Genomic DNA, 72,089 nt, shown 5'->3' on the forward strand with positions numbered 1-72,089 from the left:
TAATTTTTAATTTCCTTATTTTCTTTTTTCAGGTTTTTTTTCCCCCTAAGTTGCCATTTTTTCTAAATCATTCATCTCTATTTTTCTTTTTTTACTGTTCCTGTGACTACTGGAGCAATGTTAATGCAATTCTGAATTCCAGTAGGTGTTATTTCATTTCAACTCCAGGTCCCAAATGCATCAGTTAAACTGGGTTATAGCATGGAGAATACCAAAGACAACCACAGATTTTAACTTGTTTTTGTTAAGATTTTATCAGGACCAAGCAGGTTATAAAGAAAGTTCCGGTACACTGAAAAACAAATTATGTGGAAGAGGGATGAACATGTTACGGTATTAAGGAGTTATTAACAATGAGTAACAGAAATCCTTTTCCACTGAAGTCTAAAAACTTTCCACACTCACAAGCAGAATCTAGACATTCTTGCTTAAGGTCAATTTAGGTGTGGTATGGACCTAATTACAGAAATAAAGTACTTACTTTCAGACCTTGCTGTGAAAGTTCTTTATAACTTCTCGCTAACAACTCTGTCCTTGGCCAACTATACAGACTAAGTGGTATTACACGGAAATATGTTCTAAAACACAGGATTCCAATATGAATGGGAGAATGTTTCACCCCTAGAGTCTGCACATATTTTGGTTTGTGAGTATGTTAGCTAATATATTTAGTGCCCATTTAACCTAAGTTGGGATTCTGGGTGCTAACAGTTAAAAGGTGAGACTGCATAGGGCTATCCAAGGTACTCAAGTCTATTGATGATGAATTACAAAACAACAGGAAGTACAGGGTCACAGGAGTCAGAGCTGGGCTGGTAAGAAAATCAGAAATACACTGGACTTTATTACTGACAGATCAGTCCAGCATTTAAAGAAACAACAGCACTCTCTACAATGATACAAAGAAGCTTTTTACATGACAAATAATTTCCTCAAAATTGTTACAGGTACTCTGGTACCACCTTTAGGGTTATCTGAAAGAACAAAGTTTCTATTTATATAGATATATCCTCTAGGACTTCTCTAGAAATTAAGTGAAGAATAAAGAACGTAATAGCCTATTATCCCTATAGTTCATTTTATTATTTCTGAAGATATTTCTAGAAACTGCAGGAACAATTTATTTCCATCTGTTAAAGTAGCTTGGAAGACAAACCAAAGAATCGCATTGAGGGGCCCGAATGCAGAGGGTGATACTTGCGGTCTACACCATTTACTCACGTTTAAGGGTGGAGCTGTACGTACCAAAGGGTAGCCATCAAGTTCGGTAGCCATCATCTATTTCACTTCTGTCCATTCATATTTCCCAATTACCAAAGCCCTGCCTATTAGAAAGGAGACCTTCGATAACATCTTTACTACCGCAAATGAATTAATTGAAAAGGCCTAGGTTATATTCTCACAACTCATAAAAACTGCACTGTTAAATCCAGATAACACTACTACGTTTATATTATAAATTGAATTAAGGTCCATAAAGCTCAAACAATGTGTCCATGATTATACAAATATATTTTTCATGTTTTAACAATAACAACAAAAAAAGTTGGAGGAATTGTATTATCGATTTGTAGAACCAGAATAAAAATTTCAACCTCTGGCCTCAGTCTAGTGTTCTTCCAATGTAGCACGCTCATGAAGTCTGACATCAAATCAGTGTTACAGATTTTAATCCACTTGGCCAACCTCTACACATATATAACCAAAGGTGCTATATAAAGAAGAAATGATATATAATGACAGGAGAGATGTAAAGAAATAAAGAGCACTGTTTCTATCATATTATACATCAGGAAACATACAGGAAAAGTTTAGAGTCTTCCTGTTTCCCCAAATAAGTTTAAGCTTAAAGCAAAATTTCTGAGCTTCACATTTTCATATCAAATGGTTAAGAACATCTTTATTAAAGTATGCAAGAGACTGTAATCTGCAGCTTTGTAAACATGTCTTTCAAGCTTGCTTATTTACTATTCAACCACCCTAGATGGAAAAGACATTTATGACAATACTAATAATACTTTGTTGGGCCAGGAGGATGAAATCTTCAATGCTTATCAATTTAGTTCTGTATCAAAAGATCTTTGAAAAAACAAAGTGTAAAACAGCATATATAGTAAGCTCCTATTTGTGTTAAATAAGGGAGCTATAGTCATTTCTATATGCACAGAAAAGTACAAGGACACGTAAGACATTCTAACAGTGTAATGATGAGAAAATGAGACAGGCTAGTGTGGGAAAGAAATCTACTTTCACTATGTACTCTTTGGTACTGTTTGAACAGTTTTTTTTTACAACATTCATGAAATACTTTTTCAAGTAAAAGAAGATCTTTGACCCTGATACTATTACCACTACAAGACATACAGTATGTTCTTCACTCCCCCAAAGAATTAAGAGTCACATAAATGATCAATATAATTTTAAATGTCCAGATTCACTCTAAATAAAAACTAAAGTCTACTCCCCAATTCTATCTTTATATTAAAAACAAACAACAAAAACAATTAAATTGTTCTTCAACTTTTGGACAGAGGTATATATATTAACCCTGTGTGTTATTTTCACGGATAATGAAGTTCAAGTGTTCACTGGTACTACTGCTTAAGTTCTAAAAGCCTATAAAACATCTCCCGTTTTAGTCTTCTATAAATAACTGGTAAAATTTCAAGTTCATAAGAAATTTTCTACCGTATACATTATAGAGATTTCAATGAATCCTACTATCTCAACAGAAATAAAAAAGTATGTAAATATATAAACACAAAGTAGAATGACACTGCTTCTAAAAAAAAAAAACAGAAAAGGTAATTCAGTTTTAATTTATTTTCATCACTTGTTCTTCATGATCCAGATATTTTAAAATGCAATGAAAATTAACTTTCCATGATATGTCAGGGACTGGCACTAAAAAAATTTTCAGACTGCAAATGAGTTATACAAACGAAAATACCAAATGGAGATCCAGTTATCAAAATGAAAGCACTCAACATATTAAAAGTTCACAATTATTTGTTTAGAGCACATAAAAAAGTCAGCTTGCTAACCAACTGTTGTGATTTTTAAAGAACTACTGCAGAGGTTTGAAGAAAATAGATTTATTAGTTAACTTATAAAGAGATTAAAGAGCTTGAAACAAGTATTAAAAAGAAATTTGTGCCTTTATTAGAATGGTGTTAGGCTTTAAATATACCAATTTGGGTAATCAAATTATTCATTTTTTAATAAGAAATGACACTGCAGAACTGCAATACTGGTCCAACAGTCTTGTCTTTACTTTTCCTTTAAAGCGAGAAACAGAATGCGAGTAATCAGAAAGCACTAGCAGGCATCAGTTAATCCAAGATACTAGCTTCTTAGTTCCAAAAGCACTTGCAAAGAAAACCATTGGGGGGCATAGGGTATGGAAGCACTTCCTAATAACTGGAATCCCATGAGTGTGTGTGTATGCCAAGTCTCACAGGCTATGTTTTGTATTTATCCTTTACTTGGTCACTTTTTTTCCCTCAAATACTAGTTTTTCTTCGACTTTTTTTCCTCAAAGTATAAAAAGTATGAAATATAAACAAGCTCTTGCATTGCACACTTCAGAGTGTACAATTCAAGCATTATAGAGCTATCTACATACCGATAAATCCCATCAAATCTTGGATAATTCAATAATATACAAAATAGCAGGGCACAGAAAGAACTAAAACCCACTTCTTTTTGTTACACGTAAGATTCAAATATTCAATCTAAAGAAAAACACTTAATCATTTTGGCTCTCCTCTACATTCGCATGTTGATATACTTATTAAAATATTCCTGTATAATTACGTTTGGTCTTACTATTTCAAGTCAGGTTTACAACCTCAAAACCAGCCATCCAGACAAAACAGGTAATCAGAAAGATTATTTCTTCCCCACCTCCCTAACCCCAATAACTATGAAGCCAATTTTACGACATGACTCCAAACACTGGATTGTGACGACAAATGCTAGGTCCAATTTCTTCGTAATCCTTTTTGGTGTGGCATACTTGGTAGAACTCAGGCTGCAAATGAAAACATATATTTTGGTAAAGGTCAAAAATTTACCACTCTTCCACATGCTTTGAAATAGATTTGTTAAATCTAAAATGTTTATTACTAGTCCATTCATGGTACTTGAACAAAGCTCAGAAATTCTAGCAACCATGACTCAAATTCAGCTTTAAGTCTATAACCAAAACTGAAAAGAAGCACTTAACTCGAGTCCCTCCATCCCCCTCCTCAACACCTGTTTCTCCTGGGATTTTGAAATTCTGAGGAATGGAAGGTTGAATCTCAAATGCCCAGACCATTCTGTTGAGGCTTTCCCACACCGTACAGTGAATCAAGAAAAGCAGCAGCATTAATCTAAATTACAGATAAACTACTCCTAGTCATGCTACAAAAACTTCTAGATTAACCTGTTTTCCTCACTCATGGTCTGGTATGGAGAGACTATTCCATGCTCTGTTATCTCATTTCTCAAAGGGCAAAGTTTTTTTTTCTTTTTTATATCTTTATTGGAGTACAATTGCTTTACAATGTTGTGTTAGTTTCTGCTGTATAACAGAGTGAATCAGCTATACATATACATATATCCCCATACCCCCTCCCTCTTGAGCCTCCCTCCCACCCTCCCTATCCCACCCCTCTAGGTGGTCACAAAGCACCGAGCTGATCTCCCTGTGCTATGCAGCAGCTTCCCACTAGCCATGCATTTTACATTTGGTAGTGTATATATGTCCATGCCACTCTCTCACTTCGTCCCAGCTTACCCTTCCCCCTCTGTGTCCTCAAGTCTGTTCTCTACTTCTGCATCTTTATTCCTGCTTTGCCACTAGGTTCGTCAGTACCATTTTTTTTTAGAGTCCATATATGTGCGTTAGCATCTGGTATTTGTTTTCCTCTTTTCTGACTTATTTCGCTCTGTATGACAGACTCTAGGTCCATCCACCTCATTACAAATAACTCAGTTTTGTTCCTTTTTATGGCTGAGTAATATTCCATTGTATATATGTGCCACATCTTCTTTATCCATTCATCTGTTGATAAGACACTTAGGTTGCTTCCATGACCTGGCTATTGTAAATAGTGCTGCAATGAACACTGTGGTACATGTGTCCTTTTGAATTACGGTTTTCTCAGGGTATATGCCCAGTAGTGGGATTGCTGGGTCACATGGTAGTTCTATTTTTAGTTTTTTAAGGAACCTCCATACTGTTCTCCACAGTGGCTGTATCAGTTTACATTCCCACCAACAGTGCAGGAGGGTTCTCAAAGGGCAAAGTTACACACTCAACTAGGTTATACGGCACAACTGAAGACAATTCAAATTAAGGAAGAAAATAACTTTCACCTCTTATTTTTAAATGGTTTTCAATCCAAGGTTGTATAGTTTTCAATAATTCAGATAAAAGTTCTTACATTTTATTTAATACTCTGTGCACTACAGGATAAAGCACCATTATTTCGTAGGCTAACAATGTTAAAATATCTTTTAAAGGGGTTTTAAGATGTTTTGGTTTGGGGAGAGGGATCTTAGTAATTCCCTTTATTCAGTTTAGAACATCATACTTCCTATGTGATGAAACATAACTCTTAATGCTTTTAAATATTTGCACAGAAAAAACAATGACCTTCTGATATCCGTATTACCACAGGGTTAAAAGATTTTTCCCTACAGATAAATTTTAAAACTTTAAAGGCTCACTCAAAAAAAACAAACAAAAAAAAAAAACCAAAAAAAAAAAAAATCCAAATGAATTCCACTTTTTAAAATACTGTGTACATTTCTATTCAGTAACTTCCCTGTACAATATTATATCAAAATTTAAGAAATTCCTCTTGTTCTTTTAAATTGTATAAGTACTGATAAGTTCTTTTATCTTAAAAAAAAATCAAATTTTAAAGTAAGCTTCATCTCACTTACCGTGGAAGCCAGCATGGATCCTCCAAACCAAACTGCATATCGCTGCATGTGGTGTGTAATGACTTGTACATCAATAGGTTTTGGCTATAAACGGCATAGTAAGATCAGTTCAATGGTAAATTCATACAACAATTTCTGTATCATTTAACCTTAGATGTACGTACTCAAAAATAAATAAATAAAACTTTAAAAGATGCGGGGGGAGGGGTACACACGGCAAAACAGAATACAACAAAAACAAATTAAGCTAATTTTATTATTTTTTAAAAAACATAACCACACTGAAGTGAGGGAAAGGAATTAACGCAGGTAACCTGTGAACACAATATTATGGCTGTGTCCTCAGGCCTAAGAAAAAAACTAAGCAAACACTGAACTTCAGTTAGTGGGTCTATTTCTCACAGTGGTATGGATTAATAATTCTGAAACTACTATATATGTATTCCAGGATTGAGCACAAACAAATGTACTATAGAAAATAGAAGCCAGGTTTCTTACTGTCAGGGAAGAACATTACAAATACGGGAAGGTAGAAGGCTAGAATGAACCTTATGGTGTTCTGGAACTTGCATTATCAGTATGAATCCATAGTTTTTAATTTATATAAATAGAGCCAACTAGATATAGATGGATACTCACACACATCCTAGCTCTGACTGCCAACAAGGCCTAAAAGCAGTGACCCCTCAGTAGCAATGAATATACCTAGTGTCCAAATCTTGGTGTTTTTTTTTTTAAATTGAAGTATAGTTGATTTACAATATTGTATTAGTTTCAGGTGTACAGCAAAGTGATTCATATATATATTTTTTTCAGATTATTTTCCATTAGAGGTTATTATAAGATATTGAATATAGTTCCCCATGCTATACAGTAAATCCTTTTTGCTTATCTATTTTATGTATAGCATAAAACTTTGTTTCTTAATAGCATTCCCCACTAAAAGGAACAAGGGTACGTTGAAACAAAATGGCTGATTACAAGACTGGAGAAGAGAAAGTACAAGATGAACCTGCAATATCTTGCTGTTCCAGAAAGTAAGGAAGTACCTGAAGAATACTGGGGCCACAACAAAAGGAATAAAAACCACCTTTGAATGATTCCTACTGGCCAAAGCTGAGAAAATTTGAACATCAAAATTAATAATAGTATGATGATATGTTGATATTATATCACAATGATATTAATGATACAGCCTATAGAATAACTGAGAAATCAGGAGTTCATAGATATTACTTAATGAATGAATGAACGAGGTGGAAAGAAATACTCTTCCTTACAGTAAAATGAGACTATAAAACATAGAAGAAATGACGGAATTTGCAAAATACCATTTGGCCGCTACCACAGTAATGACTATTTTAGGAAAGAAAAATGGATGTTAAAACCAGTGGGTGAGAGTTTGATGAAAAACAGGATAGTTACATAGTCTGAAAGTATCTCCCCATAAGATTCTTATTAAATACAAAGGAAAAAATAACTTTATAATAGAGGAACCTGACAGACACTTAACCAGGTGATCAAAGTTAGCATATGGGACAAATCATATCACGTGTCTAGTGATACAATGCACTAAAAAGAATACAACATCACTTCTGCGGTATTACTGCCAAAAATGCAAAATCTGAACCTAATCATAACAAAACATCAGAGAACCCCAAACTGAGAAAGATTCTGCAAAATAAGTTGCCTGTACTCTTCAAAAATATTAAGATTATAAAAGATAAAAAACACGGATACTTTTTCCAGATTAAACGGAAATGATACCGAATTCAAACATGTGATCCTGGATTGAATCCTAGACCAGGAAAAAAAAATAAATAAATGTATTTTTTTCCTTTTGCTATAAAGAACAATAATGGGAGAAATTTGAACCAGGTCTACAACTAGATAAAATATTGTGTATCAAGGTTAATTTTGTTGATAACTGTAATGGTCTATTTTTAGGAAATATACACTAGAATATTTAGGGGTAATGGGCCATCATATCTGCAACTCATTCTCAAATAGTTCAGAAAAAGGTGTATGTGTGTATTTGCATACAGACATATATTTATAAAAACAGAATAAAACTAATATAAAATGCTAAAATTTGGGGAACCTAGGAGAACAACATATAGGAATCTTTTACTAGATTTTGCCAAGTTTTTTAAAGCATGAGATTATGTCAAAATAAAAAATTTTTAAACTTACATGTCATAAAAAGATCTGGCTTTTTTTGTTTAAAAAAAAAGCTGTTTGGCTGCCATTTAAAATTGGATTGACAAGAAATAAAGCCAGATTTAAATACAAATACATAAAGATGTTATGAAGATCTATAAAAATGACTACTGAGTAAAATAAAAGGGAAGGAGGCGGAGTACTCTAGTATACAGGTTTTTCCTGTCTAATTAGATATGTCAGCATAGTGCTGACATCACTGAGGGAAAAAAATCTCTCATTTCTTATTTAGAAATATACAAGAAGCTTAAAAATATTTTAAACATTTTTACTTTACTGAAATATTGTTTTCAAAAACAGCATTTCTTTTTTCATTTCATGTATCTGTAATGAGTCATTACAAACTAAACAACTACTTTTTACTGTACTCCCAGGGATAAGTTTAAGATAATCAAAATTTAGGGGCTGAAAACAGTCAGCTGTCATGCAGTTTCTCAGCAAGCAGCAATACAAGAGTGCTGTAGTTTACTTTCAAGTCATTTTGAATGACTGTGGTAGTCTCAGATGGAGCCCTCATTCTTGGTAGTTTCCCAAGTTGAATAAAATGTGTTTTACTTAGCAACATATCCTCTGAATCGATGTTTTGCTTCAATATCCCACATTTAACGAAAATGGAACAAAATTTACTGAAAATTTGTCTTATAAATACATAAAGCAGTCATCTGAGAATTTAAGGCTAATTCTGACTTTTTGCCAGCAAGCCCAAAATTACAGGACACGTAACAGAAAGGTTGTTTTGCTGAACCACCAATTTGATTTCACACTATGAGGCTGCTATGGGAGAGGCTAGAGGCTAGAGTCTGTGAAAGCAGGCTTGACCACACAACAGCCTTTCTCTCTCAACTCTGCTTTGCTGTCCTGCTGTAAAAAGTATTTAAAATTTTGTGGACCCATAAAGAATATTATCGCTGGAATATGCAAGGAATCTACTATATATAAATTATCTGTTTGAGACAGATATCAAAAAAAATCTCTCTCATGGCTATAACCAAGAATATTTTCCAGAAATGTAGGTAATATCCTAGAGGAACGGAATGACCGAGAATATCATGGATATGAATCTATAAAATTAACCACGTTCCATCAGAATACCTCAGGTTCCTCTTACCTTTCTAAATAAAAGAAAGTTGACAGACATTTTGCATTCCCAATATAATAATCAAGGCACCCTCAACCTTCCCACCAATAACTGAGAAAACCAACCTTCAATCTACCACCACTCAATTCCTCACTTAATTTCAGCCTGGCATCTACGGTTCTTTTCAAATCTCTTTGCAAGCGACGTCCGAAGTCCCTGAACATGGTTGAACCTCCAGAGAGGACAATATTCTGTATTAGTGGACAAAATAAATAAATAAATACAACTTTTATGTAAGAGAAAGAAGAAAAAGTTTAAAGATACAAGAAATGGTACTAAAATCCTATTATACCCCTTTGAAGACAGGTGTTTTTAAATTTACATTCACCAACAGAGAGAAAACAAAGAAGTTTTTTAAAAAGTATGACCTAGAATAACAATTTTGCTGTAAATACTGACCTTGTAGAGAGGACGTCTGACGTCAATAGGACAATTCTGAATTACTTCATCTACAACTTCTGAGATAGGCTGAGTAAAGTCTGGATTAGCAAACTGAAAAGTAAATTGGACGTACGACAGAGATTAGACCACTACTGACTTAAATATCACAATGAAAAATTAAGAAAGTTTTCAGTTCAAAAATAAAAGGACTTCTAAAAACCATAAATTCTGGTCTCTGATTCAAATTAAAGACACTGAAATCAGAGAGTTCAGAAGAAATCAAATTAAAATAATGATCATATATACCATTTCATAACCACCAGAACAGCAAAAATGTAAAGCCAAACATATACTATGAGCTGGCAAAAATCTGTGCAACACTTTACAATGCTGATGAGAATATACATTGATATAAACACTCTGGAGAACAATTTGGCAACATCTAATAAAATTTAAAATGTACCACTACTAATTCCACTTCTTATAACAAACCCCAAAGAAACTCCCACACATGTGCTATTACATAAAGGCATAAAATTATAGCAGCTTTGCTTCTAAGAGTAAAAACAACCCAGAAGTCCACCAGCAGGGTATGAAATAAATAAAATGCTGTGCCGTCAATCCTCATTATTCATGGATTTGGTTATCTGCAAATCTGCCTACTTACTAAAGTTACCTGTAACCCTGAAATCAGTATCTGCGGTGCTTTCACATGGACATGCGCATGTGCAGAGCTGTGAAAATTGGAGCTGACTGACATTCACATTCACAGCTCAGGTGGAACAAGGCAACGCTCTGCCTTCTTGTTTCAGCTTTTATACTACAAATAAGTGTCCTTTTCATGATCTCTTAGTCCCACAGTTTTCCCATTTTTGTCGGTGATTTTGCTGTTTAAAATGACCCCCAAGCATAGTGTGAAGTACTGTCTACTGCTCCTAAAGCACAAGAAGGCCGTGATGTGCCTTATGGAGAAAATACAGTGTTAGATAAGTTTCATTTAGGCACGAACTACAGTGCTGTTGACCCTGAGCTCAATGTTAATAAATCAATAATATCTATTTTAAAATATGTCTTTAAACAGAAACACACATAAAACAAGGTTACGTGTTTCAGTGACAAAAATGTTGTAGCCTGAGCCTCACAGGAACCTAACTCCGCATTTCCCTTAGGAGCAGTGGCTCAGCATTCACTAATTCAGTGTTTACAGCAACTTTATATAACATCTACTGTGAATAACAAGAATGAACTGTAGTATTCACAGGATGATATACTCATAGTCAAAATAAACAATTTCCAAATAGTGACACTCGTTTTTTTAAACTTGAATGATTCCATATATGCAAATTTTTTTAAATATATATTTTTTATGGATACATGTACATTTAAAAACATAGACTGGAAACACACTAAATTCATGACTGTGATTACCTCAGGAAGAAGAAAGGATGAAAAGGAAGTAGAGAAAGGAAAGGGTCTGAGGAAGGTATTCTTTCTGTAGTTAATTTCATTAAAAAAATGTATGAAAAATGTTAAAATATTAGTTATGTGTTTATTTGGGGTGGTTAAGTACATGTGCATTATACAATACACTTTTCAGAATATTTTTTTAACAGACTGGCTAGATGGGTAGGCTTGAGATGGAAAGTTGTTTGACAATTTAAACTATTACAGAAATGGAATGAGGTTAAAGATAATAAATAATTTAAAATTTAATTTTTATATATAACAAAGAGGTCTGACACAAGGAGAAACAATATTAGGGAAAGCTTCCTTTTTACCCATCATTTATTTTTATATGCATGCCTATAGCCCTCCTAAATCAGGCCATATATTTCCTGAGAGGAACCACAAAAAAGAGAAACATAAAGAAGTTTTCAAATGCTGGATCTCAGAATTAAACTTGTATTCTGAAACAAAGATCTCATTTTACCAAAATTTTTCAAAAATATGTGTAAGTTGCCATGTCATTAAAATTGGAAAGGAAATGCTACAAGGGATTTTTCCTAGATTAAAATAAAAGGTCAGAATCTAGCTCTAATTTGTCAAAAATAAATAGGTATACTTTATTAAAATGAATACAATTTAAAATATTTTCTAGAAAATGAGCTGCCAACAACCTCTCCTGGCCTCTCATTTTTAGAATTAGGTTGTCCTAATGGGAGAGACAACATTCCTTTGTTCATTAAACTGATTCCATAACTTGACTGATAATTATCAGGCATGTGTCGATTTTTCACAATTTTTAAAATTAGTTTTAAGTTATTTAGAGGGTGGGCACACAATGGAGAGATTTAATGTTACCTGAGTAATGAAGCATAATGACAGAAAATATTTTAATTTACATAAAGTAAAATACCACTAACAAAGGTTCTACTGACCTCTACTACCACAGTAAGAGAAAAGAAACTGGCAGCCAAAATCTAATTTTCTGAAACATGCTGATGAGCGTAAGAAACTCTAACAGGGATATACAGTGGGTATAAAAATGTGGCTCTTACTGAGTCTCAAGAACCCAACCTACAGACTAGAGAATGTTTCATCTGTCCGAGGTGGCCTGTATTGTATTCTGTGGAACAACGGGAGAATACAGCTCAACTTGGCTGCCTTCCTATGCCATTCATAGACAAGCTCAGGTTACAGGCAGGGAATGAGCAGCAGAACTGGAATCCCGAAAATGTTATCTTATCAACTTGCTGATAGAAAACCTCCAAATTCTCTGCTGGTTCTTTGTTAGCCATTTCTTCAGTACTTACCTAAAACAGTAATACACACACACACACACACACACACACACACGCACGCACACGCACACGCACACGCACACGAGATTAACCTTCCTGGAATTATTTTTCTACCTTTAGGACAGTCTGTCTGCTATACCGTGAGCAAGCAGAAGGCAGGGATAGGGTCATTCATTCCTGTGCTATGTACCTGTGTGCCCTTCTCACAGTAATTTTTAATCAGGAATATGCAAAAGAAAATATTTATAAACCTTTAAGTATTCACATACCCTGGGATCTACCCACAGAAATTCTCATTTAGAAAGAAATGGAGTCTGATTTGAAAGTATCTTTTGAAAAAGCTCACGGACTACTGTGCTGCAGAACCCCAGGTGAGAACGAGTAGAATAATATACAGTAAAGAAGCAAGCAATGAATATTTCTTTAAAAAATTTAGGAAAAAAGAAAAAATTAACAATAAATTAACAATAAAGTGTTGGAGATTTATTCGCTACTTTAATACTAATAGGCTCAACCTAGGGTGCCTATTAATATCTGTAGGCCTTTTCTTTCACTTTCAGCAAAAGGATTAGTCTTGCCTAACTGCTCCTTGATCAGGTTTTAGGATTACTGCAAGTAGCTCTCAAGGAAGACATATCTTTTTTCTCTTCTGAAAAATTTATAGGGAAGGTACCCAACTAAAGCACAGCAGCCCAAAGAGGTTTGTGGAAAAAATCTTCCTTTAAAAAAAAAAATGAAGTGCTAAACCCATTCCTTCTAAAAAACAGTTCTTTCTACTATTTATGATAAATTTAGCAGTTCAATAATAAATATCCCCTTATTCTTTCACACATTTTATCTTCAGTGTTCAATCAAGCTCAAATGCCCCCACTTTCATCTAACCAAAACAAAACAAAACAAAAAAACTGAGCAAATCCTTCAAATGACAGAAATATCTAAAATTACAGAAGAATCTTAAAATTAACTTGGGAAGTGACAGTTCAAACGATACAAAAAACAGGTCTATTCTTGGAAAACGTGGTGAACTGAACACACACATATCTAATCTTGCTCTTTCTCTATTAAAAGCACCAATAAAGAGAATTTTTTAAGGCATAATCCCCAAAGTATGGAGAGAACAGAACAGGAAGAAACAGCAACAAAATTTGGTAAAACAGAATCTGAAAAGCAGATGGATAAGACCATGCACTCCCCCTAAAGCACTTAATAAGTCATCAGCAGGAAAAGCCACGAATCAAGCTGTATCACAAATCCCCCAAAGAACTAGCTGTACCTGTCAGCGCTGAAATTAAGTTAGAAGGAGGGCAGGGAGGAAGACTGGCAGAAAGTCTCTCTGAGGAGCAGTTAAAGCCCCAGATCCCCTCCAAAGAAGTCTATCAAATGCCTCCTCATCATCCAAGGAGAAAACTGGCTAACCTATTCTCTAAAGGGAATAAAGCAGAGTGCCAGGACTCTTTACACACAACTGAAAGGAATGAAAGCAGCAGGATTTTAAGTGAAGGTATTCATGCAGCCTACTGCTAACACATAAATACCAACCCTCTTCCTCAATTTGGCTGCCAACCTTTACTCTCTAGGCAGGAGTCTTCTCTGGGAACTGGATTACCTGAAATGATCCGAAGAAACACACATAGGGCTATCCTCCAAAGAAAAAGCCATAGTCAACAAGTCCCACTCACAAAGCTTAGATTTCCAACAGGCTGAGTGTCCCCCTCCTAAATAAGTGATCCCCTAGAGTCTCGAGCATGTAAAATATAGGAATCAAAACAAAGAGAAAGGCAACTTGGAAGAAAGCAGAAAGAAGAAAACTTAAAAAAAAAAACAACCTCTGACTAGTATCCTCAGAGAGCCAAAAGATATGCAACCATGAAACAAGTACACGGTAGCATAAAAAAGGAGTATCAAAAGCAGAGGTAGGGGAAGTTCTTGAAAATTAAGTATGTTACCAGAAATAAAAAATTCAATAGAGGGTTCAGAAAGCAAAGTTGGAGAAATCATCTAGAGATCAGAACAAAAGCACAAAGAGCAACTAGAAGAGAAAAATAGCTCAGCAGAATGCTAAGGAACAAAGCGAAGATCTACAAGTATCTATCTGGAGAGGAAAAAAAAAAGGTCCTATACAAGGTTTAGAAATCAGAGCAGTTTTTCACTTCAAGTTATAATGGAAAGCAATCAAGCAGTAGCTTCAAAATGCTGAAGGAAAATAATTTCCAATCTAGAATTCTACACCCAAACTACCAAACAAGTGTGAAGATAAAATGAATACATTTTCAGACATGCAAGGTCTTAAAGTTTTCATTTCCCATGTACCCTTTTTATCAGGAACTCTATTGGCAGATGATCTCCACCAAAATAAAGAAGTGGACAGTAAGAAAGGGAAAGACACAGGACAGAGGAAAGAGGGATCTAACTCTAACACAAGAGAGAGGCAAAGGGAATCCCCAGAATGATGGTGAACTCTCTATCAGGTGCAGAAGGAAACAAGTTCAGATTGGGACATATCAGATGCTCTGGAAAATTAAACTGATGAAAAAACCCTATGCATCTGAGTATGCTGAGAAGACAGATGCAAAGTGAATTAATGACAATTATTTTAAAACTAAGTGGACAACTTATTAATGACTCTGTGGGAAAACAAAATACTAGACAGGAAAATATTTCATGGTAAACTACATGGCTCACATCTAAATAAAATTTGTGTTCACCAACATATAAGCACTGGATTTTTACCTAACTGAAATTACAATCTAACTATTGGGACAAAAGATTATGAAAAGGTACTGTTTGTGGTGGAGACAAAGGGAGGAAAGAAAAGGCAATCCTCCTCTTCCATAGCTAGAAGTTGACAAAAATGTCTAAAACTGAAAAAACTTGATGTTGCAATATAACCAAAGAAAGCTATTCGCAGCTATGGATGCAATCACCAAAAGAATCAACTAGTAAGAATATACCTCTAGAAAAAAATTGGGGAAATATATACAGGGCACTCCTACTTTTTGCTAGAATTTAAACAACTAGGACTTTTAAACAATGTGCGTATACATAACTAATTTTTTTTTAAACTTTAAAAAAGGGAAAAGAAAACAGATTTCTCATAGAAGAAATTTCAAAGAGAATAAAAGCTATGGAGACGAAAAGATGTTTCAAAGTTTTCAAAAACAATGAAGAAAGCTTCATCTATCAAACAATAAAGATTACTTAAATTAACTTTAAAAATTATATATAAAACCTTAAACAGGGCTTCCTTGGTGGCACAGTGGTTAAGAATCCGCCTGCCAATGCAGGGGACACGGGTTCGAGCCCTGGTCCGGGAAGATCCCACATGCCGTGGAGCAACTAAGCCCGTGCACCACAACTACTGAGCCTGTGCTCTAGAGCCCGTGAGCCACAACTACTGAGCCCACGTGCCACAACTACTGAAGCCCGTGTGCCTAGAGCCCGTGCTCCACAACAACAGAAGACACCACAACGAGAAGCCCGCGCAGCGCAACAGAGAGTAGCCCCCACTCGCCGCAACTAGAGAAAGCCCGCACCTGGCAATGAAGACCCAACACAGCCAAAAATAAATAAATAAAAAAAAAAAAAAAAAAAAAAAAAAAACCTTAAACAGCAAGATATATTTTCATCCAGACAACTATCCCTTTTCTAAGCAATATGACACAACCAAAACACATCTTATTTACATATCTAATGTTTCAAGGTTTTTAAGACAGTCAAGATGTTAGCTAAAGATACCTGTAAAGAGTATTTCACTCAAACGCTTCTTCTTTTGAAATCCAGGGTATCTCCTATCTTCCATGCTATTATCTATCTTGTGGATCCTATTCATCTAAGACTCTGGTTCAGAATCTTCCATAATACTCTAATTCCTGTCCTCAACTTAGGGTTTTAACATCTCTCTCCAACATTTCAACTTCAAAACAACTGATGTTCCTTAACTCAAGTGACCTTTCATCCACTTCTACTTCAGCCACTCACATATACATGGCCCCACTGGAAAATCTGCCCTGATTTCCAGCTACATGTGGTTCTCTCTCTGCATCCTCTGGAATCCCCAATACAAGGACAGAGGGAAAGTACAAGGAAACTTAAATGCTCAAGGATGAAAACAGGAGGTAAGGAAACAATAAAATAATCCAACCCTGTTTGGAAAACAGAAAAGGGACCTTACATCCTAAGTGTTTCCAGAGCACCCTGTAGCACCTTCAAAATTCCCAGAAATTGAAGGTATAAGAAACCATATAAGGAAAGAAATTATTATAGAGAACGAACAAGGACCTACTATATATAGCACAGGGAACTACTCAATATTTTGTAATAACCTATAAGGGAAAAGAATCTGAAAAAAGAATATATATATACATATATATATAAATAACTGAATCACTGTGCTGTACACTTGAAACTAACACGATATTGTAAATCAACTCTACTTCAATTAAAAAAAAATGCTAGGTGGAAAATAAAGAAAGAAATTGTTAAAATTCTCTACATGGAATAGTGACACCCCCAGGTTCCTTTCCAGACCTGGTATAACCAGGTAGTTAACTACAATGTCCATGAATAAATGAAAGAAAGAATATACGAACAAACAAAATGACACAAATGAAGAAATGAGGCAAAAATTTAGGAAAAACTAAATTTTAAGAGAAAAAAAATCACATTACATTACTGCCTCAAAAACAAACAACATTCACGGGTATAATATTATAAATACTGTCATACTATTGATTTAACATAACAGCCAATAACATAACATAATAGGCTAAGAGAAAAGAGGTTCTAGAAACAAAATCAACTGAAAGGAGGTTACTAGATAAACTACTTACATTGATATATCAAGAAACAGCAGTATAAGCACTGTATTTTGAAATCTGGAAGTAATTACCAAGAGTAATGGCTAAGTAAGAGCTAGTGGCTGCCCTGCACATCACTGTCAGTGTTATCCGACTTTTAAAACCACACGCACATATCCTTTTTTATTTAAAGAACTACAAAGAAAACGTGCTGTCTAAAATCTGAAAACTCCTCTACACTTGTCTGACAACACTGCCCTACCCTTCTGGTGCTCACTCCTTTGCTCCCCATTTCCAACTACATGCCAATTCATCATGACCTCCAATCCTTGCCGGTATCCCTCACTATCTCTAAGTAATTCAGCCTTCCGGATTCCCTCTCTTCTCAGGGCTGCACCACTTTAACCTCTGCCTTGGCAAAGCCCTTTGGTCCTTTCCCAAAACTGCCTGGTGGGGTGGGACGGGGGGCGGGGACGACACCATTCTATGACTACAAGTTCTGAGTATCTAATTTCAGTGGTGCCCCACGACTAGTAATACAGTCACCTTCTCAATTCTCCTCAAGAGTGATTCCAAGTCACTATTCTCTCCCAGCCCTCGACCTTCTGTCTGATCCCTTCTCCAAGACAACAGCTTGATTCCAGTTCATGAAAAATAATTAAAGCTATGAACTATGATGATAAACTTCTTCAGCGATCTGCCTGCTCCTCTAACCCTTTCCAGCTCCACACTTTCCTGCACCCATACTTAACCCCTTACCTCTGTCCCTGGAGTAACCCCTCTTAAAAATAAAACTAACTTCAGCCTTCTTACAACTGACTTCTTACCAGTTCCCTGTAGCCACTAAGCTTTCTTTTACAGCCGCCTCTCACGATGCCCACACTGACAATTCCCAGAGCTTTACCTCTCACTGATGCGACACACTGCCTCTATCACACAATTCCATTGAAACTGCTCCCCTAGGATCACCACTAATCTGGATGCTAAAAACCCATGGGTATTTCTCAAATTTCCTCTATCACCTCACTGTAGCAACTGGCACTATTTAACCTCCTCCTTCCCTGAAACATTCACTTCTTTCAATGTCAGCACCGCAATCCCTTGGCTTGTCTCCTTCCTTTCTGTATTTTTCAGTATCCTCTGCAGGCTCCTCTTACTCTGCCTGTCTATAAAGTGTTAGTGTGCACTAAGGCCCCATCCTTCCCACTCCACATTCTCTGCCTGGCCAGTCTCTTCCTTTGCACCATATATGGTGATGACTTGACATCTATCCTCACTCCAGGACACATGCCCCAGTTCAAAACCCTTAGAACCCAAGTGTTCATTTTCAAACTTTTTAAAAGATGCATAGTAAACTCACCTCTTTCTACCTTATCTATCTTCTCCTTCCGTTTTCCTAACTTCAGTGATGGCAAAACATTGAGTTGCTCAAGTTACAAACTGGGAATCATCACAGATTCTTCATATTCTTACTCCCCTCACATCTAAGCAATCGGTAAATCATGTCGATTCTATTCTTTCTCTCACCTCCTTTCTCATTCTCATTGACCTACTGACTTTTTTTCATCTGGGAAACTGCAATAAACTCACCTGTTTCCAACACAATTCATTCTGTTCCTATCTATCCAACCCAGTGCAACCAGTGACCTTTCCCATACCATACATAAATCTGTGTCATTTCCACGCTGAACATTTCTGCACAAGTACAGAATCCAGTAAACTCCTTTGCATAGCATTTTAGTCTCTCATTAACACCTACCTGGATCCATCTCCTACCACTCTCTTCCTTTATACTTTATTATCTAGCTCTCTTACGCCCCAGACCTCTACCCAGCTTTTATATATATGTATATAGTTCTCTGCCAGAAATGTACTCCCCTAACATACATGCCTGAGAAATACCCATTCATCCTTTCTCAGTTCAACTGCTATCTCCTCTAAGAAGTTTCCCTGATTCTCCCAAGCAGACTTAGATGCTCTTTCTTCCCATGCCCTCACCAGATACATGCATTCATTAAGCAACTATTCCATTTTTTAGATATTCATCTCTCATTCTTTCAGCTTGATAAGAGCAAGATAAATAATTCTTCATCTTAAATACACAATGCTTAAACTGAGATCATGAAAACTGTATTCACTTACCACTTGCTGACTGAGTAAACAATATTAAACAAACTATTCTTACTGCTGAACAAGCAGAATAGGCATTTAATGTTACTAATTCTAATACAAAAAATTCTTATACTAACTTACTAGAAGAATTTTTCATTATTAAAAGCACATATTTCATTAATTTAATATAGCCTGTATGTGGCTAACACTTCATAAACAGAGAAGACTATTTTGCTAATAGTTAAATATTTTGTTATGATAGTCAATTGAGGGTTCTTTGTATAATGGTTATTTTATATGGGAGGAGGAGGAGAGAGTTCTAGAACATCTCCTAAAATATTTTATTTAAATGACCATGAATTTAAGGGCTCCCCACCTTCCATGACCCCAAGTAAGCCACAAATATTAGACAAAAGTTTCATTTTTCTAAATGTATGAAATATAGTAACTGTTTACCCAGTTTTAACACAAAGGCAATCTTTTTCTTGAAAAATATGACTCACTATAGTATTTTAGTATACAAAAGAAAGTTCCTGAGATTAAGTCCTCTGATATAGTTGACTGATTTTTTCTGCTGAATATTTCAAAACAATTCCATCTAAAAAAAAACTTACCTCTGGATGAAAAAATATTTCAGGTCCCAAGAATCTCTCATATCCAACATCAATGGAAAATTCTTTCTTTGAGATAGCATTGATTCCAGTATACTGTTTAATCCACTTCGATCCATCTGTATCATACTTGTTAAATTCTTTTACTAAATCTGGGCAGACATAACTATAGCGCTCCTAGAAAAAGAAATGAGTAATTTTTTCCTCTTGCTTTAGGAAAAGCAAAACAGAATGGCATATTTTCAGTAAACTGAAATCAAATGAATAAAAGTCTTCAGAAAATAAAATGAGCAAATGAAGCTGAAGAAACTTTTATGCTCAGATGTTATTGCGCGTGTAGTAAAATAAACAGCTCATCTCCTGTACATAAGCGAAGGGTTCACAGATGAAGAGAATAAGACGTAAACCGAAGAGCCAATTTCTAATATTTCAGTGCTGTTTCATGAAAGCACTCATTAATGTCATCCAAAATTTTATGCTGTTTCAATAATTAAAGGAGTTCACATTTTAGAAAAAAGAAAACATAAAATACACGAAGAACTGGAGAATAAATAGTTGACATAACGACACAAATTAATATAGTAAGAGGTACAAGTTATTAGGTATAAAATAAGCTTCAAGGATATATTGTACGACATGGGGAATACAGTCAATATTTTAAATGAAATACAACCTTTAAAAATTGTGAATCACTGTATTGTACACCTATAACTTATATAATATTATACAGCAACTAAACTTCAGTTAAAAAAATTTTTTTTTTTTTTTTTAACATATATAGATCTTCAATACCTATCTGGAACAAAAGATTATGGGCTAAGTGAGCAAAAGAAAAAAAACTGAAAATATAAACTATTCTTTTTTACTATATCACCTGCAAGGCTGAATCGCTGCATATTTGGATATACGTCCTCAGTAAAGGTTTTCATCAAAAATGCAGTTCAAACATGTTATAACTTTCTATCTGCAATTTGTGGACTCCTGATTGCCAGTCTATTTCTTTTTTTTTTTTTTTGAAGAAAAACACACATTTCACATATTTGTATACATCAAGGATTCTATCCAAGATAGGTACAAATATTATTACTGATAATCAACACACATAATGGGAAAGAATACTGGAAAACAGAAGATAATTTGAGTATGTCACATTAGGTCTTCTTTCTCCAAATCTTGGAAGTAGGAATTACATGGAAATGATGATCCTTAAAAGACACTAAGACTGAGCACTAGTATGCTCTAGAACAAATCCTTGGTGTTTTTGTTAATTTTTAAACTCCAGAGATTTCCCAAAGATGTTGAAACAGTAGTGTTCATATTAATTTTTTACATATTTAATTTTGATCCCACCTACCTGAGGTGACTTCTGGCAACCATTTACAAATTCCTTTACTACCTAGGAAGTAGTAAATTCCTTTTCATTCCTATCCTTTGATAAGCAAGGAAAACACTATAATCATGCAGACTGTCAAATATATGGAGTTATTTTTACCTGGGAAGTTTGCTTTGACATATTCAAAACATATGTGAGACCCAATGAAATTTTTTAGGTATGTTGACAAACGATAAATTTAAAAAGCAATGTTAAATATTTTGGTATTTTGCATGAAGCCCTGGTGTAGCATACAAATTATTAAAATACCTTACACAGCCTTCACATTTTTCTTCTATGGGCCATATCACTTGAGCCAACCATTGCCTCTATTCTACAGCCGAATGAATCAATGACATCAAAAATTTTATTGTAACAGAAAACTGCTAGAATTAAAAATAAAGAAGTCAGCAAAAACTAAGATGTGAGGACTCTGAAGTGAACTAATTACAGGCATACCTGTAATTACTGTGCTTCACCAATAACGTGTTTTTTACAAACTGAACTTTTCTGGCATCTCTGCATTATCAGATGACGGTTAGCATTTTTCAGCAAAAAGTATTTTTTAATTAAGGTATGTACATTTTTTATAGACATAATGCTATTGCCACTTAATAGACTACAATATAGTGTAAATATAACTTTTAAACACACTGGGAAACCAAAAAATTTGTGTGACTCGCTTTACTGCGATATTCGCTTTATTGCAGTGGTCTGGAACAGAACCCACAGTACCTCCAAGGCATGCTACATTTATTTTTACTAAAGAGAATAATCACAGAAATGTATGTTGAAGTCAGCTGGTATAAATGTTCTTATATGTTAGTCCTCTCAAATGTGAAATGTGGTGAGAGTAAGCAAAGGGTTGATAATCTCCCAAAATTTCCTACAAGAAATACAGAGAAAAAACACATGTAATTAAGAGTAGTGGTTTGTAACTGGCTAACAAAAGTTTTTTTTAAACTACTGTTCTTGACTTAAGAGTTTTTCATGTTCCTATTATAAACGTGATTTTAATTTTTAACTGAATTATATTCTTAACTTTTTTTTTTTTTACCTTTACTGCCTTAGCAGTTTCCAAGGATTGCTCTGGAGGAATTCCTACTTCTCGGTCTCTCAGCAATTGCTGAATAAAATATGTTATATCTCGTCCTGCGATGGGAATGTGCTTAATACAGCTGCCAATCACATACCCTTCAGCCTAGATGGAAAAAAAAAGTGTCAAATTTACTTTCAAGGTTTTCAAAAATCAGTATCACCTAAATTAATCATTAAAGACCAATTTCTCAGATTACTGTATTTGTATCCTTAAGTATTGCTTTATCCCAGGAGAATTCTTCTAGTCTTTATTCCTCAACTGTATTCCTCAAAGTTAACTTAGCATAAAATTTATAATACTGTACAGATATTATGAACAAGAATGAACAAAACTTATGAACAAAGCTTAGATTTATTCTCCTACTGATAAGAGTTTACAACCAAGACTGAAATGACTCAACAACAAAGAAATAGTGAGTTTCAGAAGTATTAAAGGTTTTAGATAACAGACTTCAAATAGGATATTAGTTTAAAATCTTCTATAATTTCAGCAAAAAATGTAGAGCGCATTGTAAGAAATTTGATCATTAACCCACAAGCTGGCTATCATTTTCCTAATGAAGTAGGTACCAACTTCACAAGCCTGAGGCAGTCCATGTACCATCAAAATTCCAAATAATTTAATTCTGCAGAATGAACTCATAAACTTACTAGTACAACTCAGAAGTACAAAAATAATGTAGCAAAATTAAATTTCATTAACGACATAACATTCTTGTCTATGAAATGGTAAAATATTATTTGTAGTTAGACTATAATAAATTAGAGATGTTTACTATGAGCCCTAGAGCAAAAACCACCAAAAAATAAATGACAATAACAAAGAAATATATAGCATAGTTAATAAGTCAATAAAAAAAGATAAATTGAAATTATAAAAAACAGTCCATTAATTCAAAAGAAGGCAGGAAAATCACAGGAATACCCAATTCTTAATATTCTTACTAAAACTCTTTCTTTTCCAAGTTGGTAACTTCTTTTTGCAAATTACCTACTCTAATATTAATTTTCAAGATAATAATATTACTGTTTAATTGTGTAGATGTTAAGAAAAGACTGTGGTCAGGAAGAACAAGTTCAGATCCTAGCCCCATGACCTATGATTTGGTGATCTTAAGCAACTCAGTTATTTGCATTTTATAAATGAGTAAACTGAAGTCCTCAAAGGATAATATAATCTACAGCATAGATCTTGAGGTTTAAATGAGAATTATAAATGAACATTTTAAAAATCTTTATGTATCTCTAAGCAACATACATATATGCATTATTTAATCCTCAAAACAGTTTTATGACATAGGTCACTATTATTGTCCCATTTTGGAAAAAAAAGGGGAAAGAATATGTAGCACTAAGAAAGAAAAATATGCCAACTAAATTATAAAAAGCCATCAAAATGTTGGACACATCCTAATTTCCGAGATATTAAAATATCCCCCAATGGCAATAAAATAAAATGTAGAATATCCATACAATGAAATATTATTTGGCAATAATAAGAAATGAAGTACTATACATGCTACAACATGGATAAATCTTGAAACAAGGGGCTATGTGAAAGAGGACAGTCACAAAAGAGTGACTCTAGGACTTCCCTCATGGAGCAGTGGTTAGGAATCCACCTGCCAATGCAGGGGACACGGGTTTGAGCCCTGGTCTGGGAAGATCCCACATGCTGAGGAGCAACTAAGCCAGAGTGCCACAACTACTGAGTCTGTGCTCTAGAGCCCGTGAGCCACAACTACTGAAGCCCGCGCACCTAGAGCCCGTGCTCTGCAACAAGAGAAGCCACATCAATGGGAAGCCCACGCACCACAACTACAGAAAGCCCGAGCACAGCAACGAGGACCCAACACAGACAAAAATAAAAACAAACAAACAAACAAAAACCTGGTGACAAATGTTTTAAAAAAAAGAAAAAAAGAATGACTCTATTTATATGAAATATCCAGGACAGGCAAATCTACAGAGACAGAAAGTAGATTAGTGGTTGCCAGGGGCTAAAGTTATGGGGGGACAGTGAATGCTAAAAGATACAGGGTTTCTTTTTAGAGTGATAAAAATGTTTTAAAATTGACTCTGGTAATGGATGCACTTTATGAATATACAATAAAACACTCAATGGTACACTCTAAATGAGTGAATTGTATGGTGTGTGAATTATATCACGAGGAAGTTTTAATTTTTTTAAAGAAGGGCAATTATTACTATATGACATCAGAAGAATAAATTATGACATCTAATCCAAAAGTAGTCACTCGGAGGATGTAATCTTCAACAGAGGTTGCCTGATGCATTAAAAAGAGGAATAAGAATAATGAAAAAATAAAAGTTCTAAATAATTTCATTCCTTACATGTTATTCAATATAACATAAAAATTACTTTAAAAGATAAACCTTTCTACATATACGCACCCAATAATAATTAGTATGAATTTAAGTAGTCATTTTTAATCTATTAGACACAATAAAAAATCTAATTTGTCATTAAAAATTGGAAGCAGAAAGGCTTTGGCAGAAAAATGCTATCTCTCACAAATACTCCAATCTGATGCATTTTTCTTAACATGCTTGATTAAATCCAAACCATAAAGCACAATCACAACTTGAGCCTTTTAATTCAAAAACGTAATTCCCCAAAAGTCATTAATGGTCATGCACTTTCGACTAACTCCTATTTAGTAGATAACGTATGACCAGTACGAAATCTGTTAATTAAGGATAAGAAAAACTATCAACTGGCTAACACACAAACAGACGCATCCAAACTGGAAAACTGAGTTCCACGTTTAAGACAAGAAAGGCATATTTCCATTCCAGATACTCTAATTCATCATTTCTTAATTATGAATTAGAAACTATTTCTAATAATTTTCTAATTATTTTTAACTGTAGTAAAAACCTATAGCAAAAAAAAAAAAAATCTGGAATTTGTTTACAAAGTTCTAATAATAATTTGAGCAAAACACAGCTATAGCTGAACAATGGTCAAATTACAGTAAATTTTTAAGTGTAATATTTAAAGTTTTTAAAAGGTGGCATTAATTCATATAATTTAACTTTTCCAGGTGTTATCTGATATCTTGTTCAGTAATTTTAAAATATCCTTACCACAGGGATGACATGAGTGACACCATCTCCACTGTCTATTACCGTACCGGTCAATGTCCGTTCTCCTACTTGCCTGGAGGTCCACGATGCAGCTAAGGCAAGAACAGCCTTGAACAAAAAGAAATATGACAGGCAAAAAAATAAAAACAAAGAGTTATTAGAAAAAAATTTTTTACTGGAGTACTTTATGCAATTTTAAATGTAGTATCTTTGGAAAGAGAACACACAAAATTAATTTATATTATACAATAAAATCGTTCACAGCCTACATATTATTAAGACAACTTACAGGCTTACATTAGTCTTTAGGGGCATGTTTATAAATTTTCGATATTTTAGTGAGGGCCGTTTTCCTCCTATACCCCCCAAAAATGTGGAAGACTAACATGAGATAGTACGGTACTAACATATGGAAGACTAACATGAGATAATACAGTACAGGACTTAAAAGTATGTTTATATGGCCTAGCCTGGAACATACCACAAAGTAAGGTAGAGAGAAGCACAGAACCACCAATCATCAGTTATTCAGTACATAGATGGCTATACTAAGTATCACTCATAAGATTAGCTCCAAATTTTCTAAGTGCAACATGCATTTAGGAATATGTAACAAGCTATTTAACCAGAAAAGGCCACTGCACACTTCCAAATACTATGATTTAATGAGGAAAGCGAAGTTGATGAAATAATGTACTTCTACAAAAAATCTTGGCATAGGCAATAAAGTATAATTTTTTCTATTAAAAGTTTGCAAATTAAGAAATTAATGAAGCTAGTTCATTTAAAAAAAATTACCTAAATTTCATACAAATCCAAGCCTCGAACGAGATAAATAATTAATTAATTAAAAACAGAACTAAGCTGGCTTTATTTTACCTACTTGCAATATAATAGCTGAAAGGGACCTAGAAAGGTAACTAGGCCATCCTCCTATTTTAACACAGGATCACACCATAATAACCGTGGGCTAACAAAACTACACAGTAATTTATATACTTTTTAAGCATTTGTGATATGCCAGGTATCACATTTGCTACAGCGTTAAAAAACAAGTAAGAAGTAAGCTCTGATCCTGAGGGATGGGAGAGAAGCTCTTCCATACAGATACATACACAAATTAAATGCAATAAAATATTATGGGGATTTGTGATATACAGGATACAGAGGGGCACAAAGGAGGCAGTGGTCAAATATATGTAGTGGTAAGTCATTCAAAACAGACTACAAAAAAAGGACACAGTGAATGTTACAAGGGTAAATGAATGTGTACAGAAAATTCTTGACATAGAGTAAATTCTCAATAACTATCAGTTCCCTTATTTCTGTTCTATAAAAGGTCTTGATTTATCCAAAAAACATTAACTTACTTCCTTTAACATTTCTCTTTTACTGACTAAATAGCTCCATTCCTCTAATACAATTTCTAAATTATCAGTTCAGTAGAACTATGATATGCTTTGAGGTTAAGAAAAATATACATATATTTTAAGAGTGAATTAAACCAGATTAAAATTTAAGAGTCAAGCTTATTTTGACTTATAAACTTGCTTACCTGTACAGCAATGTACAAGCCTGGAACATTGAAGGACTCAAACATTATTTCAGCAGTATATTCCCTGTTTTCTGGAGTATTCAGTGGAGGTTCAGTCTATTAAATTGAGTAAGATTTTAAGTACGCAATATCAAATTATTTTGATAAATTTATAGATAACTTTTACGTGAGAAATAATGTATTTCAAACACTGTATTTAAAAGTCATTAAACTCAGAGGTACAAAAATAAAGACACACAGACCAAAAAAAAAAACAGTAGAGAACTCAAACAGATCTGTATGTTTATATAACTGCTAGAGTATAAAACGGAGATGTTTACACAGTTTAAGATGTTTCTTCAGTTTAAGTTATGTGACTGCATACATCACATCACTTAGAAACCTGCGGGTTAAGTCTGGGCCACAACACATCCCAGTGAGGGAAGAAAGGACCTAAGGAACAGCCCTCAAAATCCTGGACTTAATGTTTCACTTATGCCTCAGGAATACCTAAATCATTTCATATTACCAAAGCTTGAAACTACATAAGACATCATTCTTATGAATCTGATTTGACTATCCAATCCTTTTTATCTCAAATATTTAAACTTGAAAGGCAAAAGTTTAAACTTAAGAAATACAGAAGAATTATGTTTTTGACCTTGAGGTAAGGAATGATTGCTTAAATTTAATGAACATAAACTGCAAAAGGAAAGACAGATAAAACTTAAATTCATTACAAATAAAATCATTTTTTTTAATTTTAAAAGACACTATAAAATTTTTTTTAGAAAATTAACGAGGATTAGACTTTTTCCATATGTAAAACCTTTAACTTCTAAACTACTTGATGTGTTTAAACTTAAGAGGGTTTTGGACTATGTTCAAGAGTTTGAAGATAATTCAGTAAGAGTTACATATAAAATTAAGAAAACTAAAACTAAAAAACCAAGGCAGTTAAATTATAAACTCCAAGAAAAGCAGAAATTCTATACAAAATAAAATATAATCAGAAGACCTCACAAGGAAAATATACAAATAGCTAATAAGCACATGAAAAAGTACTCAACATCATCAGTCATCAGAAAAATGCAAACTAAAACCAAAATGAGAAAGTTTACCCACCCAACCAGAATGGCTAAAATTAAAAAGACTGACACATCAAATGCTGGATCTGGATACATAGGGTAACCAGATCACTAACACATAGTTGGTGGGTGTGCAGAAAGGTACAATCCCTTGGAAAAAGTTCTGAAAGTTTCCTATAAAATTAATCATGCATCTATCCTGTGAAACAGCAATTCCATATCTAGGTATTTACAAAAGAAAAATAAAAACATGTCCACAAAAAGACTTGTTTAAGAATGTTCACGATACACAAAAAATATTCACAGTAGTCAAAAACTGGGAACAGCCCAGGTGATTATCAACAGGAAAATGGACAGGGAGGCATACAATGGAGTACGACCCAGCAACAAAAAGCAACAAATTACGTGTATATGCAACAACATGGATAAATCTTAAGATTATGATGAGTGAAGTTTTACCAAAGAGCACATCTTGTACAATTCCATTTACATGAAACTCAAATATAAGCAAAACATGTATGTACTGGAAAAAATCTGAACAAGGGTTGCCTCCAGGGCATGGGGGCAGGGATTAACTAGAAAAGGGCATGAGATAACTTTCCAGGTTAACAGTAATGCTCTGTTATCTTGATAAGGGTTTAGGTTACACAGATGCATGCATCTGTCAAACCCAGGGGATGGGCAAACTACATCATGCATCCTGCAGGCCAAATCTAGTCCACCACTTCTTTCTGTAAATAGAATTTTATTGGAACACAGCCACAGCCACTCATTTAAGTATTGCCTATGGCTGCTTCCCACAACAACAGCAGAGCTAATTAAGCAGCTGCGAAAGAGACCACATGGTCCACAAAGCCAAAAATATTTGCTAACTAGCTTTAGAGAAAGTCTGCCAATGCCCAGTCAAACCCATAAAATGGTAGGGTTAAGATGTGTGATTTTACAGAATGTAAGTTTTATATAAAAGAAAAAATGTAAACAATAACAAACTCTAGTTGATGATAATGTATGCTAAAGTATTTAGGGGTGAAATGACTCCATCTGAAACTCATTTTGAAGTGATTAAAAAAATAAGATGGAGTGACAGAAGGATAACCCAATAGATAGATGTCCTAAAACAATTATAGTAAAATTAATTGCTGAGTCTAGGTTGTGGGTATATTGGGCATTCACTGCAAGGTTCTTTTCAACTTTATGTTTATGGTCCAACCATAAACAATATTCACAATCACAATAAAATATAAAATATTAAAAATATTAAAATATTAATTTAACCCAAAATTAATGTCACAGAAAGAGGGAGAAGGTAAGGATTTTGGGTAAAGGAGGGGATAAAAGGAAAAGAACGAAATACTCATCTTACCTAGCAGGAAGTTAATAGACTGTCTAATATTTAGCCACAACTACTGAGCCTGAGCTCTAGAGACCGCAAGCCACAACTACTGAGCCCATGTGCCACGACTACTGAAGCCCGCGCACCTAGAGCCTGTGCTCCGAAACAAGAGATGCCACGACAATGAGAAGCCCGCACACCGCAACGAAGACCCAACGCAGCAAAAAAAACTAAAATAAATAAATAAACAAACAAAAATACAAGAAATACATGATATAACTATCAAGAAAAACTCTTTGAAAGTTTAAAGTGTCTGCCCGGGGGGAATCAAGGGTTCAAGGGTAGGGGGAGGTGAGGAAGGAAAATTTTAATTTAAATCTGATATTATAGCACTTGATTTTTTAACATTATGAACATGCATTGCTTTGGTAAAAAAAGAAAGAAAAAAGTTTAAAAATTAAATTATATTGTAGTTTGTTACCAAGAATTACAAATGAAATAATAATCAAACCAGTCACTTTTTTAAAAATAAAGTGCCATGTTTCCAACTTTTTCCCCTGAAACTTACTGTTGAAGATACTAAAGATGATACAGCTTTATAACAAAGTCTTTAGATACATGACAATTTAATAAACAAGAACGTATGTCCTATGAGTACAGATGTGATGAAAACATTCTCATTAAATTTCTTCAAAAATTTCCTCACAGAAATTAAAATTTGTACTTACCAAAAGAAAATAATGGTCTTCAGGTTCTGCCCTTAAATATTTAAAGATCACTTGCTCCATAAACCTTTCCATCAAGTCCCAATCTTCAACTATACCATGGCGGATTGGCCACTATTAAAACAAAAAATAAAACAGGAATTAAATCTTTACTAATATCAGAAAAAAATCAAATATAAAACAGATCACTAGTGAGTATTAGATGAGGATAGCATTTCTTAGGTGTGCTAATGACACAGAGATCATTAGAAGATGCATACTTAACTATTTAGAGATAAAAGAAATAATTTCTACAACATATTTTCAGATGTTTCAATTAAAAAACACAATGCAAATATGTCAAAATGTTAAAAACTGTACAATCTAGATGGAAGGTCATTGCACCGGTCTTTATAGATTGCTGAAAATTTTGTAATAATGGAAACGTAACCTATTAAAATTTAGTCTGTGAAAATTACAGGTTATGACAATTTGCTTAATCTTTATTAGCTCTTTCACAAGTATTTGTTGTGTGCCTAATATATAAAACACAGTTGGTAAGTATAGAGCAAGAATAACCATAAATCAAGCAAGCAAAATTTTATAAGACAAGTCATATGTATTTGTTATAGAACCATGGTTCCAAAACTGAGCCCCAGGGTACTACAGCAAATTCTCAAAGACACCGCAAATATTTTACATTTTCCAGGGAAATTTGGTGATACTCAGAATCAGTTTGGCACTGCATACCTACTACTTTAAAGTAGTTCAGTTTCAACATCAGATCATACTAGATTCCCTTCAAGTAATATCACTTCTTAGAAAAGCTGGGTTGCCAGCAGTTGCTATGATGAAAACTAAATACCTCCCCCAAAAAACCCATGTACAATAAGAAATGAGGATGGTGATGTGCAATCTGATTCCAGGTGTAAGAAACTGTGAAGTGCCCGACAGGCACATGCATCCTACTAGTAACTGTGATTATTTAACAATAAAAATATTTTCCTTTCAAATATGTGTCTTATTTTTTTCAAGTGGCTACTAAGTTGCTACTTAACAAACAACTGTTAGGAATTTCTTTCTAAGTGACACTGTAAAAAATTTTACTGAGACACTAAGGCCACTGAGAAAGTTTGTGAATCTCTGCAATAAAATAGTTTCACAACACATGTAACTAAAGATTAGTATTCTGAATATATGAAGACTTCCTTAAGCAAAGTAAAAACGTAGGCATAAAACTTCAAAAAATATACAAAAGAAAAATAAACAAAAAAATATAGTTCCATGCACATAGTACAAATACACACCCAGTACTTAAGGCTGAATGCATTAGTGAAATAAATATCCTACAGTCATCTACTCAATCATTAAACCTCTTATCTATTAATCCTAATATCCACATTTCACCATAGCCTTCTAGATACTTTCTAAGTCATTATACTTAAAAAATAACTTTTACTCCCCACTTTGCTTTAGGGAAGTAAAAAATGTACTACATCATTCATTTTATAACATTACTGGAACTGACATATTTTAATGTTCTAAGTGTTATTTATTCATTTATTCCTCATTTATTATTGTGCACCTACTATAACCATTGGCACAAATGCTAAGGACATGAACATCCTGCCATAAGAAGCTGTCCAGTGAAAGAAATAGATACAAACATAACATTGTAAGTTTTTAAGGAAATAAAGTACCTAGGACAAGATGATCAACTTGGCTTCAGAGGGAAAATGGGAAGGCTCCTATTCCTCTATGACTGAGGAGGTCGTATCTAAGCTGGGTCTTAAAGGAGCAACCTTGTTAATTTTGTTTTCAGGGGGTGGGGTAAATAGAGAATAGAAAAAAATATATACAAACACTGCAATAATATACAAACACAACAGTGATCAATGAAAAACACGTGTGCCTTTAGGGAAAGGGGTGTAGACAGATAGATCAGTTCTACACGAAGGGGACCAGGTTCTCAAAAACGATTACTTGCCTTGTATTTGGGTTTTATTCTATAAGAAACAGAATATCAGTAGAAATTTTCAAGCAGGGTATAAACAAGAGTAGCTTCAATTTTTAATAAGATTATTATAGCAGCACTGGGAAAGCTGAAATGAATCTTAAAAGAACCAAGCAAGAAAGACTAAGAGCCCCAGTTTTGGTGTAAATAACGCTAGGCCAGATTCAAGATTTCTGTCACTACGAGGAAAAACTCAAAGATATCATCACTAGGTTTCTAGCTCTGAAGTCAGGATGGAAAGGATCTATTAATCAAGACACGAAAGTTGTGTTTTGTCTTATCTTGGAATAAACAAGGGTAGAGTATATGTAATAAATTTTGTTTTGAGTATATTAACCTCAAGAGCCAGGTAGTAGGTAGGTGACAGTAGGTACTTGGAAATGGGGTCAAGGAATTGGAAGTAGAGATGTAGGCTGTGGTTGTTGATGAAGGTGTGGATGAGATCACCTAGAGAAAGTCTCTAATAAAGAAATAAAAGAGAATCAAGGACAGTACCTAGGAAATACTGACCTTTGAGTAGTAGGCAAAGGAGAAAGAACCAGTGACAGTAGGGGAAAAAAATAAACAAGTAACAAATAAAAAGAATAGTCCACGTTAGGAAGAGAACCAGCAGAGTAGTCTTGTGAAAGAAAGACAAATCAAGAAGGATGAAAATTGTTACATATAATTGGATTTAACAAAGAGCTTACCAAATAATGAGACTAAATAAGAAGTTCGGTTTTAAAAGAGGAAAATAAAACAATAGCTAAAATGCTAAGGAAAGAAGGTAGGATTGAAAGAATTTTTGTCATTTGGGTGTGTTTGTTGCATTTGGAAGACATGAAAATGTGTTTAAAAGAACAGAATCAATGCAGAGGAACTCTGGCCTCTCAGCTCACTGACTTCATGACATTCAAAGGTGTCTTTTCCATTTTGGCCACAGTTTAGATCATCACTATCATCTCTAAGTCCCTGAAATGCAAGTACACCCCTCTCTGATCACAACTTCTTATCCTTCTAGCATACTCCAGCACCTCACTGTATCTCTCTGGATCACAATTAGACTTGCAATCCACTGGCTGTTGTAATTCTTCCCTCGCCAAAAATCATCCCCCTCACAACACACACAAACACACACACAGTTTAGATTTTAGGCCCCATCACTTTGACTATTCATACTTCCTTTTGTCATTCCATCTACCAAAACCCAACTCAGCACAGTCCTACCCTAAACTTGCCTATACCCAGAATGCTGATCACACAAATCACACAGAACTGGTTGATAAAACTAAGAATTCATAATTGCTATTCCCAAATGGACCTAAATTTACCTGGCAAGGCTTTGTTTCCCTACTCTGTTATCCACAGTGATGATTTTAAATATTCTCCCTATCACTCAGATTTCACTTTCTCCCCCCTATTTCCTGGGCAGCAGAGATAACATCACCATGTATCTCACAAGGAAAGCAGAAGCCAACAGTCAGGAATCCAACTTTTCTTCACCAAATCTATAAAACCGATTCCATACTTACCTCTTTTTTCTTTTTCACTTTTTATAATGTAAGAGATCCTCCATACATCAATTAGATCATCTGGATTCCATCCCTTTAGCTTTGTCAAGAGCCCTGTATTATACTCCATCTTTCCTGTTACTTTAATCTCTTTTTCTAATGACTCTTTCACAGTAGCATTTAAGCATCTCTTCCATTTTAAGCCCACAACTTGTATCTTCATCTCTCTTGCCCAAAGCTAAACCTCACTGAATATTACTGTCATTTTTTCCTTGTCATTCATAATCCAATCTACTTTAATCCAGCCTCATTGCTCTTCTAAAACTATTCTTATTAAGGTTATAAATGACATCCTTGTAGCTAAAGACAGCAAATAACCTATAGGCTCTAGCTTACTTGATCGCAGCATTCCACACTCTTTATCGCTCCTTCCTGTTTACCCAGTCTCTCTAACTATGCCTTCTCAGTCTCCTTTGTAGGCTTTCCTCCTCCATCCAAACCTAAATGATGCATTGATCAGGCTCTGTCCTAGGCCTACCCCTGGGAATCTTATCCCTTCCAAAGGTAACTAATACCTTCTAAATATTTATCTCCAGTTCTGTTTTGTTTCTAAGCTCCAAAAGCCAAATATCTGTATAACTACAAGCCACTTATAATTATTTCTTCAATGGCTTCCTTTCCACCAATTATAATAGACTTGAAGTCAGGAAAGCCATTTTTCTTATTTAATCTCAGCACTTAGTAAAGTTGTTTATACATGGTAGTTGTTTGTTAATGAATAAATTACTAAAACGGAAGAAAAGAGGGACCAAGGAAGAAATGTGCAAACTAGGTAAAGTCAATTTGAATAGTGTTTCCCTTTTGGTGCAGGTGGGGTAGTGACTGTGGGAGCAGACACAAGGAAAGCATCTGGGTTACTAGACTTGTTCTATGTCCTGAACTTTTAGGATTACAGTCACAAAAATTTTTAAACTGTGTAACTAAGCCTTACCTATTTTACTGTATATAAATTATACCTCAATAATAAGGGAGAAGGAGGAAGAATGGTAGGGAACAAATAAGAAAGGGAAAAAGATAAAAAGGAGAAAAGAGAGTGGCACTTCCAGATGACATAGGCTTCAAAAGGGCAGAAAGTGTGGGTCTGAAAGACGGGAGGGAAATATCTCTAGGTGTGGCGATGTGGAGGCAAGAGAAAGCCAATCACATTGATGATTCTGAGGTGGAAAAAGTAAATACTGCTCACCTGAAGGGGCTAAAATCTTCCTCTTGGGGAAAAAAACCAGTACAGTCAAAGCAAGGCTGGGAGGAGCCACAGAGAAGAAGGAATTTCTATTGTGAAGAGGTTGAGGGTATTAGGCTTGTAATTGACTGAAATTCCAAGCGGCACAATTATAGAACAAACTAATTTTTTGAAAGAAAATGTTATTTGTATTTATACAAATCATAAAAATATACCTTTGTTGCATATGTAGGTTTTTCTATTGCTTCATCACCAATGAAGAAGTCTAGGTCATCAACACCTTTCATCACCCTCCTTTGAGCTTGATCACCCACTTTTGCTGACTCCTTAATAGCAATACCTTTAAAATAGAAGTTATTTATACATGTCAAAAATTGTATTTTTTTCAAGTGAGACGAATTTTTCACTTGTATTTCTTCCGTAATAAAGTGTTACTAAATGGAACATGATCTAGTATATTTAAAGTGTCAAATTAAAGCAAAAAGGTCATTTAAAAAAAAAAAAGACAAAATTCATTTAACACAATGAAATCTCAACTTCCACCCAGAGACAAGGCCTCAAGTGTAAAAAGCCCAAAAAAAACCAAAGTACTGCTGTGGGAATGTTTCAGTTATGTTTTTAAAAACTATGTGAGATCTATTTTGATCTGAGTAAAATTATAATTTCACCAAGTCAACCTATGCTAGATGGACAACCAGAAAGAAAAAACTGAAAAACAGTTATAAAAGTAGGAAAATTGCACGGGGAAATTTTTTTTAAAGTTTTCTTCATATTTCTATCCTATTTGCATTATTATGAACTAGTAATTTAGGTATAACACTGGCATAAAGACCTGTTAAACTTAAATCACATATACAAAAAGGAAATTGCAAATCATTTAGGTAAAACCCACAACAATCTCCTTATATAATTTCAGAAATCCAGCATACAGTTCCAGACCTAAAAATTGTATATTTCTTAATTAAGTTATAAATTTCTGAATCCTTCAAGTTAAACAGTTCTTCATTCAAAATATCTGCCTGGGGACTTCACTAGTGGTCCATTGGTTAAGAGTCTATGCTTCCACTGAAGGGGGTCTGGGTTCCATCCCTGATCAGGGAACTAAGATCCTGCATGATGCACGGCACGGCCAAAAATTAAAAAAAAAAAAAAAAAATCTGCATGCACTTAAGCTGATATGGCACCCAACTGTTACACTTTCATTTAATAACAATTTATATCCTTAATAAGGTGGGTAGAAAATACTGAAGGAAATTCTAAATCCAATCTACTTCTAAATGTTAGAAAGCTTCTCTAGCAATTTATTTACAATGTACACAGACATCAGATGGCTCACTATAAACTTCCTAAAAAACAAAGATTATGAAAATAACTTTGAACCATATCCACAGGTTTTCCAGATAAAATATCCGTGCTTATCAGTGGCAGTGATTATATCTGCTCATTATAAAACTACACCTGCAGCATTAAAACTGGCTGGGTGAAAAAAAAACCCCCAAAATCAAAAACCTTCTTTCATACGCAAATGGATTTTTAACATGCCACAGCTTCTCATAAGACAATGAAAACTAAAACTGCAAATTTTGGCAGAAAGGTGAAATAGAGAAAGGATACAATGGTGATGAGAACCCAAGGTTCAAAAGTTCAAAATTGGCTTCCCTGGTGGCACAGTGGTTGGGAATCTGCCTGCCAGTGCGGGGGACACGGGTTCGAGCCCTGGTCTGGGAGGATCCCACATGCCACGGAGCAACTGGGCCCGTGAGCCACAACTACTGAGCCTGCGCGTTTGGAGCCTGTGCTCCGCAACAAGAGAGGCCGCGACGGTGAGAGGCCCTCGCACCGCGATGAGGAGTGGCCCCCGCTTGCCACAACTGGAGAAAGCCCTCGCACAGAGACGAAGACCCAACACAGCCAAAAATAAATAAAAAAAAAAAAAAAAAAAAAAAAAAGATGTTAGAAAACAGCTGAAGTCCGCATCTCTAAAGATGAGATGCCATCCTTATTTTGAAACATGAGCTCTTGTCAGGGATGTCAACAAGCACGAGCCCTGCAAACAATCACATGCACAAACCAAAGGATAGCCTTTGTAGGCGTGTGATGGGGAATGCATTACTTAATAGTAACACACACACATTATTAACAGCAATACCCTCAAAGCAGAAAACTGTTTAATTATCAGCTCATTCATTTTTGTCTTTAAAAAAGATATTTGGCAGATCTGGTCAATGAAGAGCTAAACAGAGATCTGAAATGAATGGTCAGAGGTACAGAAATGAGGCCATGCTTAGAACTTGGCAAACCATGTTTTTAAAGGACTAAATCTTACAGAGTGTCAAAAATGATTATTTATTTCACTTTATTAAGAAAAGATATTAAATCAGCTTATTTGTGACTTAAAAGAAATACTTACAGGAAGGGATGATAAACTGTGGTTCTGTATTTCCAGCATATCCTAGTTTTGTATACCTGAAAAACAAAAAGAATTTCATAAGGATTTCACAAATATCTCAGCAATTATGAATTTAATTCTTAGATTTCCATTTGTTATAAAGTGAGATTCCACTCTGGGTAAATAGTATACAAAATTCCATCGTTTCAGTTCATTTAAACATCTCTGCTTTCAAAATTATATCAAAATTATAAATACCCATAGCTTTTAACCAGGAACTGCACTTCTAGAAATTGATCCTACAGGGATATTCATACATGTACAAAATAACATATAACAGGGCCTTTTGCGACAATCTTGCTTATAATAGTAAAAGACCGGAAATAAACAGCCATCAAACTAGTTAAATATGCTTCATTTATACTATAGAATATTATGCAGTTATTAAAAAATAGATTGAAGAACCTCCTTATGTACAGATATGGAACAATCTCCAAAATGTATTGTTAACTGAACAAAAGCAAGGTACAGAACAATGGTCAACTATGTGATATCTGTATAAAAGTAAAGGGTAGGGGTAAACCATGTAAAACACAAGCTGCTCATCTCCTTGCACGGCCCTGCAATAAACCTTTCTCTGCTCCAAACTCCGATGTTTCAGTTTTTTTGGCCTCATTGTTCAGTAGCACCTTCAGAAAAACTCTTCCTTCAGACAGCTAGTAGACACTTTGATAACTTTTCCTCTCCTTAAGCTTTAAACATGGGATTAAACAGCTTGGATTTTTCTTAAATCTGCCATTTGGATAATTGGATTATTTAGTATAGGAGTCAGACATGGGACAAACGTTCACATTTGGAAGTTACTTACTCAGATTGATCTACAGATCCATGCAATTGCTATCAAAATCCCAACAATGTTTTTTGGGAGAAAGAGAAAATCTATCCTAAAATTCATATGGAATCTCAAGGGACTATGAATAGCCAAAACAATCTTGGAAAAGAACAAAGTTGGAGGTCTCACACTTCCTGATTTCAAAACTTAGTACAAAGTTACAGTAACGAAAGCTGTGTGGCACTGACATAGAAACACACAGACTAATGGAACAGAACAGAGCCCAGAAATAAATCCTCCCATATACAGTCAAATAATTTTTGACAAGGGTGCCATAACCATTCAAACAGGGAAAGGATAGTCTTTTCGAGAAAGGGTGCTGGGAAAACTGGATATCCGTTAATTAATGAACATGGACTTTTATCTTATACCACATACAAAATTTAACTCAAAATGGATCAAAGACCTACATATAAGATCTAAAACTATAAAACTCTTTGAGGAAAATATAGGGGACAAAGCTTTATGATATTAAATTTGGCAAAGATTTCTTGGACATGACACGACAAGGAGGCAACAACACCATAAAAAATAAGTTGAACATCATCAAAATTAATAACTTTTGTGTACCAAAGGACACTATCAATAGTGTGAAAGGCAACCCACAAAATGGAAGAAAACAGTTACAAATCATATATCTGATAAGGAGTTAATATCCAGAATATATAAAGAACTCCTACAACTCAACAAAATAAACAACCCAGTTTTTAAAACAGGCAAAGGACTTGAATAGACATTTCTCCAAAGGAGATATACAAAAGGTCAACAAGCACATGAAAAGATGCTCAATATTATTAATAATTAAGAAAATTCAAATCAAAACCAAAATGAGATACCACTTCACATCCATTAGGATGGCTATTACCAAAACATCAAAAACAAAAACAAACAAACAAAAATATCAGTGAGGATATGGAGAAACCAGAACCCTTGTACACTGCTGACAGGAATGTAAAATGGTGCAGCTGCTACAAAAAACAATATGGCAATTCCTCAAAAAATTAATCACAGAATTACCACACAAGCCAGCAAAGCCGTTTCTGGGTATATACCCAAAAAAAAAAAAAAAAAAAAAAAAAATGAAAGCAGGGGCTTCAACAGATTTTTGTACACCAATGTTCACAGCAACATTATGCATAATAGACAAAAGGTGGAAGCAATGCAAGGGTCCACTGACAGATGAATGGATAAACAAATGTGGTATATACATACAATGGAATATTAGTTAGCCTTCAAAAGGAAGGAAATTCTGACACATGCTACATACAACATGAATGAACCTTGAGGACATCATCCTAAGTGAAATAAGCCAATCACAAAAGGTCAAATACTATATGATTCCACTTACATGAGATACCTGAAATAGTCAAATTCACAGAGACAGAAGCAGGATGGTAGCTGCCAGGGATGGAGGTGGGGTATGGTTGTTACTGTTTTATGGGTACAGAGTTTCAGTTTGGGAAGATGAAAAAGTTCTGAAGGTGATAGTTGTGAATGTACTTAATGCCACTAAACTGTACACTTAAAAATGGTTAAAACTGTCAGTTTTATGTTGTGTATATTTTACAACAATTTTCTTAAAAAGCTACGCAAACTTGACAGCTACTGGGGAAAATAATTAAATTCTGTACATATCGTACATGTTAAAACAAAATATATCTAAATGGATGAAATATTAAAACAGGGTAGGGAAATAAATCATAAACTTTAAAAGGTAATGCAGGATAACTTCTTTATAACCCTGTAATAGGGGAGTCTTAGTAACTATAATTCAAAATCCAGACATTAAGAAAAGACTGATACTCAAATTATGTGAAAATTTAAAACTTCTTCACAAAAACATACCAAAAGTAGCCAAAAGAAAAATGACCAAAAGAGAATAATCATCTGCACTCAGAGACAAAGATTTAATCACCTTAATATATAAAGGATATCCAGAAGGTGATGTCAACAAAGGAGGGAAATAAGGAGGGAAGAAAGGAAGAGTGAAAGGTAAAAGACAATAACCATTCAAAGAAAGAGAAATATAAATGGCTATAAATGAAAAGATGCTCACCTCTGTGGGGTAAAAAAAGAAAAAAAAGGGCAAATTAAAAGTACACTGAGGGGGCTTCCCTGGTGGCGCAGTGGTTGAGAATCTGCCTGCTAATGCAGGGGACATGGGTTCGAGCCCTGGTCTGGGAAGATCCCACATGCCGCGGAGCAACTGGTCCCGTGAGCCACAACTACTGAGCCTGCGCGTCTGGAGCCTGTGCTCCACAACAAGAGAAGCCACGACAGAGGCCCGCGCACCGCGATGAAGAGTGGCCCCCGCTTGCTGCAACTAGAGGAAGCCCTCGCACAGAAACGAAGACCCAACACAGCCAAAATAAATAAATAATAATTAAAGGTGCTAATAATTAAAAAAAAAAAAGTACACTGAGGTAAATTTCATACATTCCTAGTTGGAATGATAGAAAAAAATCAAAATCATTTGTAAATAAAACAGCCACTTTGGAAAACACTTAAACATTCACTTACCATATGACCCAGCAACTCTACTTCTAGGTATATACTGAAGAAAATATGTCCCCACAAAGAAGGGTAAACATTTGTTCACAAAAGCATTATTCATAATGGCCCAAAACTGGAAGCACAGCGTATATTCATCAAGAAAACAGATACGCAAGGCTTGATATATTCATACAAACCAAAATTATTCCATCTATGAAGAATCAGGAAAATGTAACCCATTCTCTAAGGCAAAGACACTCAACAGAAGACGAAATGACACAATGTTGGAATTATCAGATAAAGACTTGAAAGCAGCTGTGACTATCACAATGAAATAGTAATGACTAATAGTAAATATCACAGAAACTCTAAAACTATCAAAAAGAACAAATGGAAATTACAGAACTGAAAAATGCAATGTCAGGTATAAAAAATTCTCTGGATGAGCTAAACAGCAGAACAGAGGAAATAATCAGTGAACTTGAAGGCAGATCAGTAAAAATCATTCAGTCTGACAAGGGAGGGGAAAAATATTAAAAAGAGAGACACAAAGTGAAAAGAATAGATCCTCAGAGACTTGGGGAACAATATCTGAAAGGTGACATAGGTTCCAGAAGGAGGGGAGAGAGAGAGAGATGCAGAATAAATCCAAAGAAAACCATACCTAGGCACATCATAATCAAACTACTGAAAATCAAAGATAAAGAAAAATCTTGAAAGCAGCCGGAGAAAAATGGCTCATTAACAGGAAACAAAAATTCAAATTACTAGCACCTTCTTATGAGAAACTATGGAGGCCAAAAGACAGTGGAATAACATTTTTTAAGTCTGAAGGTGGTGCAAATATAGTCAGCCCAGAAATCTTTGAAGAGCAAAAATATCCTTCAAAAATGAAAGTGCAATAAAGACATTTTTCAAATAAAAGAAAACTCATTCTCCAGGATAGATCACATCTTGGGTCACAAATCAAGCCTTGGAAAATTTAAGAAAACTGAAATCCTATCAAGCATTTTTTCTGGCCACAATGCTATGAGACTGGAAATCAATTACAGGAAAAAAACGGTAAAAAACACAAATACATGCAGGCTAAACGGTGCACTACTAAACAACCAAGAGATCACTGAAAAAATCAAAGAAGAAATAAAAAACTACATAGAAACAAATAACAATGAAAACACGATGACCCAAAACCTATGGGACGCAGCAAAAACAGTTCTAAGAGGGAAGTTTATGGCAATTCAATCTCACCTCAAGAAACAAGAAAAATCTCAAATAAACAATCTAACCATACACTTAAAACAACTAGAGAAAGAAGAACAAAGAAAACCCAAAGTCAGTAGAAGGAAAGAAATCATAAAGATCAGAGCAGAAATAAATGAAATAGAAACGAAGAAAGCAAAGATCAATAAAACTAAAAGCTGGTTCTTTGAGAATATAAACAAAATTGATAAACCCTCAACCAGATTCATCAAGAAAAAAAGGGAGAGGACGCAAATCAATAAAATTAGAAATGAAAAAGGAGAAATCACAACTGACACTGCAGAAATACAAAGTATTATATACATGGAATCTAAAAATAAATAAATAAATAAATGCTACTGGTGAACCTAGTTGCAGAGCAGGAATAAAGAGGCAGACATAGAGAACAGACTCGATGACATGGGGTGGGAGGGTGAACTGAGAGTAGCATCGACATATATACACTACCAAATGTAAAACAGTTGGCTGGTGGGAAGCAGCAGTACAGCACAGCCGAGAGATCAGCTTGGTGCTTTGCGATGACCTAGAGGGGTGGGATAGGAAGGATGGGAGGGAGACTCAAGAGGGAGGGGATATGGGGACATGTGTATGCATATGGCTGATTCACTTTGGTGTACAACAGAAACTAACACGGTATTGTGAAACAATTATACTCCAATAAAGAGCTATTAAAAAAAAGGAAAAAAGAAAAGAAAACTCACTGCCATCAAACCTGAGCTAAATAAAGTTCTTCAGGCTGAGGGGAAACGATACCAGAGGGAAACTGGTATTAATGAAGAACATCAGAAATATTCAGCTAGGTAAATGAGACTTTTTTCTGCTTAATTTTTTAACATACTTTTGACTATTTAAAGCAAAAATCAAATTATCTTGTGGGGTTATAATATGTGCAGATGTAATACCTATGATAACTATAGCATACAAGGACAGTAGGGTAGAGGGAGTGGCAAGAGAGTTAACAGATCTACAGAGATGCATGGTTTCTACTCTGCATTAAAGTTTTAAATTATTAACTCTAAGTAAAAAAATAAATAAAATGGTACACCAAAATTCAACTATACCAATTTTTACATTAAATGTAATACACTACAGTCTCCAATTAAAAGGGAGGAAGGAAGGAAGAGAGAGAGAGAGAGAAGAAGAAAGAGAAAGGAAGAAAAAGAAAGGAAGAAAGCCCCAACTATATATTGTCTGCATGATATGCACTTTAGAGATGGAGAATGAAGAAAGATGGATGGAAGGCAAATAGTAAACGTAAGTCTGAAGTGGCTGTATTGATATCAGATGAAACTTCTTTAAGAAAAAGAGTTAACACCAGAGATAAAGAGAAATTTTATAATAATAAAAGGATAAATTCATCAAGAAGACATAACAATCTTAAATGTACATGTGCCTATTAACAGTTTAACATCAAGCATGGTTTAATAGTACAAAAATCAAGGCTCTACTTTTTAGAACACCTCAATGAATTTCACTGGTTGGAAGACTACTCCTCAACATGCTATGTATGGTCTGATCCCTATTTCCCTTCCCAGACTCATCTAAGTACCCACAATTCACTTTCATAATCCTCAACCCCTGCAATATACTCTGTTATGTCTGAAGTAGAAAGAATCACTTTTACAAAACCTTGATAATTATATTTAGGAAGAAAAAACATAAATCCTAGCTCTTACAAAATATAAATGCTCCATCCTTCTTTTCATTGTTGCTTTTGTTTTATTTTATCCTAATCCTTTTTTTCCTCAAAGGCCCTTTTCAAATCTTCCATTTTCATCAGTCCTTTTGGACACATCTGATTTTCATAGTATGATTCCCAGGCAAAATTAGTACAGTCCTAATACCTTCCAACTTGCTGTTCCTTAATAAATGGTGTGTGTGTATGTGTTTTCCTGCCTATGTACACGTGTGTCTATTTTTAATATTAATTACACTACACTTTATTACTTTGAAATATCTCGAGAATACTTTCAAATCTAGTCCTAAACAGGGAAAATACATTTTGTGAATACCTTGATACTTTCATATCAAATATTTTTATGTCACTTGTAAACAAAAATTTACATATATATGTAGAGAAAAAATAAAACTACACAAAAATAATTCTATTATATAATGCTAGCATATACACACACTTTGTCTTCCAGAAGTCTACACAAGAAATAGTAAATTCTGATTATCTACAGATAGCAGGATGGGAGAATTTTGTTTTTCAAATTAACACTTATCTTAAATGGTCTAACCATGCACTAAATTATTTTTTAAAAGAATTTTTGAATAGGTAACATTAGCCCATGATAAAAATTTTAACAAATAAAACAAGCAGCAGTACTAAAGTAAGTTTCCCTACCACATAAAAAGTACTAAAGTAAGTTTCCCTACCAGGCCTATCTCCTAGCCACCCCACTGCTAACCCAAGAGGCAATCACTTATGTATTCCAGAGATAATTCATGCATAGAGAGGCATTTATGTTACTTTAATTTAAAACATGTCATTGGGTTATCCAGGTAGTGAAATCATGAATCTATGTCACTTCTTTATGCTTTCCTATACTTAAATAAGAAAGTGCCATTTTCTAAGTGGTCTTTAAAAAGAGACCATAAAATGAAAAAGACAAAGCTATCCTAAGTTTATGAAATTCATAAGGGCAATATAATACTTTGAAAAACTAAACCAAATTTTTTCTTTGTGGCCCAGGCAAGCAGGTTAAATATACAGAAAATCTCCCTGGACTGTGGTAGCAATGAGAAAAGATCTACAATGCTGGCTTTGGTCAGCAAAGTTGGAAATTGCTTTGAGAAAGGAATACAGTAAAGGAGAGAATTCGAAAGCACTTTTGAAGTTATCAAAGTGATTAGAAGAACAGTAGTGGAAATGTAATAAAGTTAGGAGAGAGGGAAAGCTCGGATTGATAGAAATGAACAGCAAAAAAAAAAAAAAAAAAGGAATTTTATACAAGAAATGGTTACTTTATTGTGGTTTTAACTGCCTCTGGGCAGGGGGAAAGTGGATTTGAGGAGAGCCATTTATAATGTTCTTTCATTTTTAAAAAACAAAAAGAGATGAATCATTACCAGGTAATGATTCTGATAAATAGGGGTATATGTTATATTATTCAGTATACCTTTCTAAAAGGAAGAAATTTATTTATGGAAAGAATATTTTTAAGTAGTAAAATCAGTTAAAAGCAGTAGCATCCCTCATGTTGGATATTATTTTTAATTCTGCAAATTCATGTTTATTTATTGAAAGCATGTAGTTGATTTGACAGAGTACTTTTTTATTTAATACGATGGTTCACTTCTTTTTGCTTTGAAAAAACTTATCACAGCAAAATCTACTTGAAGATCCCAATAAATTATGGATATTGAACCACTAAATGAGAACAGAATCTTAAAAAAAAAAAAAAAAAATTACATTTCAAAAATGAACTGGAATAAAAAGCTAGGACAAAAATCATTCCAGAAAAGAACAAACATGTACCAAAGCTATTACGCTAAATATAGTGTGTGACTCTACAGACTACCTAAGGGAGAAACAGCAGTAGAGTTTTAACTTTCAATGTTTCAACAATTTTAAACCATACAACAAAATGAATATAAGACCCTAGAACTTTAGGGTGGATAGAACCTTAATAATTTAGTACAACCCATTTTCCAAAATTTCTTGGTATTGAGAACCACTAATTTAAAGTTGAAAGAATTTTATCTCAGTATGAATGACCAGCTTCCACCCTGAACATATTATAAAAACAAAGTAAAGCACACATAGAGATTTTTACATAACAAGCATAAAATTTTCAAATTTTAAGTGAAAATGTAGGTCTACAAATGAATCCCAAAGCCAACTTTCATGATACCTCAATTCTCAGCTTAGCTATATAGTTTTCTTCGTACTTGTAGTGTGAGGAACTTTTAGCACAAGAATGTAACAGCTAATTCAAAGGGAATGTTAGCTATAAAGATAACTAGCAATTTTTAAAAAAGCATTTCCATTTCCAGTTCCCTCCAATGTTCTTCTCATTACATGAAAGTCACTATTTAACACAAAAAGACTGACAAGACTGTTGAGTGGAAGAACCCGGATTCCTAAATGTCAACAGAAATATTCTCCCAGTTCTTCCAGATCTAAAACTTAAAATCTAATAATTCCTTTTCAATCTTAGGGAGGAAAGAACATGGACCACAGAATCAGAAAATCATGAGTGAAATGTCTGTTCCACCATTTACTGTCCTGTGATTATAGACTTTATTCATAAGGCATAAAACCAAATTTGCAAGGCAGTCATGACAATTAAGATAACAGTGGATGGCACTCACTAAGTATTCAGTAAACATTTCCTTCCCCAGATCATTTTCCTTTATCCATAGTCCTCCTTTTTTTCCCCTCTATCCACTCCCATAATTATTCTTTCAAAGACTCTTGGCGATGTTTTCCCAACCTCTTTGCTACTAACCAGTCCAAGCGTCCACCACTAAACATGTAGACTACAGCAGTCAATACTCGCCCCACGACAGAAGGCAGTCACAAATGGCCACAAGTTGTATAACTCCATTTATATGAAATAGCCAAATAGGCAAATCCACAAAGAGAGAAAGTAAATTAGTGGTTGCCAAGGGTTGAGGGTGACGAGAATGGAGAGTTTCTGCAAATGGGTATGAAGTTTCTTTTTGGGGTGATAAAAATGTTCTAAAATTGACTGTGGAGATGGTTGCACAACCTGGTGATATACTATAAATCACTCAATTATACACTTTAAAAGGGTAAATTTTATGGTATGTGAATTATATTTCAATAGAGCTGTTAAAAACAAAATAAAATACTAGACTCAGACTAATACTGCATAAATTTAACTTTTATCAGTCTTCTGCTTAATGATCTACACAATCAACTGCCCATCAAATCATTCCAAACAATTGTGTCCCATTTAAGCTCCTTCTGAAATAAGGCAGGATAATAAATAAATAAAATACTTGCTGTCCCAAAGCTCCCAATAGGAATACCTCAATTCCCAGTAGGGCAATCTCCTAACTGATCCCTCCCTCAAATATTTTGAAACTCCTTCTTGACTTCCCTTCATCAATAAAATATTTGCTGGGCATTATTAAATACTATGCATGAGGCCATAACTTGGAGACTGAACAAAAGACATCCTGCCATCATAAAGCTTTCAACTTAGCTTACACATCTTACCCTGACAAAGTCTTCCTACCCTTCCATCTATCATACTATTTACACTTTTCCAAGGATTTGATCAAATTCATAAACCAACCTCCAAATACTACAGCCCTTATTAATCTCCCTGAACAACTAAATACTAAAATGCCATCCTTACTAATGAGAACCTACTCTTTTAGCACAGGGAACTCTACTCAATGCTCTGTGGTGACCTAAATGGGATGGAAATCCAAAAAAGAGGGGATATATGTATAGCTGATTCATTTTGCTGTACAGTAGAAACTAACACAACATTGTAAAGCAACTATACACCAATAAAAATTCATTTTAAAAAAATGTTGGCAATGCCTACATAACCAGAAAAAAAAAACAAACAAACTATTTCAGTCCTGGTTTGTGCAGCAGGTCACATTGCTGGTATTTATAATCACCTTCTTTCCACACCCTTGTCCTCACCCAACACTCAGCTCTTCATGGTTCTTTGCCTGAGAAGATGACTCAACATTCATTCTTGAATGCTTTGACCATTAGATGTTCTGCCTCAATTAGGTTATTATAATTACCCATTGACTTTTCTCCCCAGCTTTACTGACAAATAAAATTGTAAGATATTTTAATAAATAAATAAAATAAAATTCCATCCTTAATTATTTCACATACATTAGTTTCATCTCTGTAACTTAACTGCAAGCTTCCAGTATAAAACCATGCCATAGCTTTCTGTACATACCAAAGTGTTCAGCATAGAACTGAGAACACTGTAACAGTGAAATAAGTAATTAATTACTTTCAACACCCTTAATTATAAGTAGAGCCACCATTATTTACTGTATGCCAATTATTTTGCTGTGCACTTTACATTATCCCTAATATTTATCATTACCCTGGATGTTTTATCTCTTTTTACATACTGGGAAACTGCAACTCAGAGAAGAAACCACTTCAGAGAAATAGCAAAGCTAGATTTGAACTTAAGTATCTATCAGCCTCCAGTCAATGCTGGTTTGTACTGTCTCCCTAAAGCATGAGCAATTACATACACAATAAAACCACAGAAAGAACTAACAGTATAGTTTATCATGCTACCTATGTGATCTCTGGCAAGTAATTTACACTCTGTGTCACAGTTTCATCTGTAAAAGAGAATAACAGTAACTATCTCATAGGATTAGGTATCAAATGAATTAATATATATAATGCAATCAAATGAACAGTGTATGGCACATAGTATACACTATATGACTGTTGGCTGTTATTTTTTTATCATCATAAATCACCGTAACGAAGTCATCAAATCTACTTCCTACTCTCATAAACCTGGTTTAAAACAGATTGTGGCCTCATACTACCTACAACATGAACCAAGTTAGTACAGAATTCAAGGCCTTCCAGCCTTCCATAATCCAGCTCCAACATCTTTCTACTTTAATTCAACCCAAGAAGCACTTACTGAGCACCTTCCACATGTCAGACTCTTTCACTATTTCCCTGTATCATATCAAACATTTCACTACTTCTCTGTACCATCTCAAACATTACTACTTTCTTGTACTATATCAAACCTAACACACCCAAATTCTACCTTTACACTTCCCACCTCACTATTTCCTCCCACTGTTCTCTCACCTGGTACACTAGTCTTATTTCTGCCTATCAATATTTTACTTATCCTTAAAGGCCTACTTCAATTATTATCTCTATCAGGAAAATTTTTTTTCATGTTCCCTAGAAAATGTACATGTTCCTTCACCTATGATTCCAAAAAATTTCATTTTATACCTACCAGAGCATTTACCATACTGTCATAATCATTTGTGTACATGCGAGCTTCCTAAAGGCAAGCAGCATTTCCTATTCATCTTTATGTTCCCCACAACGAAAGTCCTGCAAAAGTGTTCATTTGCATAGATGATGCTTACTATTCACTGAAGACCAATTTCTCCAACTATAAACAAATGAAATGCATAAGCTATTTCCTCCCTTCCAAGTTTTATATATATGTGTGTGTGTGTGTATACACACACACACATACACACACACATATACATACACATCCCATTGCCTCTTGGGGAAAAAAAAAGTGTAGCTCAAATTCTTTAAATTATAATCCTGGTTTACAATTTCAAAAAAAAAAAAAATTTAAAGAAATAGCCTGTCATTATCAAATAGGTCCTGTTTTCCAAAATACTCCATAATGCCAAATTGCTAGACTATTATACCTCTGTTCTAATGAAAAATCCCACACTATTCACACCATCATCCATTATTCTTAAAAAAAAAAAAAAAACTGCTCTTTCAACACGTTCAGGCTGAATTTTTTGGAAAAAATTTTAATTCAAATTGCTAGTCAGTAATGGATAATGCAGTTATCAAAATGAAATAATAAGGAATTTAAGGCAACATAAAGAAAAATGGGCAACTGACTTCTCCATACCCATCTTTTCCCCTACAGTGAACACTCATTTTTTCTGCCAGAATTGAATCACCATTCCTATCCTGAGGGACCCACAGGAGGCAAAACCCCACATCACTTAACAGAAGGAGGGAACTGACGCTGGCCCATCCCACTCCTGTCAGCTTCTATATATCACATGATCTATGTCTAGCCCATCTGAGCCTAGGTCAGAACTTTCAATCTTGACTGAATAACCAAAAGATGAAGAAATGGTTTAGACTTGGTATTGCTAGTGTCTAGCTGCAGCATTCTGCAGACCTCCTGCAGCATGACTGGTAGCAGACTCTTGATACCTGACCTTCCTTTTTCTCTGCTTTTCTGGACCTGGTTCTTCAGCCTTCTCATCAATTTTGTGATCTACATCATATCCCTTCAATAATCCCTTTTTTTGCTTATGTTAGCTAAAGTTATTTTGTTGTTTGCAGCTAATTTCTCACTGATATAACCACAAGTTACATCTCTCATTTCTACTTCTCAAGAGTCTGCTCTCAATTTTAAATCCTGTTTCATTTTATTAAAAAAATCAAAGTTTCGTTTCTAAAATAACTTTCCTGACAGTAAGGCAACTTAAACAAGCAAGGCACATCCCTTTGAAAGGCATTATGGAAGCAATAAAATTCTCAACTAGTCTTTTATACAAATAACAAATTCATCAAGAAAAGGTAGGAAAAAAAGCTCCCCCCAAGTCTCTTTCTTTTGCTGTTACCTCTACCTTTTTTGACCATTATGAAACAAAGTTTTAAAAGAAATACCTTCAAACAGGAAACATACAAGCTCTTACCTGTGCTTTTTCAATAAAATGTATCCAAATTCATCATATACTCCAGAAGTAACAATTTTGTTCATTCTCATTTAGAAAAAAAAAAATCTGCTTTCTAATAACCATGTGTTTCCTTTAATCTATATATTCATTATTTGCAGAGTCAAATGTCAAATATGTACCAAGTCCTCTGAGTCTAACATAAAAATTATTTTTTATAGTCCTATATTCTTAAGTTATTTTTATTCTTAGGTTCAACTGTTTCATCTCTATGTTTTATGCAATCATTAGTGAGGAATGACTTTTAATGCATCGATTATTTATTTTCAAATTGCAGCTTAACGAATATGTGCACCTTCATTTTAAAGTTATATGTAATTAAACATCATTTCCTTAATTGAGCTGTCCTGAATTAACCAGCTATTGTCAGTTTTACCACGCTAGACACAATATATGTCTTTATAATATTCAAAGGACTAAATAAATAATTCTATGTCATTTAACTTACATGTGTTTCAAGTTAATAAAATCAAAGAATTGGTTACAAAGACCTCCCTATATAGTTCATATTTGTTAAAAATTAACAGTTCTAAAAGTAGAAATTTATTTTTCTAAATATGTAGCTTAAAATTTGAACACTCTTCAAAACATGGGTTTAACAATTTAACCACCCTTATTGAATAATATCCCAAGTTGGGGTAGTATAGTAGTGGGCCCGGGAGTCAGACTGCCTCAGGGCTCAATTTCTATATCTACTACTTAACTATTTACATAAGCAAGTTACTTAAGCTCACCATACCTCACTTTCCTCATCTTTAAAATGGTAATTATACAACAGTACATACCCACTTTGCAGGGTTTCTGAAACTGTTAAACTCTTAAAAGGCCTTGAAATGGCTGATTTGTATACATTCCACGTAATAAGTCTTTAAATAACTGAAATCCAAAACCTAAAATAAATGTATCTAAGATTTAAATGCCTAAAACAATAAAGAAGCACATTTCTGTGAAAAGATCATCAATTTTATGAAAACGGTCTTGAACGTTATGTTGGGGAACATAAAATCACAGGTTTTCATCTGTGCCTTACACTGCGCACTTTTATTACAACAGAAACACTAAAGAATTCTGATGCATGTGTTGCACCACATCTCAAACAAGACTACTTTAACTACAAAAAACATACATGTTACTTCGACTATTAAGAAGAAATTTCAATTACTATAACTCATAAACATGAACTCCTAAGAAAACTTAAAAGAATTCAAGAATGCTGTCAACTGACATGTAAAAAACACTCCTGAAAGACATTTCTCAACCCTGGACCTCTGTTTAATCTGTAAATAAAGAGTGGATTAAATTATTTCTCAAATTCTTTTTCAGCTCCATTAATTCTGTGTGAGTAATTAGGCACGTCTCTTAATTCACTGAAGTGTGTCACAAATACACATTAAACGCTATTTTTAATAGCCTCAAAGTAACCTTATTTTTTAAATGCTTATAAGCAGAAGAAAAGCGCACTGTATTTTAATTATACTAAACTCTAGAACTTTAAGCAAACACTTGGGTTTTATCATAGACCAATACTAAAAACATAGTTTATATTTTTACAGTTTCCAACCCAACCCTAAACTGTAAGGTATTTTGCATCCTAGTTCCCCTTTTTAAGACTTTTACCCTCCTTGTAGCAACCCCTCATTCACACTAAACCCTGTAACTGAAAAAGTGTTAAAGACATCCTTCGCAAGAGTATGGCATTTTCACAAAGGGCAAGAAGCCTTAAAGGAGAATGTTTAAAGGTGGAATGCTAAGCATCAGAACAGATGAAGAAAATAGTCTTTGAGGTATGGGTTAGGGGTAGGGAGGAGAGGAGGAGTAGCAGGGAAAAAGAATATATGTGACCACACAAATTCAAGGCTGTTCCTTTCCTGGTTGCAAGGAGTATGTAAGAATGACTTGTGTTTAAATGAACAGTTTGGAAAGGTTTTGAAAAAATTTTTGAAAGAAAATTATTAAAATTCCACAAAGTAGTCCTTTGGAAAAATTAAGATACTATTTGTCTTTCTGCTCTGGTATTAATCAGTTATGCAGGTACCTTTTATACATTTTATGATATAAAGGCCCACATAAAGATATAAAACAAGCAACACAAAAAACAGTATTAATCAGTATCCTATTTTGAAGAACCAAATTTAAAATATTTATCCAATAACATCACCTTATGTTGCACCATTACTTAATAATTCATGAATTTATAAGTGCTTGGTAAGCTATAAAGCATGTTAATGTAGCATTATTATTTTGCTCTTACCTCTTTATGCTAGTGGCTATCACAGATCCACAGTGTCATACAAGAGGCTACAAGTTCCAAAAGAATTACAGGTGGGCACTCAAATGCTTTTCTTACAGGGGAATTTTGTTTCAGAAAACGTACTGCCTACAGGTACACTTCAACCATCCCAGACTTCCGCTCCTCGTCCAGGCGTTTAGCCGTTTCCACATGTTGGAGGAGGGGGCGCATTCTGGACAAGGAGGAACACTGTGGAGGGAAACTGAGCCCTACCTTGAGCTAAACTCTCCTAAGGACTGTGCCTCCTAAAGAGTGGGATGAAATCACTCACCACTTCAAGCCACAGCGCTCACTCATTCTTCTCTTTGTGATGCTCAAGAAGCCAGATCACATAACCAAGATTTTTTAAGGAAGATTAATATTCAGTCTTTTTTGTTCTCTCTTTAAATTGTCATTTTATTAGCTTCAATTTAAAAATTATAATGATTATTGTCAAACCCCCACCTTCACTTCTGAAGCTCCTCTATTTTTAACTTCCCCTAGAACATTTCCAATTATGGATCATTAATCCAAATTCCAATCTTACTCAGCTTCTTAAAACCAACTCCTTATTGTCCCACTCAAACTCAGAATCGGAAATCTTCATTGATTCCTATTTACGATACACTAGAAACAACTGCCAAGTCCTAGCTATACCTCTATCTCTCAAATCAGCAAAAACATTTTGACTGAGCAAAGAACTGTGGTAGACAAAGCCCACAGGAAATAAGAAAATAAGCATAAGACAATGTGTTCCTTTCCTTAAGGACTTTTCAATTCAATAAAAAAGGGAGCTAACTGATAACAGTAATAATTACATTGTACTGAGCTCTTACTATGTACCAAGCACTGTGCTGAACCATCTTCATGCATTATCTCAAAAAAACAAAAAACAAAAACCCCGTAAGATAGATACTATGATCTCCAAATTACAAAATTAAGACCTGTAGAGTTTGCAGTGTACAAGGTCACACAGCTAGTAAATGGTAGAGCTTGAACTCAAAAACAGCTCTGACTACAAAGCCCTTGCTAACCCTAAATAAACCATACAAAACAATATAATTGCCAGAAGAAAGGTACAAACAAAAGAAGCAATCTTTCCCAAATTTATCTCTTCTGCTCCATTCCCACTGCCACACCCTATTTCAGAATTCCTGCATAACAGGCGCTGAGAGGACTGCTTAAAAGTCATCTAAGAAGGACCTCCCTGGTGACGCAGTGCTTAAGAATCTGCCTGGCACAGCTTCCCTGGTGGCGCAGTGGTTGGGAGTCCGCCTGCCAATGCGGGGGACGCGGGTTCGAGCCCTGGTCCGGGAGGATCCCACATGTTGCAGGGCAGCTGGGCCAGTGCACCACAGCTGCTGAGCCTGCACTCTGGAGCCCGCGAGCCACAACTGCTGAGCCTGCGTGCCACAGCTGCTGAGGCCAGCACGCCTGGAGCCCGTGCTCCACAAGGGGAGAGGCCGCCACAATGAGAGGCCCTTGCACCGCGGCGAGGAGCGGCCCCCAGCCCTCCACAGCTAGGGAGGGCCCACGCGCAGCAACGAAGACCCAAAGCAGCCAAAAATAATAAGTAAATAAAATTAATTTAAAAATTAAAAAAAAAAGAATTCACCTATCAATGCAGAGGACACGGGTTCGAGCTCTGGTCCGGGAGGATCCCACATGCCGCGGAGCAACTAAGCCTGTGCACCGCAACTACTGAGCCTGAGCCCTAGAGCCCGCGAGCCACAACTACTTAAGCCCGCGCGCCTAGAGCCCGTGCTCCGCAACAAGAGAAGCCACCGCAATGAGATGCCCGCGCACCGCAACAAAGAGCAGCCCCCGCTCGCCGCAACTAGAGAAAGTCCGAGCGCAGCAACAAAGACCCAATGCAGCCAAAAATAAATAAAATTTAAAAAAAAAAGAATAAAGAGTTAACCTCACTAATACAAATAAAGCAATGTGCATAGGTCTGAAAAGAAGTGCCCATGGTGTAACAGAAAGAACACAGGGCTTAAATACAAAAAAAGAAAAAAACCTTAAATACAAATAGCAACTCTCACAACCCACCTACATGACATTAAAAGAGTAATTTAAATTCTCTGATCCTATTTTCTCACTTGTAATATGAGGTAAAAATAGCTGTCACAAGATTAAATAAGTTAAATAAAAAGCCTGACCAGCAGGTCCTCCACTAGTGGATCTTTCCCTTCTGTGCTTAAAAGTAAAATTTCCAAACTCTTTTACAATAAGACTGAAAAGTTCATTAGATTCAATATGCACCCAATCCAAAGTCAATATTCCAACACAAAATTGGCAGGCAGGAAGAGATTGGCAGGAAAGGAAAGGAGAAAGATATTTTAGGCAAGACTAAGTAAGAATCTAACTTCTCAACAGGAGCAAGTGTGCTATACTTACTGCAAACAGCATGCAAAAAAAACAAGACCCATGACGGAATAAGAGTTTTAATGAATGTTTTTGGTAACAACTAGATACTGTGAATGTTTCTGCCCTTGCAGACAACTGGAGAAATAGTATTATTACATATTATGTACAAAATTCATGTAAGAAATGTGAACTTCCCACTTATATTTTCTCCCACCCACTCAGCTCTTCCCCACTGCTCTCAAACAAGATCATCCTACCTGTACTAACAGCTAGAATGTGACGACAGGATGAATAATATAAGCTCCTCATCCACTGACTCCAACAAAATATTTATCCTTACATTTTAAGATTGCTAAGAAGTTTAACTCAGAGAAATTCCTTAACTCATTCTAGATCTGAATATATCCAAGAACTCTACAATAAGGCTATAGTAACTATTATAATCAATGAAAATAATTTACCAGTGCAGTATTTATTAGGAAAAAAAAAGGAAAGATATAAAAGGGAAGAGAAATCTCACAATGCAAAGCTTTGTAAACAAGCTACAACATAATAAAAGTACATAAGGAGTTCCTTTATATGGCTTGAATGTTGAAGAATTCTGAGAGAAAACATGCAAAAGATAATTTAGGATAATCTTAACTTTACAAGTACTACAATGTTTTAAAAAATGCTTTTAAAAAAAAAGTTTTCCTCACCAATGGTAGCCCATTTGAGTCTGTACCTTAGTTCTTAAGCAACCAGCTCTATCAGTAAGAATCTCTGTCCACAAATTTTATTCTACATTACTATTCCAATACAGATCGCCCACCAAAAAAGTATGTAGACATGGTATCAATATGAAAGGAGTATTTTTTTCTAAATTCTTTTCAAAAGGAGTTATCTCTTTTATGATCTGGGCTGGTGATTCCTTATCTTATGTTGAAATAAAAGATCTCTCCTGGAGGATCTCTAATTTTAAATTTAGGGATTAAGATTCATGTATCGAAACTCTTACAGCTTTTCTTACCTAAGACCACCAAATTTCATAGATGGCCACTTTTTTCAGTCACAGTTTGCCTAACTTATATAATGAAATGGAATGAGCAACTTGATTCCAGTTATAATTTTTCACTTATATTAAGTGGGTAACTGTGATTGACGAATGCATTCTCTAAAGCACAAAGGAACACACAAATTGTAGGTGCACAATTTGCATCTGGGAACTTTCAGTATTCTGGAACATGAAACTCTCTATTAAGGCCTTATTTAGAGATGCTTATCACAGGCCCAATTTTAATGAGCTATCTCCTCTAAGTGCTAATAAAGTTGAAGGTGTAACTTTCCAGGATTTGCATAATAGGCAACAGGAAACACCAAAATGCCTTTTGAAAACCAAAATAAATGGATCTCTAAAGGTGGAATTTCAGAGACTGACAGATGGTAAAAGGAAATGAGAAGTATCCTAATCAGTTCCATTTAAATCATGTGTCCAGCTAACAACCTCTCCCAGTGAGATTAACCTAATGTAATAATGTAAGAATAACTGCTATATTAAAACAAAAATATCCTAAGCATAGCCTGAACCCCTGTCCCCCAGGCCTCCTGCTCACTCAGTCTGTGTCGTAAATTCAAGGCTGCCCTATCAGAAAGAGGTCACTTAAGGATAGTTAACCTCAATGAAATACCCAGCACATTAATTCAAAAATAACCAAAACTATTGTGAAAGGGAAAAAAATGAAGTGAGAAAGAGTTAACACCCTACTTAAGATGTTACCATGTTATTTATTAGAGCAACAATTATCTACACTAATTTTACTGACAAGGCAATGATTACTAAAGCATAGAATATTAATTATGTAGCAATATTTTTCACTTTAACAAAACATACTTGAAAATTCTTTGTTAGGCTGCCAAATCTAATTTTAAAACTCACCCTACACATAAAACTACTCACCAGCTGGACTAAGAAGGGAGGGAAAAAAAAAAAAAAATACTGGTTCACGGAAATGAAATTGGATTAAGAAAAAAAAACTTTAATTAGCTGTCCATCGAAAAACTACACGGAAGTTTCAAGGCTAAACGAGGCCGGTGTTTCCTATATTACTATTATATTAACATATTAATAAATCGGTTGTTTCCCTATGCACGGCTGGGATTTTAGAAACTGCCACACTTGCATAAAGGTATGAGCATGAAGATTACAGAGAAATGTTAACAGAGAGCAAACAGAGTGAGAAGCAGACCATCCTTTAAGTAACAATAGTTTGCTGAATAGTAAAAAAGGGGGGAAAAAGGCTGGCAGTCCACTTCTCACAACAACCCCCCAAACAAAAAATGTGGAGTATTTGGGAAATGAGAGAAGTAATAATATATCAGCAAGGTATACACACGGACAAAAGAAAACACTTCCGATACTGCAACGTAAAGCAGTCACTCTACATTAAAATACAGGAAATATTTTCTACGTAAGTATAAAGTGTGCTGTAACTCTCTAAAATGCCTATGAACACAAAAGGAACGACCACTTTCACGCCATCCTGTATTTGAGTAAACTACACTACAGATCTATGATAAACAACTCCTTGCAAAGCAAGTACATCCCTTTACAACTCTATCACCTTCCTCGCGCCTTAAGATACCGTCACAGAATGAACGTATACAACTTAAATTAACCCTCCTGGGTGCTTCCCTTCCTCCCTCTCCGTGGAATACAAATACATTTTTTAGGTTCCCATAAACTGACACCCAGCACCAGTAACTCAGCCTATGTGAAAACTGTTTAATTTTGAAAATTCTAATAAGATGTGTTCAGGTTGGAAACGAAAAACTACCTTATAAGGGTATAAAAGACTGAAAGCAGGAAGCGGCTTTGACAAAACTAAGGAAGTTGCAGCGCGCTTGCTCACTGGGGGACTTTTTCGAGGCAGGAGAAGTAACACATGACATCTTTCTCTCAAATTAAACTGTGACTTGGTTGACCGGTAAGAACGTCGTGGGAGATGGAAAAGACCGGGGTCCGAAAAGCAAGAGGAGGCGGGTGGTCAAATGAAAGCCCCGCTCTAGGTTCCCATTTTCCGAGTCCGACTCTTCCCTTTCCCCACCCACACCCCGGGCAGAGTGTTGTCACAGCAGTCTTGCAAAACCTACCAGGAGCGCTTCTCCTTCCTCGCTCCTCTGCCAGGCCAGTCTCCGCGCTCGATGCCCCGCGGTCCCCAAACCCACGGGCAGGAGGCGGCACGGGGGGAAAGGAGGGCCGGGCGCGCCGGGCTCCGCGACCACCCCAACGCGACCGCGGGCCCCGGGGAGGCGACCGTCCCCGCAGCTCCGCGGGCGGCGCTGCCCACCGCGGTGGGGGAAGGGCTGGGAGGGGTCGGGTGGAGGAGGCCGCTCCCCGGGGGCTTCTCGGCCCCGCGCACCCGCCCGGCTCCCAGAAGGTGAAACGCGAGGGAAGAGGGAGGCCCTGGCTCCGGGCCCCACCCCTCGCCAGCCGGCGGAGCCGGGGTGGACACCGCCGGCAGCGGCAACTCGCCGCATCGTTCATCTCCCGGCCTCCTGCCGGCCCCGCCATTTTCCTCCCTCCGCCTCAGTTTCCCCACCCCCGCCCATCAGCCCCCTTACCCCGTGCCACAGTCCACCACACAGGCCGGCAGCCGTCCCGCCATCTTCCTCCTCGCCTGCTGCTGCCGCTGCCGCCGTCTGCTCCGTGCCGGTTGGGGCCAGGGATGGGCGGCGAGAGGTAGAGGCTATCTGACCATCCACGGCCAGGCCGCCCTCTCCGTCCGCAGGGGAGCCGGGAAGCCAAAGCAGTAGCAAGAGAGCAGCAGACTCGGTCAGCGGCTACCACTTCCGCAACCCGGGCGGGCAGGCAGTCCCCGCCCTGCCCCGCCGCGGCCTCCTCCCCCTCTCTCTCCCCTCCTCCTCGCTCCTGCCCCCACCCTACAACTTCTTCCCCTCGCGCCGCCTTTCCCCGGGAAGCCAAGATGGCTGCCGGTGCCGACGCCCCGGCCAGGCCAGGCCCAGGCCGCGAGCGCTCCCCGTTCCGGCTCCGGGCGGGCGGGGCGAGAGAGCATGCGCAGTGAGGTGCGCCTCCGGCCGCCGCTCCGGTCCCGACGGTGAGGAAGTCCACTTCGGGTGTTCGTCCAGGTAGGGGCGGGGAAGTCGGCCCGAGCCTCCAAGTCTCCTTCTGAAGCTGGAAGGGGCTGATAGTTTCAGTTACTTCTGTGCTTGGTTGAGGGAGGGTTGGGACCGCCTATCGCAGCCGCGAATATCTTCTCCGGTGCCCCGGGGAAAACGGCCTAATGGAAAACGTTGTCAGCGGCACACATCCTTTTTTGCTAACTTGAGTGGCTGCTTTTGCGCGTGGAAAAGAGCGATATCAGACCGAGGGTGAGCAGTCGGTGGAGGGTTGAACAAAGGCTTGCGCCGTGGCTCCTCTGCCTTTGTGCGTTCTTTTTTTTTTTAGTTACACTTGTGCGTTTGTTACAGCCTCGCGTGTTACAAGCGTTACAACACGGTTTAGATTGCAGGCCCTCCGGAGGGCAGGCCTGTGTCCACGAGGAAGGCAGACCTCCCGAGAATATGGTCTACGTAACATACTCTACACAAATACATCTTTGACGGCTTTGGGCGATGACAAAGATTTCCCTCTGGAGTAGTTTAAGATTCTATTGTTCTACTTTTGCAGGATGAAACCAAAGATTAAGGACCAAAGATTTTAATTAAAAAAAAAAAAAAGCTAAAAACTGGAAAGCCTGGAACAGTGGTTTTCAGAGTTCTCAAAGTGTGCATGAGAATTACGTGGAAGGCTTGTTAAAGCACAGAATGCTGGGCCGTGAATTCTCTTGATGATTTGGTGTGGAGGGGGCCCTGGTAATGTGCATTTCTACCGAGTTCTCAGGTGATGGTCTGGGACCCGCCCGCCCCCCAACCTGGGAAAACTATAAAGTGAATAGCTTTTTTCTCCACCAGGCTTACCTTCTGATAAACCATGTGGATGTGCTTATATGTGACTGAAATAGAAATATTTTTCCTCAGAAAGGATGTCTAATTACTCCAGAAGGTTTAGACCATACCCGGGGGATGGGGTATAGGTTTTTCATTCATTTGGCAGATAAGGATTGCTCACCCACTCTATTATGACAGGGACTCTGCTGACCCTAAATATTCCGTAGGCATAAAATAGATCAGGTCTCTGTGCTGTAGAGTTTACAGTTTAGTGGGGAAACATACAAATTGTGTTAAGAGCTATAGAAGTCAGAAAGCAGGGGGCTATGAGAAATGGGGAGGAGGAGTGGGAGAATCGGAGGGAGGTAGGGGGGGCTTCTCTGACAAAGTGGCATTTAAAAGCTGAGGGCTGGAGGATAGTAGGAAATAGAGGAGAGGGCGAGGAAGAAGGGGAGCCCTTCAGGAAGTGGGAACAGCAGGAGTCAAGGCCCTGAGGTGAGAAAGAGCTCGGCTTCTTCCACAAATTGAAAGAAGACGCAAGTGATCCAAGTGAAGTGAGCCAGGGAAGACAGAATGGGAGATGAAACCTGAGAGAGAAGGAAGAATCAAATGATGCCAAGGATTTGTAGACTTCTCTAAGTGTCGTAAAATTTAGCCTGAAAGCTATTTGGAAGCCATCAAAGAGACTTAAAGCAAGGAAATGTTCTGGCTGCTTTGTAGGGAATGGATCCCACAGAGTAAAGAGTGAAGTGAATGACCATATATCATACATGATGCTGGCATTCAGGGATAGAAACGTGTGAGGAGTAGCATCCAGATGGGATTGGGTACGTACAAAGGAGACTTACTAAGGGGCGTCATCATCATTACCATCACCTGGTGCCCAGCACATCCCCAGCTACTCATAGAAAATAAATAAACAGATAATCCTCAGGGGAGGCTTTCCTCAGAGACTGTCTTCCAAGAAGGCAGACAGAAGTGATTCTTCGTTCAGATGCGTTGTTTTGTTTTGTTTTTCCCTACATGTAGAAGATGCTCTATGGGGATTCATTGCTGCCTTTTCCACCATCAGGTATTTAAGGTCATTTGGGAGAGCAGATGCCTAAAGATTGGCTCTGACAGAGGAGGGAGATGTGGCTTGGTTTTGCAGTAGAGCAAATGGTTGTTTCCAGCATCACAGGTGGTAAGTCAGGACTAAAGGGATCTTACCTAAGGGGTCCCAAGGACAGAGGTTAGGAACTTGAACTCGGGGAAGTTCTCACGCTCAGGGAAACCCATAGTGGTAGATCCTCAGAATGGCTGTGCAAATGCTGGCCTTGGGTGGGTTGTCATGGAAGTAGTTACATCAGTGTTCAGAAACTAGAATGCTCCCACAGCCCGGGCAGGCAACATTATAAGTGAAGAGGACTATGTGGGGGGTACGGCAACGCGGAGAGCCCACAGAAGACAGTAGAAAACTGTTGCTATGTGGGAATGTAGGCCTGGTGTTGCCAAAGCCTCCCTGTTTTCAAGAAAAGTCAGAAATCTGTATTTTTATCTGTTGGTAACTAATTATTTGAAGGCTGTATCTGACCTGTAGTCTGTCAGTTTTCAACGTTTGAGTTGAGAGGCTGTTTAATGTTTACTTGTGTATTACACTCAAATATGAAGTTCATGTCAGTGCTGGGTGCTGTATCTCATTTCGAAGGCGTGAGGAACCCTGCCACGGTTTCTTTCACGTAGTCAGGACTGTCCTTTGTCTATAAGGCTGTGAGTGTTAGAAGCGTTTGGAAGCTTGTAACACTTATGAGAAGTGTCATTTGTGGAGGTTCCTCATAACGTCTACCCAAACGCTTTGCTTGCTCAAGACCCCTTCTACTTCCTGCTTCCTACGTGCCACATTGTCAGCGTCTGTACTTTGGAGGCACATCTGGCCAAAGCGTTTCTGACCACCCTGTTTGCATATGCACCCCCTGCTTCCTGCCCACCCTTCTCCAAATACAGAGAAGCAGAGGATGTCTGAACTAGAAGCCCTCTTGGAGATGATCTTGTAAGATGTGGAAAGGAAAGCAGTGGTGGTTGGGTGGGTTTTGTTTGACTGCCCTAAATCCATTACTCCCTGGTAGCACCTTAATTTCCCTTTTAGTTCAGGTCAACCAGGTGCTTTGTTCTTGTTAGTTTCCAAGCCCAGTTCCCAGCCTTTCAAGCATTTGTGCGTCTTACAATATCCTTCCAATAAATCCCCTTTTGCCTAAGTTAGCAGCAATCAGTTCCCATTACTTGCATCAAATTTAAGAACCCTAAGTGATACAGAAGCCCAGAAAGTTTAAGTGATTTTCCCAGTGTCTTAGACAAACTAGGGAACAGAGTCCAGACCAAAACCCAGTTCTGACCCCTTTTCAGGGCTCTTTAGTTATAATGCCACAAGCATTGTTCAATTTTGACTGATATACTGGTTACCAGTTACCATGAGATTTCCTAGGTCATTCCTGTGTCTTAAGGCCAATTTAGCACGTCTCTGAATCTTAAAATGTCCAAGAAATTCACATGTCACTCAATCTCCATTATTTTAACGTGGGAAACATTATTTTTTTAAACATTATTATTTTTTTAAACATTATTATTTCAGCTTAGGTACTTGCTGCACGGGTGACTATTTGCAAGTTGGCAGACCAGTCAAATCTACAGAGAGCACTGATTAAAGCAGATAGATAAATGGTCAAGATGTCCATGCAGCCTAGTGGTCAGAGGGGATGATGGCCGTGAACTGTGGCTTCTCCTTTCTCAAGTTGTGTGATCTTAGATAACTTCGTATGTTGAGAGAACACTGAACTTGGAATCAAGAAACTTGAGTTGAGTATGAGCTTTTTAAATTAATCTGTTTCTTCATCAGTAAAAATGGCAGGAATACCTAACCCACAGGGTTGTTGTAAAGCTTAAATTTTTAAAAAAGCATATTACAAATTATAAAATGATTTTACGAACAGATCAAGAGGAATATGGTTGAATTATAAAGTAATGACTCTTACTTATTACATATACAGACCTAAACATCCAAAAGTTGGTCCTCCTTTTCACAGAATTTATCTTGGGGCCTGTGTGCTTACTCTTTTAACGCTATCATCATGCAAAATATTTTTGGAAGGTTTCCTTCAGACTTGCCTTCAGAGCCTGTTGCACATTCCTTTAAATATCTTCATTGGTAACAAATCTTGGCCCTTTGTGGGTAGGTTTGATTTTTAGAATTGGCCCAAAATTATTTTTTCAGAACCAAGTCTAATGCATAAAATGGCCAGTCAACTAGGGCTATGGTGGTTTTTTTTTTTTACATAAATTTATTTGTTTATTTTTATTTTTGGCTGCGTTGGGTCTTCGTTGCTGCGCGTGGGCTTTCTCTAGTTGTGGCGAGCAGGGGCTACTCTTCGTTGCGGTGCGCGGGCTTCTCATTGCGGTGGCTTCTGTTGTTGTGGAGCACGGGCTCTAGGAACGCGGGCTCCAGTAGTTGTGGCTCGCGGGCTCTAGAGCGCAGGCTCAGTAGTTGTGGTGCACGGGCTCAGTTGCTCTGCGGCATGTGGTATCTTCCCGGACCAGGGATTGAACCCAGGTCCCCTGACTTGGCAGGCGGATTCTTAACCACTGCGCCACCAGGGAAGCCCAGGGCTATGGTTTTTGATCAAAAGTTTTGTGTGGCTATAAAGTATTAAAACTGGGTTTTGAGAAGACTTCCTGACCATGTTTCTAAAAAGTAGTTCTAGAAGGATTTTATTGAATGGTCACATCCCTGGGATAGAAATATTATACTTATGGGGACTTCCCTGGTGGTCCAGTGGTTAAGACTCTGCACTTCCACTGCAGGGGGCACGGGTTGGATCCCTGGTCAGGGAACTAGGATCCCACATGCCTTGCTGCGCGGCCAAAAAAAAAACAAAAACAAAAAAAATTAGACTCATTATATGTTTAATTTCAATTGAACATATAGTTCATATAATGATGATATCTGTACAGTGTTTGAAATGAGGTGAGGGTCTGTGGGATATCACCCTAGTCCCCACCCCACCACCGCAAACGATGAATAGTTTATTTAAAAGATAACTCTCAATGTGAAAGAAAATAAAAGTTAGACTCCCCACACACACATACCATATTACATATAAAAACAAAGTCCAGATAGACTGCAAGTCCTCAGTGTAGAATGAAATCCAAACTCCTCGTTGGCCCGCTAAGCCTGCCAGCACCTGCCTCCCTCTCCAGCACGTCTCCTCAGCCTGAGGCACTAGCCACATCAGCCTTCCTGCCCTTCACACATCCCAAGGCCATTCCCACCTGCGTCTTCTCCCTGGACTTCTCCCCAGAGCAGTAGTTATTCCTGAATCAGTTTGAATCCCATCTCCTCAGAGAAGCTTTTCCTGACCACTCAATCTGAAATAGCCCACCTCACTCTACCATGTCACCATGTTTTAATTCTCTGGTGAAATGCCTTGCTTTTTTATTGGTTCATTGCATTATTGTCCGTCTTTCCTAACTAGAAGGCATTCCCCACTAGAATTTGAAGAAGACCTGGCACATAATAAGTGGTCAACAAATAGTTGACTGAATGAGTCGAATAATAAAAACAAAACTATAAGTATAACAAACAATAAATGCTGGAGAGGCTGTGGAGAAAAGGGAACCCTCATACACTGTTGGTGGGAATGTAAATTGATACAGCCACGATGGAGAACAGTATGGAGGTTCCTTAAAAAACTAGAAATAGAACTACCATACGAGCCAGCAATCCCACTACTGGGCATGTACCCTGAGAAAAACCATAATTCAAAAAGAGTCATGTACCACAATGTTCATTGCAGCTCTGTTTACAATAGCCAGGACTTGGAAGCAACCTAAGTGTCCATTGACAGATGAATGGATAAAGAAGATGTGGCACATACATACAATGGAATATTACTCAGCCATAAAAAGAAACGAAATTGAGTTATTTGTAGTGAGGTGGATGGACCTAGAGTCTGTCATACAGAGTGAAGTAAGTCAGAAAGAGAAAAACAAATACCGTATGCTAACACATATATGTGGAATCTAAAAAAAAAAAAAAAATGGTCATGAAGAACCTAGGGGCAAGACGGGAATAAGATGCAGACCTACTAGAGAATGGACTTGAGGACACAGGGAGGGGGAAGGGTAAGCTGGGACAAAGTGAGAGAGTGGTAGTGTGTATATGGACATATATACACTACTAAATGTAAAATAGATAGCCAGTGGGAAGCAGCCGGAGATCAGCTCGGTGCTTTGTGACCAGATAGAAGCGTGGGATAGGGAGGGTGGGAGGGGGGGAGACGCAAGAGGGAAGAGATATGGGGATATATGTATATGTGTAACTGATTCACTTTGTTATAAAACAGGAACTAACACGCCATTGTAAAGCAGTTAAACTCCAATAAAAATGTTAAAAAAAAAACCCCAACACAGCCAAAATAAATAAATAAATAAATTTATTTTTTTAAAAAAACTATAAGTATATTAGAAAATTAGAAAAAAATTCAGGGAAATATTTGTATTAACTCAAGGTGGGAGAGACTTAAGTAAAAGTAGAAACTCATCGCCATTCATGGAAAGATTTGGTTACGTAAACAAATTTCCAATGGCTAGAGATTTTTTTAGAATTTAGAGATTAGAAGAAAATGTTTACATCACGTATGACAGAGGTTAACATCTCTCATAGTTAAAATGATAAGAAAAAGGCAAATAGTCCAACAGAAACATTGGCAAAGGGTATTAACACAAACTCCCTACAGAAGAAATTTAAGTGGGCAATTAACATAGGAAAAGAGGCTTTTCATTCCTGGTAGTAAGGGAACCACAAATTAAACAATGACAGATATCATTTTTCACCCATGATTCACAACACTTAAAAGGAGAAAAAAATATCCAGCGCTGAGAAGTGTATAGGAAAATGGATATGCAGCTGAACACTGTTCCTGACAATGAATTGTCACAACCTCCTACAAAGTTAACCATCAGCATCTATTAAAACTTAAAATTTGTTTACATTAGTCCTAGGAATCCCATTTGGTGAATCCTAAAAAAATAAAAGTACTGATGTTGGAGGGAGAGAAGATTATGAAGAATTATTTAAAAATGTGAAGATTCAGAAACATAGCCTTCAGTTCAAGTGCCTCTGCGACCAGGTTAAATCTGAGGTTTCTTTTAACTCAGAAGAAGAGGAGCCTGGATATTGAGGGCCTTCACAGTCTCTTCCATATGTCCGTGTTAACCTGCAGGGATATGGAGCAGAGACTGATATCTGTATCTTCTCCTTAATAACAGTACCTGGATTTTACTCTGGTGCCTGTGTGCCCAGCCAAAAGACAACATTTCTCCACCTCATGTGAAGCTAGGTGTGGCTGTATGACAAAGTTATGGCCAATGAGATCTAAGTGGAAGTATTTGAGTGGGAATTCTGGGAAATATCTTTAAAGAAGGGCTGACTCAGGAGAAGCTGACCATTTTGTTTTTGCCCTCCACTTTTTTTACTGCCTGAAACAGATCAAGTGACTAGACTAGAGCTCCTTAGCCATTAGGGATGATTAACTGACCTTGAGACTAGAATCCACGTCCCAAGGAAGGTGGAGGAGAAAAATAGGGGGAGCTCAGGTCCCTTGTGACTCCGAAGTACCATGTAAGCTGTGGACCACACACTTCCAGACTTATTTTACATGTGAGAAAAAGATACCCTTAGGGTTTAAGCCACTGTAATTTGGCATTTTCGGTTATATGCAGCTGAAGTTAATTCTAATTGATAATACCATGACATAATGTTAAATGCAAAAAGCACGTAGCTAAGTAATATCAGGAGGATATAAACTCAAATGCTTATGGATGTTAGGCCAGTAATATAAAAAGGTGGATTAGTGGAGGTATGAATAACAGGGAATGGAAAGGACCATGTTAAATTGGAAGGCCTGTGCAACGTCAATAATATGATTACCGTGTAGGTATGTGAGTCTAGGTCATTCATGTTAAATTTCCTTTTAACGTTTGGCCAACAAAATGTTTTCCCCGACTGTGGGCCGTCAGTTTGTGTGACCTTTGATTTGTAGTGTGATCTAATATTTGGAAAACTATGGAAAAAAAGGAGTAATAAGGGAGGTGGAAAGGAAGGAGGGGTGGGCCCTATATACATATATGTTTCTATGTGGTATAAACATAGAAACTACATGGAAGGTTGCACACGAAGCAATGGAGACCTAAGAGAGATGAGACTGAAGGAAGGAGATTAATTTTTTCATTATAACTTCTGTTATAACTCTGTATTTTCTGTCTCATTACAATGAATATACATTAATTTTGTAATTAAAAAAAAAAATCTAATAAGGTAGGAGGAAAATTGCTGAGAAGTTACCCAGACTGGAAATCCAATGCAATTGTCACAACATAGTCATAGATAACTTTTAGGATGATTCAGTCTGAGGAAATTCAGTGTGTCTTAGGAGCAGGTCATTAAGTATTAACACCTAAAATTAGAAAATACAAATTTGAGAGAGAAAACACAAACACATTGTAGGTAGCAGTGAGGTGTCAATGAACAGGAAGTCATGTAAACATATGCGTCAGTTGGAGAAAAAAATAGAGAAAAAAAGTGTTTCAGGAAATGGAACCATGATTATTTTTTAAGTAAAAGATAAAAAGAAATGCATTCTGAGTTCTTTGAAGTTACAATGTGACCAGTGTGTAATTACATTTAGTTTAACATATCATGTTGGTTTTTATTAAAACTGGTTCTGGTTTTAGAGCAGCCCAGATTTTTAAATAGTCATTACTTTTTCCTACTTCTGTCTCAGGCATTGCTATCTCTTTAAACCACATATCTGACGAATGTTTAGGCTTCTCCTCTCCATCTAAAACTGTGCATTTGGTTCTAATTTGATGAGAAGAAACTGAATTATGAATACATTTTTTTTTCTGACATCTATTTTCATCCTTTGGTAAATCTGACAACCTGTGACGGTTCTCACATTTCTGGAACTCATCTCGCAATTACAGAAGAAGCTAATAATGATAATATGATAAATAATATTGAGTAGGCCAATCCAGTAAATTATTTGGCTGTTTGGGGTTTATCCAAAATGAAGTTTATCAAACTTTCTCCTCTGCTTTTCCACCCTACCCGCTACCCCCGGCCCCTGACACTTACTATATGCCATAACAGCATTTATGGTTGGGGAATTACGATCCTTAAATAGCAGTCAATTGCTCTAAAGTGTCAGTGTTTTTTCCACAGAATAATAATTCTGCAGAAGGGACTTAGTATTAACTCCCCAGTTTAGCAAATGAGGAAACTGGGGTACAGAGAATTAAGTGACTTATTTAAGATCTCACAACAAACTAGTAAATTACTTCTACTTAAGTATATCTCTAGAGATTCATAGAAGAGAAGAGCTTTATTGAAAATTCACACAATTCTTGTGTAATACAACAAATTCAGTGATGCTATAAAATGAGACATAGTCTCTTACGGTCAAGACACTTATGGTAGTAAATGAGAGAAAGCAAACTCAAATCAGCTTAAGAATAAAAAGGAATTTTTTTCTTTAGAGAGAGTGGAGCTCAAATAAGTATAAATCCCAAGGGGTAAACTGTCTACAGTCCTTTACAGCTGGATGCAAAGGCTCAAAAATATCATCAGAAATTGCCTCTCTCTTTTGGCTTTGCTTCTCACTGTGCTGGCTTCATTCTTAGGCAGCTTTACTCACTCCACGGCAAAAATGGCTGATGTTCTAATGCTTTATCAATCCCAGTGCACAGAGTACATCTTCCCCTATGGTCCCGACAAAGGAACTGGCACGAACTCTCATTGGCTGCCTTGGGTTAGGTGTCTTCCCTGAGCACTTCACTGTGACTCCAGCTGGGCAAGCCTGGGTCACATGCCCCCCTCCCCCCGAGCAGTCCCACCGAAAAGAACCACATGGACAGAAAGAGGAGGAGGAGTCACAAAGGGAAGAATAAGTGTATGGTACCCAAAGAGAGGTAATGAATCTAAGCAAAAGCAAACCAAGGCCATTAAAAATTCCATTTACATTTACATTAAATTATAAACTGATACAACTAAGTGTTAATTTCTTGCTTAGTGGTTGGGGGTTTATGATACATTCATTGAAACAAAAATACTACCAACACTAAAAGCAGAAAAAATAGAAATACACTGAAAAATATTTTTTTTCTTTTTTTTTTTTTCATTTATTTATTTATTTATGGCTGTGTTGGGTCTTCGTTTCTGTGCGAGGGCTTTCTCTAGTTGTGGCAAGCGGGGGCCACTGTTCATCGCGGTGCACGGGCCTCTCACTGTCGCGGCCTCTCTTGTTGAGGAGCACAGGCTCCAGACGCGCAGGCTCAGTAATTGTGGCTCACGGGCCCAGTTGCTCCGCGGCATGTGGGACCTTCCCAGACCAGGGCTCGAACCCGTGTCCCTTGCATTGGCAGGCAGATTCTCAAACACTGCGCCACCAGGGAAGCCCTGAAAAATATTTTTGACTTTGCAAAAAAAAAAAAAAAAAGATGCATTGCATATGTGTGTGTATGTTACCAGCCCATAAATGAACACAAAGGCAAATGAAAAATAAAAACATTGGCCATCTGCCAAACAATACATTAATCTAAATGTTTAATGATTCCCTCAATCCTGCACTGGGAAAGCAATTACATTTTTGCAGTAGCATTTATTTTGGTTTCCATTTCATCTCAAATGCTGAAGAACTTCTGCTAGCTTCACTTAATAGTATTCTGTTGGAAGATATATAATTATTTAGTTCATAAAGGATAATGGTCTATGTACACAGCCAGTTTTTACCATAGTGTGACTAGAACTCTGTTCATTCTTTTATCCATCCATTTATTTATGTTACGTGCCAGTTATGAATCAGGAACAAGGCTGGACACTAAGATTAAAGAGATGAGTAATTTGCAGCGCCACCCCTTGAAGAAGTCCAAGTACAAGAAGGGAAACAGACAAGTGAAAATTAAAGTGCACTATGAGGGCTTCCCTGGTGGCACAGTGGTTAAGAATCTGCCTGCCAATGCAGGGGACACGGGTTCGAGCCCTGGTCCGGGAAGATCCCACATGCCGCAGAGCAACTAAGCCCGAGCACCACGACTACTGAGCCTGCGCTCTAGAGCTCGCGAGCCACAATTACTGAGCCCACGAGCCACAATTACTGAGCCCACGCGCCACAACTACTGAAGCCCACATGCCTAGAGCCCGTGCTCCACAACAAGAGAAGCCACTGCAATGAGAAGCCCGCACACCGCAACGAAGAGTAGCCCCCGCTCGCCGCAACTAGAGAAAGCCAGCGTGCAGCAACGAAAACCCAACGCAGCCAAAAATAAATAAATGCTTATTTAAAAAAATAATAATAATAAAGTACACCATGAGCAGTGATTTGCACAGGGCTTTTAAAAGCAGGGGAGGACCCTTAGCTTACTCAGCTGAGAGATCAGGGAAAGCTTTAAAGAAGAAGGCTTAGGGAATGCTTTCCAGGGTAGAAAAGGAGTGAAAAGCAATTCTGGAGAGAACAGCATGTGCAGTGACAGAGGCTTAGGAGAACGCTGAGAGTTTCAGAAGTGGATTACAGCTATGGCCGTGGTATGGGTTGTGTACCGGGGAAGAGTCAATGTGAATGACTTTGTGTGCTAAGTTTGGACTTCATCTTGCAGTTCCAAAACCCTGGTCCCCCGGCTAGAACCAGGCTGACAGTAAAGAGCCATCTGAAAAACTTGTTAAAAATACAGATTGCCCAGGCTGCACTTCCGGAAATTTTGGTTCAAGAGGAATCTGTTGGAAAAAAAAGTTCCCTAACGTGATAATGGGGCACATCCAAGTCTGAGAGCCACTGTGTGTGGACGGTGGGGATCTATCAGAAGGTACTGGGAAAGAGAATAGCATGTTTTAGAAAGATAGCTCTTTGCCAGTGGAAAGTTGCAGTAGAGCAGATCAAAACAGGAGATGGAGAGACCCGATGGGAGACCGTTGTGAAAGAACAAATTAAGAAATGGCAGGTACCTGCACTGCAGCACAGGCAGATGTTCAGAGGTACTTCTGCAAAACGTAATGGGCAGCACTAGACAGTCTGTTTGATGGGGTAAGTGAAGTGGGGGGGAGGGGAGGGGGAGGGAGAGGTGGCATTAAGTTTGTAAAGGGTGCCCTTGAGAACTGGGAGCGAGAGGTAGGCGGGAGGCGTGGCTGTGTGTACAGCAATATGATGTTAGCTCAAGGTGGAGGCCAGGCTGGAGCTTGCCATGGGCAGGAGGCCAAGGCTTGGGGCTGGGCTATCCAAGATCCAGAGCCTCAGCTTTGCAAACCTTGAGGTTGAAAACCTGTGGATGACTCCTCGCCTAAGGACACCCCTGCTTTGTGCCACCTGTGGTCCCCGGCAAGAGTCACCTCTCATAGCTTCTATAGTAGCCCCTTAGACTTCCTCTCTAGCTTATAAACTTCCTGAAGCTAGGAATTATGTGTATCTACATGTTCTCAGAGCCTAGCCTTGTGCCTGCACACATTTGATGCCTCCATTTCTGGGTGAATGAATTTTATTAATTATCTAGATTACAGCTACAACAGACTCGTTATATAGGCTTTGGGCCGCACGTGTGTGTGTGTGTGTGTGTGTGTGTGTGTGATCATATAAACTAGTATTTCTAAAATTGTACATGCTTCCTTTATTGTTTTCCAAAATGCACATTTTTTGATGAATAAGAGTATGCAAAATACACTGCTTTCTTCCAAATATTAATTATTGCAAGGTGCCTGTGTAATCAGTGAACCAGGCATCTCCTATGGATATTAATTTAGATTCCACCAAGAAGAGCTTGGTTAATAAAAAAAATTGTTTTAAACTTTCAATCTAATTAATTAAAGACAAGGGACAATTTTCATTTCAGTTATCCAAATAAGCATTTGTGGATCCAGAGAGATTATTTTTAAGTAGAGTAGTATGATCACTTTAAAGTATCTATTTATCTTTTTCTCATATGGTGCCATAAATAAGAAAAGCTTTACTCAAGCCCATGAAAGATAAATAATACAAGGACAGAAAATGTAAGACTTAACTTGTTGGTTACATTACTCTTCATGTTTAAGATTTCATTCT

General features: G+C 36.6%; 1 protein-coding gene across 2 annotated transcripts; it reads right to left on the bottom strand.

Moving 5' to 3' along the window:
* Nucleotides 1-2,802: 2,802 nt before the first annotated feature.
* ACTR3 (actin related protein 3) lies at nucleotides 2,803-59,005 on the bottom strand. 2 transcript variants are annotated; one of them, XM_036857221.1, is made up of 12 exons: nucleotides 58,648-59,005; nucleotides 37,331-37,386; nucleotides 35,136-35,260; nucleotides 30,201-30,311; nucleotides 27,073-27,168; nucleotides 25,518-25,625; nucleotides 22,366-22,509; nucleotides 19,940-20,113; nucleotides 9,695-9,787; nucleotides 9,361-9,486; nucleotides 5,938-6,021; nucleotides 2,805-4,033 (listed from the first exon to the last, which is right to left on the bottom strand). In XM_036857221.1, exons 1-12 carry the CDS (start codon nucleotides 58,689-58,691, stop codon nucleotides 3,938-3,940), a joined length of 1,257 nt encoding a protein of 418 aa, XP_036713116.1. In that variant the 5' UTR covers nucleotides 58,692-59,005; the 3' UTR covers nucleotides 2,805-3,937. The 2 variants fall into 2 exon arrangements, with proteins under 2 accessions (XP_036713117.1, XP_036713116.1); XM_036857222.1 differs by lacking the exons at nucleotides 37,331-37,386; nucleotides 58,648-59,005 and adding an exon at nucleotides 31,877-31,964 and having other exon boundaries at nucleotides 2,803-4,033.
* Between the last annotated feature and the right edge of the window lie 13,084 nt (nucleotides 59,006-72,089).

The sequence above is a fragment of the Balaenoptera musculus genome, chromosome 7 (assembly GCF_009873245.2).
Source record: "Balaenoptera musculus isolate JJ_BM4_2016_0621 chromosome 7, mBalMus1.pri.v3, whole genome shotgun sequence".
NCBI classification, from domain to species: domain Eukaryota; kingdom Metazoa; phylum Chordata; class Mammalia; order Artiodactyla; family Balaenopteridae; genus Balaenoptera; species Balaenoptera musculus.

Bases quoted from the DNA above. Each gene is read 5' to 3' on its own strand.
- ACTR3 (XM_036857221.1), bottom strand. From the start codon at position 58,691: ATGGCGGGACGGCTGCCGGCCTGTGTGGTGGACTGTGGCACGGG. The intron at 35,261-37,330 runs GTAAGTATTTCT...TCTATTTTAAAG, and splicing joins ACAGTTTATCATCCCTTCCT to GTATTGCTATTAAGGAGTCA. The intron at 27,169-30,200 runs GTAAGTACAAAT...TCAATTTAATAG, and splicing joins AAGACCATTATTTTCTTTTG to ACTGAACCTCCACTGAATAC.